The sequence below is a fragment of the Coffea arabica genome, chromosome 1e (assembly GCF_036785885.1).
Source record: "Coffea arabica cultivar ET-39 chromosome 1e, Coffea Arabica ET-39 HiFi, whole genome shotgun sequence".
Lineage (NCBI taxonomy): Eukaryota > Viridiplantae > Streptophyta > Magnoliopsida > Gentianales > Rubiaceae > Coffea > Coffea arabica.
Window position 1 is genome coordinate 36067115 of NC_092311.1, and position 72089 is coordinate 36139203.

The 72089-nt window shown below is 36.0% G+C and overlaps 1 long non-coding RNA gene and 2 pseudogenes across 1 annotated transcript; all 3 read left to right on the top strand.

Annotated features, from left to right (window-relative positions):
• LOC113689174 (putative pentatricopeptide repeat-containing protein At5g37570) overlaps positions 1-1065 on the top strand; it is a 2523-nt pseudogene extending 1458 nt beyond the window's left edge.
• Positions 1066-28145: 27080 nt separating this feature from the next.
• Positions 28146-31749, top strand: LOC113689181 (uncharacterized). Its single transcript, XR_003448172.2, has 5 exons — positions 28146-28284; positions 28630-28704; positions 29515-29569; positions 30378-30433; positions 31549-31749. It is a non-coding gene; the product is annotated as an uncharacterized lncRNA (long non-coding RNA).
• A 3904-nt stretch (positions 31750-35653) lies between these two features.
• LOC113702686 (putative pentatricopeptide repeat-containing protein At5g37570) lies at positions 35654-47901 on the top strand (annotated as a pseudogene).
• The last annotated feature ends 24188 nt before the right edge of the window (positions 47902-72089 follow it).

A 72089-nucleotide genomic window follows, 5' to 3' on the forward strand; every position in this document is an offset into this window, starting at 1 on the left:
CAAGCTTCATTGTGACCTTGAATTGGGGGAGGAGGTAGCATGTAGACTAATTGAGCTTGAGCCCTTAAATGCTGGGAATTATGTGTTGTTATCAGACATCTATGCTGCTGCAAATAAGTGGTTGGATGTTTCACTTTTGAGGGTCAAAATTAGGGAGAAAGGACTCAAGAAAATTCCCGGTTGTAGTTGGATATGAAGTAGAAAATCTTGGTTTATTGAAGTTACTTTTTCCACAAAGAAGACTGGGACTAAGGTCATTAATCATCAGACACCAGCAGAAGCTCAATACCGAAGAAGATAGCCAGTTGTAGTTGAGTATGAAGTATAAAATCTTGGTATAAAGACATTAGCTTTTCTAGAAAGAAGCTTGGGACTGAGTTCTTCATTCATCAGATGCCCTCAGAAACTCAATACTAAATTTAAAATTGCTGGCTACTAGGATTCAAAATATCAATTTTGAGGACATCTGAGGTTTGTTCTGTTGGGAGTTTGGATATTAACACTCTGATCAGGAAGGGACATACAATTTGTGAATATTGAGTAGGTTATGTTTTCTGACATGATTAATCCGAGCAGGCAATCTTGTCAATCTGTGAGGGTTGCTCATTTAGCTTTATGAAGTTTCAAATAATGTCAAATATGCAAAGTAAATGCAGCTGACTACCGTTATGGCTGCCATTGCATTTAGTGACCTGGAGTTAACATTCTTTACTATTGTTTCTTAATCATTTTTGCTTTAATTCATGGTAGGAAGCCTTGATACTCTGATGTTAATATGAAATTATGAGCTGATGGATGTAAACCCAAGAAAGCATGGAATGCATGGCCAACAGGTTTCTGGAAACTAGACAACTTCCTCAGAAATGCATTCATCAAGGTTTTGATTTTGTTAATCTTGAATTTCCATTTTCAAGAATTGGCTACATTTCAGAATCGGCTGGAGTTTTGCCTCAAGCTGAATCAATCAAAATTCTGTAGACAAGATTTTGAGATGGCTCAAAATGCATTGACTGAAAACATGAGAGATGTGCTCCATCTGCAGAAACAAGAAATGAGAACTCCAAACTGGTACATCCATCTATTCTTTCCTTTCACAAAGCATGAAGGACGGATCAATGATAGCAAATAATACTTGTCACCTAAAGAAATTATTACTATCTTCTGCTTGTAGCTAGCTTTGTTGTTTTTGTGGAAAATTTTTTTGTTTCCTCTTATGGATGAAAATGGCAGGTATTAAGCTTGATAATGGGATGTCTGCCTTTGTTGGTGGTTGTAGACACTTGGTCTGCAGGTTGTTATAAAACAAAATTTACTATAGGGTATTTAGTAAGTGTGGTGTCAAAGGGTTGGTGTATGCTGTAGTTATTTGTGTTTATGTGTGTAGCATGCGTCTTTGCTGCTAGTTATGTCTATCCTTTATGCCTTTCAGGTGTAAGATGACTTGGCGAGTGCAGGTGGAATTTTGGTACCAATATAAACTGCCCAACTCTCGCCGGGACTCACTCACTCAATCATCTAACATCGTCAAATATAAATCATAATTAAACTTTACTTCTCGCATAAGCCAAGTACTTAAACAAACCGTACCATTCAACTTACTCTGTCCAAAAGTACAATTTCAAGCATCAAAGCAAATGTCTAACTTAAAATACTTAAATTCAACTTAATTTACAATTTAACATTCCTAATCCAGGGCACAGAAGCACCACAGGATTCACATTTTCCCAAAGACACAAAAGTCGTCCAAAAGATACTAAAGTTTTTCCAAATTACATATATGAAAGTGGGCATTCAAAATATAACATTTCTTTTCTAGTTCTCCAAGACTTCATGCAACTCAGAACCTGTCAAGGAAAACAAATTGGAAGGGATGAGCCAATAGCTCAGTGGTGCCTCGAAACATGCAATTCACATAGGGCAATTTAACAAGTACAAATGGACAAGTAAGCAATTAACAATTTAGAAAATCGAAATAACATGACAAGAAAAGGATACGGGGCTCTCAGGAGCCAAAGTCCACGCACTTGATCAGGAAATTTTTAGTAGTTGACACTCCGTCAACTTTCCCTACCTAACCTCCATGTAGAATATTTCCTACTCTACTTGTCTCCTAGCAACGACTTCCCCCTTATTTTCGGGCCCGACTCCAACACGAATTTTGCAAGCACTTTTACCAAGACGGCAGAGAGGTACCTCCCACTCTAATTGAGCGTGGTACGTGCATCCGTTTGGTTTATTTAGTCGACGAGACCACGCTCCAATCGACATTGCAACACTTGTACTTGTGATATTTCACGCAATCACATAGCATATAACATTTCATGATATCTCTAACAAGTACTTTTAACAAGTAGTTCAACTAGCAGTTAAACACGATTCACGCAAGAAACACTCACCTCAAGTGAAGTGTCTAGAATTCCAAACTTTGATCGAGATTGTGCTCGTCACCAACTCCTAAAATCATACAAATAATTCACATAAATTTCCACTTTTGAGTTGGCGAATTTAACTCGAGTCAACTAGTATTTAATTTCACTCAAAAATCCCAACCTAGCATTAATTGTTTTCTCAAAGTGAAATCCACAATTTCGAGTGAAATTAAATTTTAAGGTTTCTTTAAAACCAAAAACTTGCTATATTCGTCAAATATTCCAATAACCAAGTTCTAGAGTCATATAAGCAATTAACACCACTTTGGTGTCACAAGCTGAGAAGAATCACATTTAACTATTTAGAAGAATTTTCCCCTCTAATTTTCCCCAAAAATATCTTGGGAAATTCCTTTAAGAGGAAATCATATAAACCAAGTAAAACTAGTCGTTGGAATTTCTATAAAATAGAAACTCCTTAAGTTTGCCAAATTCCATTGACCAACTTGGTTCAAGGATTTTCATGAAGGCAAAAACTTGAGTTTTCAAGAAAATTTCCAAATTTGGCATATTTCTCGAAATAGGACATTTGGTCTAATAAAATTCAAGATTATTGACTCGAAGTGGACCTAGTAATGAAGGTTAATGCTAGAAAACATTTTCGGGACAATTTAGTCCATATTTAACCAAAACGAAATCCAAACGTCAAAATCATTTCTAATTTCAAACAAAATTTCTGTTTTGGGTAGCGTCGTGAAGAATAAAATTTTGGTCCACTTTTTGGACGTAAACTCTACTAGATTTTTGTCCCAAATTGAGCTATACACACCCCTTAACTAAACACAAGTCAAATTGGGTTCATGTTAACGTGAAAATCATTTAACATGTCTCATGCAAAGCTGGAAAAACTTCCAAGTGCATTTGGTACAAGAAGTCCATTTTCTCTTCAATTTGTCCAAAACTTTTCAACTACCCAAAAGCTACATTTTCCCCCAAACAATACTACACATATTGGTAAACATGTATACAGCCCAAATAGTTCACAAATTTGTCGAAATCAACCCCCAAAAATTCGACCAAAATCTGGAAATTTCCAGAATTTTTCGGATAGCTCAAGGGGCATTTTTCCCTTTGGTTTTTCAATGAAATTTCCCATTGCACGAAAGTTGCATTTTCACCAAAACTACTCTACACATATAGGTGAACATATACATGATTTAAATAGCTCAATAACTTCACAAAATCCAACTCAAAATTTCGGGTAAAAATGGAAGAAAAACAGGCCTGCTGGTTCGGTTTAGCAGAGCAGAATTTTCTCCTATTTTTGCTCAACCATCTTCAACTTATAACTCATATTTTAAGTCCATAACAATCACAACTAATTAGTCTAACCTCCCAACAAGCAATCCAGTTCATTACCTAAGCAAAAATTACAAAACAACACCCGGTAACAAAGCTGGAAAATTGATCCCTCATCCGGCCAGCACCCCATTTTCATTCTTAAAATTTCCCAAACATTTACCCACCACAAAACACACATATAAACACATAAAACACCTCTAGCTTCATCAATCATTAGTTTAGAGGATCAGCAACCCAACATGTTTCACCAAGACAAGCTAAAACTTCAAGAACCAAAAGCTGCAACAAATCTGAAATTTTGGCTAAGGGGTGAAGCGGAAGTTTTTGGGTTACCTTTGGTGGTTGTTTAGTAGCTAAATGAAGTGCCTAGTTCCCCAAGTTCGCTCCTAGAATCACTGAGGTCAATCGACACCCCTTGCACTCTGTTTCCCTCTCGGTCTGACCACCCACAGCAGCAACCCAGCAGCAAACGTTAAGGTGAAGAGAAGCTTGGGTCTGGGGTTTTTGAGTCAGCTTTGGAAGGTTCAGTGGTTGGAGGAAAGAAAAATGGCAGCTGGTTTCTCCTTCTCCCCTGGTCCGACGCAACGCCGGCAGCAGCAGCAGCAGCGATCTTCCTCCTCCTTGCTTGGTCGAGACAGCAGCCAAGAATAGAGGTGGAAGCTGGAAATGGAAGCTTGAAGATTGGGGTGTGAATGGCTGAGGATGGAAGGCTGTTAGAAGCCTGGAATGGCAGCGGTCTCTGCTTCTGCCAAAAGGGGCACTACCTGTGGTAAACTTGTGTTAAAGTATCAGGAATTTAGTACTTCCAGCTTTCGGACCGTCTTTCCTAACCAAAATATTTATGTGGAAAAAAAAAACCATTTTAGATTACCATTCTGTGAATCTCCAATTCCTAGTGTTGGTGAAGAATCTTGGAATGATCTTAACCATGTCCTACATCATTTAAAAGTGATTTTATTTGGTGTAAACAGGAGAATTTATACTGATCATTATCGAACTCGGAAGCATATCATAAGTGAATACATGCTTAACCTGGATAATCTGCATGACTCTGTCGGTTTGCTTATGTTAGTCTGCATATTCAGTTTATGAATGTAATATAATGCTTATTTTTTCTTGCACTAGAGGAATTTGAAGTCTACCATCTTCATTAAGAGTTAAAACCTAAAAAAGGAATACCTAGACCATTTTCCTATTCAGGAAGTGTTTCCACTTACTTCCTACCAAATCTCTTGTTCAATATCTCTGCTAGAGATCTTCAGTAATTTATAAGGATATTTAAAGACATCAACAAAGTAGGAAAATGCCAATATCAGGCGAGGCTTTGTTAGCTTATACCTTTGGTGGAGAGATAACACTTACTGGGCTTCTCAATGCAGATTATCTCATTTTACATGTTTGATAGTGTAATATTTAGCAGTGAAAGGAATTGATAAGGAAACTCAAAATGAAATTACAGTAACACGATGGTGTAGATCAAGATAAGCAGTGAGTTGAAAGAAGCTAAGCACAAGACTTATTCGTTCTTTGACTAGAGAAAAAGCAAACTGAGAAAAGCATCTTCGATGACAATATGAACCTCTGATGAGTTGAGAAAAATGTAACAGTAAATTAGCTCCTCCATTTCTCTCCAAGTTTGAATTTTTACCTTCTGGATCATCTCCAATATTGACTCTCTAATGTCTGTGAATGGCTTGTTAGAGTACTTCACTGCACAGATGCTTTCTGCAAAGATCCCACTAACATCATCTGGCAATCTGGCTGAAAAGCTAATTCTCGTGTTCCGGTTCCGCATAGATTTCTTGTTCCTCTTGTTTATTGCATTTTGAATCTCCATTTCTTTAGTAATGCTGCCGCTCTCCTATTTAATTTGCTGCATCAAGAAATAATGCTGTAGTTTTTCTTTTTTTGTGGGAAGAAATATAGGCGTGTAGTTGCTTCTTGCTTGGCTGGAACCTTTAAAGCCAAAGGGTCATTCCTACTACTTCGGGACTTGGTGGAAGGAAATGGGCAACAATAATCAGGAGAGCAAGAGGGGAGGGAGTGGGTTTCATGTTATTGTGGACCTTAGAATTTAAGACAGGGCACGAGCAGGGATGGAATTCTGAGGACGAAGTGGGCATAGTAAAACAACTGGTATTGTTTGGATTTAGCCTAAAAGAAATATTAGGCTTTTCTTTGGTAGGACATGACATGTGAACTGACTTACAAATACTTCTGGGAAATGATGGACGTCTCAAAACCTGTAATTCTATAATTTGAATGTCAATAAAAATTAATTTTTCATAATTAGAGTGATAATAAAAAGATTGTAAAAATAGAATTTTTTTTTAAAAAGCAGGGCAGGGTGTGATTTAAGAGGGATAGAGGGACATTGAAATTCAGAACCTTTAATACCCGGAGTCTTAGTTTGAAGCAATCTTTTCTTTCAGTGCATAGGTAATCAAATTATGTGTAAATCCCTTCAGTGCATTAAAACAAAATTATACGTAATGCTAGTTGATGACGTCGTTGCCTTATCAAGAGCCAAGGTTGAAGGATAGGAAAAGTAAACTACCCAATAGGACTATCAAATTAGTAGGTGGCTGTGTGTAGCATGTAGAGTTTACTAAGAACGGAATTTTTTCTTGTCCTGGAGGAAAGACGGGAATTTTTTTTCTTTCTCTCTATTTTTTTTTTCAATGAAGATGCCTTGCTGCATATTGTAGTCTATGCGGCAAAGATTTTTCTTGACGTGGATTTCACGGTATGCAGTGAGGCTTTTTCTTTAAGTGGATGCAACGATGATCAATTTTTTTTTAAAATTTTTTTAACTAAACCCTAAACTCTAATTATCAACCATAAACCCTAAACCCTAATTTATAAACCTTAAATCCTAATGTATAACCCTAAACCTTAATTCATAATCCTTAAACCCTAATTTATAAACCCTAGTTTATCAATGCTAAATCCAAAAATAATTTTAGAATATATTATGCTTTGGAGCCAAAATTACGTTAAAAACATGCTATTTTGTTTTCGCCATTAATCGATGATCAAAAATCAATCAACTATCGATGAATGGGGAAAAGCGAGGTTTGGATTTCAAATTCAAATGCAAAAATTAATTTAAATTTATGACGTTGCATCTAATTATGAAAGTTTTTTGCTTTTTTGAATAATTTAAGGTACAATAAATAATGTAGTATCAATCGTAAATATCTAATATAGCTAAGTAAACAATATTATCATTGTTTAAAGCTACAAATTACCCATAAGCGATACAAATTGTAATCACCCATTAATGTGCCTTTTGTACCTGTCGTATGGGGTCGTAGAGCAACCGCATCTCCAATGCACTTTCGGTATGGTAGATCTTGCTACAGCTGTAATCGTTTGGATCTCCTAAGTAGTGTTTCAAGCATTTGTTTGTCCTCATCATCATCGGAGGAGTGCACCACAGGAATCTGATCGCATCTCGAATAGGAAAGATCTGTAGATGTAGTGGAAGGACTTTGATGAGGAACGGTATTTGCATTTATTTGGAAAACTGGTGACAAATTCATTAAGGACCTGAAGAAGTAGTAGATATGATCAAGAAATCACTGAATTCATTATTCATCCCAAATGTCGTATGTGGCCTAACAGAGGATGATCCAACACCTGTCATATAGTCAAATTCAGGTAAGAGAGTAGGTGTCACATGAAAATGACCTCCGAAAGTAGGAACACATAGAGGTGTGAAGAACGCTCCAGAGTGAGAAAATTGAATGACAACGGTAGGGTTGTATCTGGCATGTGATGAAACATAAGGAGCTTGTATAACAGACACATCATCATCACATAATTAGGTGGTCCTCTTACGACACTTGCCTCCTTGATTTCTACAATACCCTTGCCTAGGTAGATGCTCGACAAGCATCTCGAAAGGTACAACGTGGGGTAGATGAATTGACATCCTCATGACCAAAAGGTCTAGCTACAGTCTGAATTCCCTGGTTCAAATATTGTAATATCCCCAATGCCTCTTTTTGTATTGATGTGAGCCTGGGATGAGCACACTGAGCAGGGTTCACCGGATCGAGATATCTATTGCAAATCAATTCGATTTGGGATACGGTATTAACTTGTTGAAAGTAGAAATTGTTTATTACAGTTTTGTTATTTAAGAAAAAATAAATATGTGTTTAGAAGTAAAGCTAAAATTGTAATTATTTACTAAGTAGTCGAATTGTCATCCATCTTCTCGATGACCGTCATGTCGGGGCAGTTGCAAAATAGGAGATGCTATGTAGTGGACTGCTCGATTATGGTATCATGTCATGTAATTATCCATAGATATGTTAAGATTGTAATGAAAGTCTCGAACATATATTTCAGTACGATGCTCTCAATATTCAATCCAATGACTATAGTACTGAACCTAATCCTTCCCGACCTGTCCAGATCGACACAAAGAATGCAATTTCTTGTAACCTTCTGTATCAACTATGTCAGATATGGATTGATGCATCCCAAACTGTCATAGTATCCACCGTGAAAGGTAAAATTCGACTACCTTCCAATATATCATTGAATTTTCTGACTACCATATCGGTCGTCTGGCTAAGCAATAGGCGAGAAGATGTGCAATAAGGTAATCAGGATAAGGCATCCAAATAAACTGTTGCATTTTTAAAATGGAGTTAGTCATCACAGTAATTACAAACTGAGCCTACAATAGAAACAGTTACCAATGCAATACCTCATCGATGCTCATCATGCTAAGTTGATCATGAAATACAGACACAACATGCGAGAGCACGTACTTCATTGTACGACTCCCAACTCACTGACCACTTCTAGAAAAGTCGTTTCCCTATGCAGCGAGAATTAACACTGTTGGTCGTATCTTGAGAATTTTCTCCCATGCCCATAACTAATAATAATGGAAAAGTTGCCTAAGTCATATTTTTTTGGCAAAAAAGCACGAAATAAATATGCTCAAGCATCCAAAAGTTGTGAAATTGTTCACCTAGAAAAGCATATACAGACCAGCAGTGCAGCTCGTAGCTACTTGAGATGCTTTGCATAGATAAAAAATATAATCACTCAAGTGTGGTGTTGCTTTAACTATATTGGCTCATACCCTCAATGTCTCGAATGAAATCTAATCGATGGCAGCTAACAAGGTTGTTGCATGTGTCGGCAAATAGCTGTTCCCCAAAGAAGATTAAATTGTAGCATCGAATGCATTGGTGAACTAATTTTGCCGGTGCATCATTTGGAAGAAATTCCTATAAAACTTCAATATTGGTATGAGTTTTAACCTGCCATCCTTAAAGTGGAGGTTCTCTAGTCTGAATCCTAGAAGCTCCTCGATCAAGTGTTTTAACCTGCCATCCTTTTGAGCCACAGATTGATTTCGGTCAACCAGTATGATCGATAATTCATCTACACATAGACCTCATAATACCTTCACATTCTGCAAAGTGATAGTAGCCTCATCGATAGGAAGATAAATATGTGGGTCTCCTGCCTCCATCGTTCGATAAGTGTCGTGATGAATCCATAGTTAAACGCAAAGCAATCTGCTTGTACTATACTGAAGATTTAGATTGATCAATCCTTGGTTTTAATGATCATGAAATAAAATGATAATTTGAACTAATATTTTTATATGAGAAATGTTTAGGGACAAGTATTTTGCAATTTGTAAAAAGGAGGATAACATATCAAGAAGGATTAAAAAAGAAATCTACCTTTCAGATGCAAGGATTGGACGCTCAATGGAGTATCGGACATCCAATAAATAGCAAGTATTCATTGGACATTTTGATCGAACACTCATTTCCTCTATCGGCCGTCCGATACAAAAGGGTTGAAATATGAACATTCTATCTTCTATTGGATGCAAGGATCGGACGTAGAGCAATTGGATCGGATGTCCGACAGAGTATCGGATGTCTTACATAATTGGTTCGAACGTCCAACAAGTCCAACGGCTAGTTTTTTGACCGTTGGTAATACAAACCCGCCTGAAGGTATAAACTCGTATCCCACCAAACCCTGGATCTAGACGAAGAAATCAAGTTGGAATGCGGAAGAACTCTTGACCCGTCTAAGCCTTAAGATTATGAATTTTGAATCGAATCTCGACCCACAATCGAATGATTTAGTGAACCAACATTATTGGTAGAAGAACGCCACACCCAGGGCGTGTATTTGATTGATAAGTTCAAATTGAATAATTTAAGAAAAATCTCAAGTATTCAAGAAAAGTTCTATTGGACAAAAGAAATGAATAAAACTCACAATTTTGATGTAAAATTTGATTAGTAAAAATTGATTAAGGGTTTAGGCTTATTTATAGCCTTACATGGATTCAAAATCCTAATGTGTTCTGGAATTGTCTAGAAATCCTAATGTGATTTGGAATCACTTATTTTCCTAAAACTGACCATTAGAAATTTGGCCACTTAAGAACAAAATCTGACCGAATTATTTAGCTCCAATAAACAACTAAATTAGCAAGGAAAATTGATGATTAAACCCTTGCTTAACAACACCAATTAAACGACCTAACTTGATAAACAATTAAACCAACTAACTTTGAATTTCAAGCACTCGAGCTAACTCTCAAATTTCTACACTTGAATCAAAGACTCAGATTACAGCACCTTAAAGATTCAAAATCAGTATTAAACTTTGATTGACACATGAAGGGTGTTGCTAATTTTCCTTGTCGCATTAGTTGGAGGAGCTTTTGGGGTATAGTTTCACCATCTATAAATACCTCCAAGTATAAGAAGAATGTAAAACTTTGCCTACACAAAATACAAACTTCCTAAGAGTAATTCTTGAGTGAAAAATCATTTGATTGTTGTATGGGTGTGGAAAAGTTGTGTTTGTGAGGTATGTCAAGAGGAGAACTAAAACCTTGTGTAGGTGAGTCTCACTTGTATAATAGCTCTCAATTGGTTGGTTAGTGGCAATCAATTGCTGCATAGTGAGGGCTAACTAAGAGTGTTGTAAAACTCTTTGACTCAACTGAAAAGTGTTTACGGTGAGCAAAAAGTGATCCTTCTTATGTACAAGGTGGTTTGCAACACCATCAATTGAACAGGCTATTGGATTGGAGTTAACTTGAAAGTTTTGGTTTGAATTCTATCTCTCGCTTTTATTTTTGTTACTTAATTGTACAATCTCTATTGCTCTACACTTGCTTTACCATTGTGAATTTGTGCCAATAGTTGTCGTACTTTTATTGGGTGAAAACTTGTTTTATTTATTTGATTTGTGTGGATAACCTAATTCACCCTCCCTCTTTGGTTGTTTTTGGGCTTAAAAGATACCCTAGAAACTTGCTTGTCGCAGATGGTGTGCTATTCATGGGTTCAAGTCATCGTGGACTAGGTCCCAAAAAAATATGTTAGCTCGTTTAATATTGAGATCTCTCTCGTGGCCCAAAAATACAGCTCCCAATTTATGTGTGGCCTACAAGTATAAGATATATTCAATGTATGGGCTCTGGATAGGATTGGCAATATGCCTAGGCCAATAGTCCATATCTACAAACATCTGCAAATAAAAAAAATTCAAATGATAAGTTTAAAAATAGTTACATTTGAAAATGAAATTTTGGTAATCGTAATGCATAGATTGAAGTGAAATAAAATCAAAACATTATTCTTGTGTCACGGAATGGATAGCATTACAATAAATATTCAAATATAATGCATAACGATCATGCACAGCCGCAACTTATGTTTCAAAATTTTAAAATCCTCTACTACACATAAAAATGGTTAGAGTAAGGATAATTGGAGGCATTGTGTCCCGTCTGCAGACAATGGTTGCATCAATGAGAAGCATCTAAGTATTGATGATCCACTTGGTTATGTATTTTGCCTACGACCTTAGGGTTCAGTCACTTTTGCTTAATTTTGGGATAATCGTAATTAAATTGCAAATTCACAGCGACCTAGTAAGTTGTGTCCTGCAACGGAAAAATTTGCCCTTGCAGAGAAGCCTATCATGCTAAAAATATGTGTGCCGGACCTGCTAGATGATATGAATTTATTCCCGATCGATAACAAAATGCAATAATGTGTGAGCATGAAAATTGAAGTTCTGTCCACTTGTCATACGTACATTTGTCATTCCAAAAGTGGTCAATTTGTGCGTTGCCCCCTTCCCATTATCGCACTAGCCCATTATATAGTAAATTCTATTTTTGTAATCGTAGACTTGCACTGAATGTGTCCTTGTCTTAAACTCATTTGCTAAGATCTTTTCTTATATTTTCTTGGGAAAAAGGTTATCGTATTGAAAGTCTTCTTTCATTTTTTTTGTGAAAAACTCAACAGTTTGGTTGAAAGTGAACTATACGCAAGCTGTGATTGATAATAATCGAGCATTGCGCAACAGATGTTGAAACATTCCGCTATGTTCGTAGGCCTGTGGCTCCATCGATATCTCGCTATCCTTGCATAATGCCCCTTATTTTGGTTTAACAAATCCGCCATTCATCTATTTATATGCCTCTTCGTTTGACAACCAAATCTATTCCATGAATGCTTCTTACTTTTTGGCTTGATTTGTAGTCCCGGCGGTCCATACAAAATCCTTAAGTATAGGGAAAATATAAAAGCATTTAAACTTGGTTTCATAACATTGATTAATCTAACCAATAGAGCGAAGAATTTAATTTCTACATCTGATTTCTAAACTTCTGTGGGAAATTGCTTTGCACGTGTACCAAATAATATCGATACATGGCCATCGGTTCCTTCCACTCTAATAAGGTCTTTATTGCATGCATTGTCCCTTTGTGCCGATCTGAAATTATGTATATATTCTCGACATCTCAGCACAAGTGATGTCACAATTGCGACATGAATCATGACCAACTCTGATTAGTCTTTTCATCCACAAGTGTGAAAGCAAGCAGGAATTGGTGATTGTTGGCATGAAATCCGACTGGTATTAATAATTTTGCTTTGTTTGTCTCCTTCAGAAATGTGCCATTAATACAAATTAGGGTTTAAGGTATCTGAATGTCTCGATCACAGGTCCAAATGCTCGAAATACGTAGTAAAAGACTGTGCATCCCACAATGCTTTGCAGATGGTGCTGACAAACTATAGCTATTCTTGGATTAGTTGTGACCATTTATTGTATGAAAATAGATAGTTGTACTATTGAAGTGGGTCAATCATCATACACGATGTCAATCGCACATTGCCTTGCATACCATACTTTTTTGTACGAGATTTTCATATGAAAAGCACGTTTAATCATTGTCCGAATTTCCTTGATGAGATAAAGTGGCCCACTCTTGACATGGTGTATGATGTGATTCGAAATTAATTCGAAAGTCAACTATTGATGGTCATTTGTGACGGCTCCACCTCATCCTAAGGCACACCTTAGTGCTTAACAGATTATCTGCGTAGCTCTTATTAGGACTCACTCCAATAAACTCCCAAAATAATATTTACTCAATCAATTCAAGCATAGCATTCACTGTGACAGCCCCACCTTCCCCTAAGGTGAACCAAAGAGGTTAGCGGACTGCCTGCTCAGCTCTCGCCAGGACTAACGGTGCAAGCAAACACGATCTAAAACATTTCGGGAAAATAAAACACGCTCACACAAGCCGAAATCGCAAAATAGTCAAACGCAAATCAAACCGTCGGTGAATAGTAGGTGCCATGTCATATAACTCGGAAAAACATTCCCAAATTAAATAGGACACATAAACAGGGTTAAACAGTGTTATATACATATGTTTGTAATTTACAAAACAAAAGAAAGATAATTAGATCAAAATACATTTAGGGTTTTGCCCAAAAGGAGCTATTCAAAATACATTCACACAAGTTCAACTCGGCAATCAACATTCATAGCCTTTCCAAAAGTATTCAAATTCCTGTAAGAAAAACAAAAGGAATAGAGTGAGTTTACGCCCAGTGATATACTACCACCCAAGCAATGAAGTTCATATAAGCAGATAGCATTTCATTCTAATTCATCTAATAAAAATAAGCCAAGAGTACACGTCAATAGAATTGGTAAAAGGATACGGACGGCTCTCAGGAGCCTCTTTCCTCGCTTGTATACTTGATCGTACTTCATTGACCCTCCGTCAATGTTTACTAGGTAACCAACCGTAGGCTCCACTTTACTTCCATTCTTTCCACCCAACATACCCCTACCGGGCCCAAACTCCATACAGTATAAATTTGGTAATACTCGAGTATACTGGAACCGAGAGTCTGATACTCCAAGATTCCACACAACAGTCCCCATGGCTCGTCAATTTTCACGACCAAACCCTTGTCGACTCGATTCAATTGACCACCAATAGGGTTGAGTTAAGTGATAACAGTAAGGCCGTTGGATACTCGTCCATACGACACCAATTCAAGTATTTGCATGTATCATTCAATTTCACGGTAAACAGTCATATATAATACAAAAGGGGTGAGAGCGATCAAGTACACTCTCACTTTAATCAGTTTCAGCAGTGCAAATAAGCATTCAAGGCATCAAGTTCAAATATAACAAAGCCACACAGTAACAAGCAAGTGAGTAGTACACTCACCAAGCAAGCAAGTGAAATTTCATAAACTTCCGTCCAAAGAGCGTCTTTAATCACCGTCACGCCCTAAAATATTCAAATAATCACAATAAGACTCGATTACAAGTCATAAACCAATTCCACATACTACCAAAAATAAGGCTCCATTAGAACGTATAAGTACTAAAGTAAGTTAGGGAAAGTCCGGAAATGAGAGTTAAGCTCTAAGACCTAAAAACAGTTTTAACGTCATTAAGCGTATTGGACAGAACCGGCACTACGATTATCGGATGGATGTACAAGATACACCGTTTCGAAGCTAATAGGAAGGCCTATAATGTTGAAGAAGGCCACTCAGTCCAGTTTACAATGTTTCTAGGTCAAATTTACCAAAACAATCCCAGATTTTCCAATTCGAAGTTTACTGTGGCAGTCCTGATTCATTCAGTCATATCTCAGCATATACAACTCCAATTCAAGTGATTCCAAATCCATTTGAAAGCTAAGCCACAAGTCTATAAGTCTTAAGAAGACATCGACAACCAAATCAGTAGTATTCGTGGTCAAAACAACCAATTACAGAAGCTGATTAGCATGTTCGGGTAGAAACAGGGCAACAGGGGTATTTCGGTCTTTTCACAGGTTACATTGCTCCGATTGGGCTGAAATTTTGTATTCAACTATAAAACATCATTCCCTACAACTTTTATGTTTTAACCTAAGGCTAATTCGACCTATAACTAGATCCAACAGTGCCGGGCAGAATAGTGAAAAATTGGAACCCTAACCTGGAAATTTCGGTTCAAAGCGGAAATTTTCCGCAAATAGCTACAATTTACACACCAAGGCTTCATTCTAAACCATTCCCAACCATCATCCATGGCCACACAATATTAATCATATGAAAATAGAAAAATCCCAAATAAATATAAAACTTCACCAATTTCAACCAAAAGTCACAAAATAACACCTAAAATTATCTCTTTAACTCACAAAAGGTACCAATTGAGCATTAATAGGATCAAAGGGAAGGTTCCTTGGTCACATACCTTGCAAACCCAAAAAAAGACCCAATTTAGCACCTTGCTCCTCCAAACCACTTCACAACCAACCTTAATACCACTAAACTAAGAGGTTTTATGGAGTAAATTCAAGATTAAACGGTTGGAATTGAAGATTGAACAAGATTGGGGCTAAGAAAGTGGAGAGTTTTCTTTTCTTTTTCCCTTAGAGAGGGCCGGCCATGAGCTTGAAATTTTGAGTGATTTTTGGGTCAATTTTTGATTTATTTGGTAAAGTAATGAATAGTGGTCAAAAGTAAGACTAGTTCTCCAAGTGACAGTTGTCACTATAATTAATACATGGTTATCCTTTTGTCTCTCCACTCTCATCCATATAACAATCTCTAATTATCTCTTAGTACCTAGTAAATTAATCCCAGTATCCCAAACTTAATCTAATTGGCCGAATTTTATCGAACTTTCCGCACTAGCGGGTCCCACGTCCGGTATATGCTCTTAATTTCTCAAAAACTAACCGGTATTAGAAAAATCATCTAAAAACTATATTTACTCATAAAAATTATTTAGAAAATTTTTCCTAATAAAGAAAATGCATAAAAGGCGTGCAAATAATTAAAATAAGGCCTAGAAATCAAGAAATTTACGGGTTCTCACATTCACACTTATATACAAACCAATAGGATTAAAGTAAGAATTTATCCACTAATTCTCATAGTACAAGTTTGTCTACAATAAATACCAAATAGAGACTTTGGATTCGATCTATCATTAATCTCAACTTCTTTCGCTCTCATATCCCGTAAGGAAAACAAACTAAAGGTTGACATTACGCCCAGTGAGGTTCTCAGAAAAGAAACAATCAATAAACGACATAAATCCATAGTTTCAACATAATAACATATTAACAAACAATTAAAATCAGGACAAATCATTGTATAATTTACAATATAATAACTTATTCAATATGAAATGATATAACGTCACTTGGGAGCCAAATCGATATGAAAGGCCCGAAGACAACCTAAGAGGGGGTGAATTAGGTTGATTAAAAACCTAATCAAGTGATGAGACACCTTTTTGCTCAATATAAAATTTACCCTCTTTTCTAAGTGATCACACATTGAGTCAATCAATGAATGAACAAAATCACTTGAGAGAAGTAGAAGAGATAAGCAATTCAAAGATCACAAACGTAACAATAAGTAAATAAGAAGGAAAGAATAGCAAACCAATTGATTACCCAATTGCTCTTGAGCTTGTAGATCAATTTATAGAACAAACTTCTTCAAATTGATGAATTACAATCACTTTTGTGTACAAAGGAAGGTTCACTTCCTCCTTGCTCCGATCTCCACTCGGTCAAGTTAGGAAGTTTTACTATCCCTTAGGACAACCCTCACAGAACTACACTCATGAAGTATTCACTCACAAATGAAAAGTTTACAATGAATCTCACACCACTAAGACTACAAATCTTCTTTGGAGAGTGTTTTCTCACTAAAACTACTCTAGATCTTTTGTATGCTCTATGTGTAAAAGTTATTTGAAATATTTGACCAACCACTATTTATATAGGATAAAAAAGTGCCTCATTAATGCTTCCAATGGATAGAAAGTAACTGAAGAGTCAACTAGCCGTTGAAATATCGGGCGTCCGATACTATCGGACGTCCGATGCTTGCGTTCGACAGCAGACAGAGAGTTGGAGGAATCATCTTATTTCTATCGGACGTCCAGTGCAAGGTTTTTGTGCATCCGACAGCAAACAAAGAGATTTGAGAAATCATCTTGTTTCTATCGGACGTCCGGTAGAGACATATTTAGCGTCCGACGGTTTCGTCGACTTTAAAGGATTCTATCGGACGTCCGATCCTGTCTTTTTGAGCGTCCGACAGCTTCAGCATATTTTGTCCCTTTCAAGTGTGCTTAATCTTTGAATCTGATTTGCTACATAACTAAAAGTATTTCTTGAAGTGATATTAGCATCATCCAATTATTTTGTAAATATCAAAAGTTAGGGACCAAGATCAACATTCTCCCCCGTTTTTATGATGACAAAACAATGGATGAAAGAAAGAAAAAAGATTGAGCATAAGCTCCCCCTTACTCATTGCATCCAAAAATATTTAAGTACCAAACTTATAATCTCAGAAATCAGAATAACTCCCCCTAACACATAGCATCCATTTTTCTCCCCATTTTTGTCATTATAAGAAGAGAGTAAAAATCTCATACCGTAATCTAGCAATAATAACAGAGAATCCAATATTTCAAACAAAAACAGAGAAATGATACCAAAATTCAGCAATCACCAACATACCAACATATCACAGAGACTTGATACCAAAAGAAGTACCAACATATCACAAAGAAAATCATTATTAGATCAGAATTGTTATTTTCTCTCCCTTTTTGACATCACATAAATTCAGTAATATTTAAAAATATCAAGGAAAACTCAATTCAAAGCATTCAAAAAAGAATTACAAAAAAGCATTGTGAACAAGAATCTCACCAATCTTACCAATATCTCCTACTTGTTAGAGTTAGTATCATGTCTAAATATCCACATGCATTTCATGCCTCTTCTCATGTTCTTTCTCACATAACAATCACTTTTCATATGACATTTTCGATAATTTCACAAAGTTTTGTTTTTCTATCAAGTTCAGAGTGTAAAACAGTCTCACTCCTTTTTAAGAAATCACTTTCAGTTATCAGTTTTTTATTTTCTTGAAAAAGACGTGCATTGTCCTAAAGAAAAAAGCTAATTTTATATTTTAATTACTTATTTCTAGCATAAGATTCTTTCAAACTATCATACAATTTTATAATGAAAGATTCAAAATCATCATCAATTTCATCATCACTTTCAAATTGAGAGTTAGAAGATGTTATCTCATAATCTCTAATGGCCATAAAAGCCAATTGAGCAGATTCTTCTTCCTCTTCAATTTCACCATCGGAGTTGCACTCATTCCATGTGAATTGAAAGTTATTGAATCTTGGTTTTCTTTCATCTTTCCTCTTTTTCATTGGACATTCACTCATGTTGTGTCCAAATTGGTCGCATTCATAGCATTTGTCACCTTATTTTTTGTTGATCTCATACTTTCCTTTGTTTCTTCCATTGTTGAATTGATTAGAATCTGAATTACAAGATCCTCCTCTTCTAAATTTCCTTTTGTTAAGAATTCTCTTGAAACTTCTTGTGATGAGAGCAAGATCACTGTCATCAACTTCAACATCTTTCCTATCTAAGGAAACCGAATCATCTTCATCTTGAGATGCTTTTAGAACAATGCCCCTTCTTACCTTTGCCTCCTCTTCCTCTTACACTTTGGACTTAAGTTTCAGCTCATAAGAGATTAGAGAATTAATAAGAGATTCAATAGGTAAGGAATTTAGATCTCTAACTTCTTCAATGGCAGTTACTTTACTCTCCCAATCCTTGGATAAGGCATTCAAAATTTTTCTATTTTTCTCACCTAGAGAGTATTCCTTTTCCATCACCTCTAAGTCCTTAATGAGATTTTTGAATCTACAATACATCTTATCAATGTTTTCATGAGGGTCCATCTTGAATGATTCATACTTGGTAATCAGAATAGATTTCTTTTGTTCTCTCACATTCTCACTTTCTTCATGGATTTCTCTAAGTTTGTCCCAGATTTCTTTAGTGGACTTACAACCCTTGACTCTAATAGATTCATTTGACTCTAAAGTATAATATAACACATTCATGGCTTTTGCATTTAAGGTGAGATGAGATCTATCCACAGCAGTCAGTTCACTTCTTATTTTTGGTCTAGATCTATGAGTATTTTCATCTATAAGAGAGGCATCATATGGATCTTCACTAATAATAAACCACAATTCAATATCAATTGATTGCAAAAAAATAATCATTTTCTCTTTCCAACTTACATAATTTGATCCATTAAACATAGGTGGTCTAATTACAGATTGTCCTTCAAAAAACATAGCATTATTGGTTGTCATCTTTACTCCTAAGTCGATTGAGTTTAATCTCAAGGAGACCAAGTTCTGATACCGATTGTAAGACCCGAAGACAACCTAAGAGGGGGTGAATTAGGTTGATTAAAAATCTAATCAAGTGATGAGACACCTTTTTGCTTAATATAAAATTTATCCTCTTTTCTAAGTGATCACACAATGAGTCAATCAATGAATGAACAAAATTACTTGAGAGAAATAGAAGAGATAAGCAATTTAAAGATCACAAATGTAACAATAAGTAAATAAGAAGGAAAAAATAGCAAACCAATTAACTATGAGACCACCCTACCTCCCCCTAAGGCGTACCAAAGGGTTCGGCGGACCGCCTGCCCAACTCTCGCTAGAACTCACTCACTCACTCGAATCACGTGCATACATCCATGAACCATAAATAACATCCACAATTCAAGCTAATAATTTCCATTGATGAAAATCAAGGTACAAAGTCTCAATATACCCAAACTGGTTCAAAGCGGATACAATCCAAATACAAAACATTCTATTCGAGAAATAGCGCGAGTACAAGATAAAAGTCAAAAGTCAAACAACTAGACTACGCTAGTCTTTACACATCTCACGCCTCGCTCGTACCCCCTGTAAGGAAAATAAATAGCGTGGAATGAGCTAAAAGCCCAGTGAGGTTCCAAATAACAAATTGACCATATTAAAAGTACACGTATCAACGTAGCAAAAGATAGCGAGTTTAACAAGTTCATAAAGGTGAACACCAACACTTCAAGTAGCAAATTTCCAAATGAACGAGTGTAAAGTGCTTTTGATTTTCAAAAGAAACAACAATCCGATAAGCAATAATCATTTTCAAGTATAAGAATACGAAAGACTCTCAGGAGCCAAATTCCCAGTGCATCCCCCAAGCTTGATCAAGTAACAGTTGACACTCCGTCAACTTTCAAGTATGTAACCAATCCAGTAGAGCACCACTTAAACGACTCTCCGTCCACCATTCAAACCCCCAACTGGGCCCAAAATCCTCAAGAAACACGGGTGATAATACTCGAGTACCGATTAGTCGAGGAGATATCACTCCACTCGACAAAACAAGAGACCCAGGGTTCGTTACCCAATTGACCAAGCCCTTGCCGGCTCGACTAGAGTAACTCGCCACAGGGTTTCTAGAATTTCAGGAAGTGCGCACATTATAAACAAGTATATCAAGTCAATTGCAACCATAAACAAGTATATATCACATAAAGGCAAGTGCGATAAAGTGCACTCTTACCCTAACAATTCACGTATATAACATGTAATCATATTGGTCACGTATCAAGTTCAAGTATCAAGTTCAATTCGGTATTTGAAAACACTCACCAAAGATATAGTGCCTCTAGTAATCACGTCTGGGTGGTACTCCGGGTTTGGAGTCCAAATCTGTAATAAAACTTGGCTTAAGAACTTTGAAAATCGACTAAGATTCGAAACTTAGACGTTTCGTTCAATAAAAATCAAGAAATTGAAATTCACTTGCTCGCTTTTTAAATGATAAAACTTTGTAGCATCTATACTTGAAAATGCCATACGAGTTGAAAGTACAAGGAAAACATATTCCGAACAATCATTATTTTATTTCTCAAGGGTACAAGTTCGGCCAAATCCTTACTTATATACCTCGGAACAAGAAGACTCAAGTACCCTAGATGGTTCAAGTGATATTCATATCAACTCTACCCAAGTCGCAAGTGTATTTCTATAGTCCTCGAGCGTAAATTTGGGCAGCACGCCCTTTGTGTTTACCTAATTTTTCAGTCATTTATGGCTTCATTCTTTTACTCAACCAAACCCAAGGTTACCCATAACACAATTTCATTTCAATATCCATTCAATAGGCTCAAAACAATACAAGAACAAGAAATCAAGCTAATAACGAGTGTGGAAACGACGTTTACAAAAGACAGTTTTGACGGTTTTTTGCGGAATGGGCACATCCGAGGCTACGCTTATCGGATCGAGGTGAAACTTATACCATTTCGAAACTAAGACGAAGGCCTATAATTTTCATGGAAAGCACTTAGTCTAATTTCCAGTGTAACCTAATCAAATTCCCAATTCACATAACCTAATTCCAACTATTCGACTATTTAATCGTACTGCCTTCAAATGGCCATATCTCAGGCTACCAAGGTCCGTTTAAGACGTTCTTGGAGGCGTTGAATAGATAAGACAGAGTACTAAAACTTTCATATTTTGGCAAATGGCTAAAACCGCACGGATTATAGTGAATAAACACAGCCAAATAGACTGAACTGCCTACGCGGAACACTGGAATTTAACCTAGGGCAGTGAGGGTATTTTGGTCTTTTCATAGGTTACGTTGCTCCGATTGAGCTGAAATTTTGTAAAAAAACTATAAAATACCATTCTCTACAACTTTCATGTTTTATTCCAAGCCTAATTCGGCCTCTAACCACATGAACTGGAACTGGATAGAACAGGGTCAAATTTTTCCAGAAATCTGGAATTTTTGGTTTCAATGATAACTTTCTTCATTTCTTGCTTCACTTGCTACCAAAACCCCCTATTTAATCTTAGATACAACATATATGAACCATACATCAAGTATAGGCAGCAATCCATCAAACCCTAATTCATGTATCCACAAGAAAAAATAACACCCAAGACATGATAGCAACCATTATTCACCACAAATTTGAAATGCTAAGCTAATTTAAACAAGATTAAGAGTAAGAATTGGGGAAATCATCATTCTTACCTTGCTTAGTGTCTACCAAGAGCAACCCTAGCTTTTCCCTTCAAAAATTCACCAACCTCTCACTAAACCAACACTCAAAGATAACTTTAATCGGTTTACTTTCTTTGTTTCCTCACTTTGTAGCTTAAATTCAAGATGAAGGAAGGTGGGTTTTTGCTCTCTCTTTTCCCCTCTCTTGTTCGGCCAACCAGCAGAAATAATGAAGAAGAAAGAGCAAAATTGGGGATAAGAAGGTTGGATTCTTGGTTGGTCAAGAAACCTTTAGGTGGCGACAAGTGGCGCCACCACCACCACTCTTTTTTTTCTTTTTCTTTTCCTTGCATTTGGTCCACATTTTCGGTCAAGACTAGCTGGAAATGAGGGAGATATTTTGCTCAAATATTAATGAGCTCACGTGGTAAGGAAGTGGTGGTCAAGTGGTGTGTTCAATCGGTAGTGCGCGGTACACGTCGGTTCGCGCCGTTTTTCTTTAAAACACACGTACTAGGGTTTTTACTTCCTATTCACTAATCTTAGGTCATTACTCCTAATTACATATTATTTCTCACCTAAAAGTCACTTTTAATCACCCAATTTGATCATTGCTCCGTACCGGATAATTACACTACGGAAAACGTAAAAACCCTAATTCGTGCTAACTTAAAACAAAAAGGGAAAAACATTTATTTTCATATTCATTTGCACTTATTGTGGGATGATTGGGTGGTAGGGCTATTATAAAATCATAAGTTCCAAATAAAAGGAAGTTTTTAAGAGAAACGTGAGGGATTTTACAATTCCAGTGATTAAAATTAGGGTTTCAATTAAAATATGAGAGATTTAAGAAAATCGGTTAGTCACAAGTAAATTAGGGTTTTTGATTAAAATATTAGGGTTTCTAATCTTTTAAAACGAAGTAAGGTTTTAAATCAAACCCAAAGAAGTACACTTTAGTATTTTCTTTACAAACAACCTCCTAATATTCGGGGTATCACAGACTACCCAAATCCTCTTGAGCTTGTAGATCAATTTATAGAACAAACTTCTTCAAATTGATGAATTACAATCACTCTTATGTACAAAGGAAGGTTCACTTTCTCCTTGCCCTGATCTCCACTCGGTCAAGTTAGGAAGTTTTACTATCCCTCAGGACAACCCTCGCAGAGCTATACTCATGAAGTATTCACTCACAAATGAAAAACTTACAATGAACCTCACACCATTAAGACTACAAATCTTCTTTGGAGAGTGTTTTCTCACTAAACCTACTCTAAATCTTTTGTATGTTCTATGTGTAAAAGTTATTTGAAATATCTGACCAACCACTATTTATATAGGACAAAAAAGTGCCTCATTAATGCTTCCAACAGATAGAAAGTAGTTGAAGAGTCAACTAGCCGTTGGAGTATCGAACGTTCGATGTTTGCGTTCGATAGCAGACAGAGAGTTGGAAGAATCATTTTATTTCTATCGGACGTCGTGCAAGCTCTTTGTGCGTCCGATAGCAAGCAAAAAGATTTGAGAAATCATCTTGTTTCTATCGGACATCTGGTGGAGACATATTCAACGTCCGATGGTTTTGTCGACTTTGAAGGATTCTATCAGACGTCTGATCCTGTCTTTTTAAGCGTCTGATAGCTTCAGCATACTTTGTCCCTTTCAAGTGTGCTTAATCTTTGAATCTGATTTGCTACATAACTGAAAGTATTTCTTGAAGAGATATTAGTATCATCCAATTGTTTTGTAAACATCAAAAGTTAGGGACCAATATCAACACGATATCACTACAGCAATCACCCCTTCTATCCTCTAAAACAATAAACAATTTCCTTCAATCAATATTCATTTCAATAATCACCATACTACAAGGTAATATTCGCATTTACTCAAGGTTCCTAACCTACCCGACCAAACCCATTGCTGACTTAAATATGCCAACTGATGATGGGTTTTGGGGTCCAATCCAGCTGATGCGATTAAGTACACATATGCTTACAATCATGAACATTTATTCCAGTAGTTAAGACCATAGAAATCTCAAGTTCAATTAGTTCGAGTGTTATAAAGTACGCACTCATCTATCAACAGTAATGCCGTAGATAACTCAAGTCTTAACAAATCAATAAGATATATCTAACAATTCCCATCAATACTTTTCAACAATCACCAAGCAAACAAGTAAACAACAAGTACTAATCCAGTAGAGACATTTAATCATAAATGCACATAAGGAACACTAACGCTAAGTGAAAAATCACACTTCGGCTTTGGGGTCACCCTCTTGCTCACTCCTGAGACAAGTTACAAATACCACAATTATTTATCTATTTATTTGGTATAAAACCTAGGAGAAAATTCCTACTTGCATGCTAATTTCCAATCATCAATTATAGCGAAAAGAAAGCTAAACTATATTCAAGTTTCAGTGAAACGAATCAGCCCACTTTTCTTATGAATCTCACACGTTTCTCATTTTTAATCTAAGAAATTCAACATACAACCTAAGATATATGAAGCAAAGCATATTTAAAGCAATAATGTATCAAAGATATACCAAAATTCAAAACTATAAGCTATGAAAACTCAGCTTCAAGTTTCAGGTCTAGGGCTGTGAAAATTTTCAGAATTTACACTCTTTAACTTTCTTCCAAAATCACCAAATTTTCTTGTTTAAATCTATTGAAATACCACATGCATGCTAAGATTAAAGCATTAGCCGCATCCAAGCTTGAACTCTTGTTGGCCGACTCCATCATGTTTGTCATCAGTATCGCCGGAGTTATCGCCATCAGGTTCCGGTTCGGTGTCAGGATCTACATCAACACCCTTGCTTTCCTGTATATTCGATAGAGAGGAAGTTAGGTGGATTTGCACTAAAGATAATTTTGCCCCAGAACTACTGTCCCAGTTACTTCTGCCCCGCTCATGCTTTCGACTTATATGACCCTTCCACGATTTCAATCATCATCTATCATGGATGTGGACTCCGATTTTACTAGCATACAACCACGATAAGAGATGGCTGGGAGCATATGGTCTAACTCCACTTGGGGATCGCCTTGGACAAATGAGGTTTTCCAACATTGACATTATCGTGGTCATGTTGGAACTGTGACTTCACCTCTATGTATATCTCACATGCTATGTGAGGTAATGTCATTTTCATATGGTACATCATATCCATGTCTTCTTCATATCCAAGCATAGTTCCGCAATAGTACTTGGCCTACTAAATTCCTAAACCATAGATTCAAATTGAACACAGTTTGATCTAGTCTTATGTAGGTGTATACTATCAACCAACCCATAGTAATCTATTTGATCTTTCACTAATATCGTTTTGCACCTCAGTGGATCATATGAAAGTGATCCTCAGGTCTCCACTATTTTGTCTCTCCAATAAAACTGAATCACCAATGCAAGGTATGTTGACATTTTTTACCTAATGTTGTGAATATTATTTATTTTAGAATCAAGCGCTTACGTGATTCCAAACATGAATTTACATTAACTATACTAAATTAATCACAACCATAATAAAACAATCACAAATTATTATTCACTAGTAATAAGTAACATAATAATTAGACAAGCACAAATTTGTCCTTAAACATAAAATTAACAGTAACTTATGCTTTTACTATGTTATAATTTAATGATTCCTAATTAGCATTAATGAAATACTTATTACTATTTTTTATTCACTATTCCTAGTATTACTATTACTAAGTAATTACTACTACTTACTACTTTTTTATTAATGAAACATTTATCACAATTTTTTGTTTACTATTACTATTACTGAGTAATTACTTTTACTATTTACTTTTACTATTCACCATTTGCCTTTCTATTATTAACCATTTTTTTGTAATATTACTATTTACTTTATTATTATTATTACCGTGACTTTTCTTTATGGTTAATATTTACTACTGTTATTTTTGTTAGTACTGTTTACTTTTACTGTTACTATTACTATTTGCTAAATAGTACTTGTATTATTGCTTTGTGGTGGTACTATTTCTCGTATGACATTCAATCAATCGATCCTAAACAAGAAGATATTAAATATAATTAATAGTAACTACTTGCACTAAATAGCAACAGAAACCTTAAATACTTGTAAATCCTAAACAAGAAGATGCAATAACGTGTACTAAATAGTACTTGTACTGAACAGGCAGATATAATACAATTAATACTAATAACACTATTAATTAATAAATTATTGCTAATTAAACTAATTCAAATACTAATCAAATGTAATAAATTAACACTAATTAAATGTAATAAACTATTGATGTAATAGTAATCTTTTAAATCAAATGTAATCAACTAACAAGCAAACTAATAATAATAATTAAATATAATAATTCAAGTCATATTCAAATGACACATGAGCTTTTGTCTACGGAACTTGTTGGTTCATTGGAGATTCTAGCGGCCCACCACCAACTTCAGTTGTCAGAATCCAATTGCTTTTTATGATTGACAAAGGAAATTGATGCGCACCAATGAGCAACAATGTATCTGAACTAACCGACTGTACCCAATGTTTTTAAACCCGGATCAGATCGGCCGGTTCGATCTGTTCGATCGCGAACCGGTCATGTGTCCGGTCCGGTTCATAACTTAAGTTGACTTGGATCAAGAACCGGTCAAACTCGTTAAAAAACCGTTCAAACCATTAAACCGACTCAAACCGTGAACCGTGGTTTTCCAATTTTTGAGTAAAATTTGACAAAATTTCCATTTTTGACCGAAAGTGTCTAAAGACTCTGAACCCTAATCTTCACTTCAGTCTTCCTCTTCACTTCAGTCCGCTTCCTCTCTCTGCAATTGCCTAAATTGCCTTGCCCGCTGTAGTCAATTGCCGAAATTGCCTCTTCACTTCAGTCCGCTTCCTCTCTCTGCAATTGCCTTGCCTTGCCTGCCGAGCGCCGAGTGCCTTCTCTATTTGCCATCTCTGCAATCAGCAAAAAGGAAGCACCGAAGCCTGAAGTTTTTTGCCGTCACACGCTTATTCCGAACTCTCTGGAATTCAAGCTTATACCAGGTTCATTAATCTTTTTTCCCTTTTTTTTCCCTTTCGTTGTTCATTAATCTCTGGAATTACGCTTTGGTTGCTTTGACGATAAGAAGAGCAATTCTTGCATAACAGATTTACAAAGTTCTTTTATTTTCCACTAAATTGCTAATTTCCAAATGTGTAGAAGTTAAATTTGGGGATTTTAACTTTTATACCCTGGATGCAGAATTTCTTTCGAAATAAGAATTTTTTGCCTAAGAGCGAGCTAGAATATTCCGCAGAGGGAGCTAGAATGAAGTTGCTAAACCTTATAGAGGGATACTTGTTGGAAAATTCCGTTACTCTCTGCAACTCTGCTCACTTAGTTTTCCTTTATTGTGCAGAGAATAGGACCGTATTAGGCTGACAATTCTTACTGAATAAACATATTGTTGGTTTTTCCAAGCTCATATATCCACGCAACGCCCTATTTTGGAATTCCTAAAATGATACATTATGATGTGTTGTGCTGATTCTTGATGAATAAAGTATGAAGTAGTTATTTTGCCTGTCATATGTTTAACTCCGCTTGACCTGATTGGAATTATGACTCGCCTTGAAATTTAGGATTATAAATGAATTCAAGTACCATTTTGCTACTGAACTACTATGAGCCATCTGAACTTCAACTTCTATTTGTTTTTTGGTGGTGCAAACAAGTGTAGAGTTCCCTTTTCTCCTTCTAATATTAGATCAATAGCTGTCCTGCCTTCATTAACATGACAGATGAAAATAAACTTCAGCATTAAGGTTGGTCATGAAAATAAACTTCAGCATTAAGGTTGGTTAAGTTCATGGTGCCTCCTTGCACATCAACAACATACAGCATTGAGTATGGCCTGCAATTTTTTAACTTTGTAGTATTGTACTATAAAGAACTTATATATAAAGTGGGAATGGGTGGTGGAATTTGTTGTTGGTCTTTCATCCTTCTTCATGTGGAAATCACGTGCACCGTGGTTGTTGACTTGTTGGTCCTGGAATTCTTGTACCGGTTTCGTTCCCTTTTATTTTCCAAACCACCTGAAACCCTGTGCTGGAAAACATGTGCTAGAAACCATGTGCTTTTATCTCTCTCTTCCCCCTCAGTCTCTTCTGGTTCTCTTTTCATTTCTTCCTTTTTCTGTCATTCTCTCTCTTTTTCTTTTCCTCTGTCATCTTCCTCTTCCTCAAGCAGCAAGACTAATAAGGTAATCTTTTTTTCTTTGCAGATTTGCATTAAATTTTTTTTAAATTTTTTTTGCACTTCTAGAAGACCTCTGTTCCCCATTGTACTCTTCTTCCTCAGATTCATCTCCTGTTTCCCATTAGTTTCTGACTGTTGCATGGTTGTTTTTGTTGAAATTTTCTTATTTTGTTCCATTTTATTGTTATTGAATATTTCTCTTTTATTTTTTGTTAGAAAACCCTTATTTTGTTTCTTTTATTTTTTTGTGTCTAATGTTTTCCGTTTGTTTTGGCTAGAAGTAAAAAGAAATCCGTATTATTACTTTATCTTTCATTTTTGATGATGTGTTATATTAATGATATGCCAGTGAATCACAAAATCCATTTGGGTGTTTCCGCCTTCCTGCTCATAAACTTTGACAGTGGAATTAACACATGAAGAGGTAATACTTTGTCTTTTATATCAGTGCTATTTATTTTTGCCCTTGATTTGTCCCCTTTTTTTTTGAAACTCCAAAACTTGGGGTTTTTTAATCTTTACTTTTACTACTACGCCTCCTACTTATCCCATTTTCCCTCTTTATGATTTAAGTTTTAATCAAATTCCATAGCTATTTCTACAATAACTATAAAGAGATGTTTCCTATATTACTAATTGTTGATGTCATCAAATTGGGTGTTGAAAGCTGAAAATTTTTGCTTAGGTTGGATGGTTGGATGTAGTAGTTACGGGAAACAGGGCAATTGAAATTTTAAAAGCATGAATTTTTCACTTTATTGATTGGAGCAAGTTCAATTGAATGTTTCTGAAATTCAGTTGATAATGTGAAAGTTTATGTTAAGCTGGCAGTGGAACTGAATCTAACGAGTTACGATGTTGGAGTAATTGGTGTAATCTGTTTAATCTTTTGTTTGCCTCACTATGTTTTTGCTGTGCAATTATTTTTTATTATTCGGATAAATTTCTCAATATTTTATCTGCCTAACTGTTTTAACATTGTGGATGATTGTGTTATTTGATAAATTTCTCCAATGGGGAAGGTTAAGAACCTAGATACTTTCAATTTGGAAATTGGGTGTCTAATAGTTTCTGTGTCGTGTTTTGCAGACATCATGATCGTTATCATCTATCGATAGTTCAAAAGTCGCTGCTTATGCATTGTGAACTTTTTTTTTTTGTATATTTGATTTTCTCTTCATTGTTTTCTTCCCCTTTTACTCATCTAAAATTTACTTTTTTTTTGTGATTGCAGGTGGAGAAAGTTGGGCTTTTTCCTCTTCAACATTGCTGCAATGCTCTAAGATATGGTATATTTTATTTCATTCACTAATAAAAAGTTTACTTTAATGCACTGTGATTTTTTATATTTTTTAATCAAGTTTTGATTGTGATTTTCCTGGTTATTCATTACTTGGATGCTCTTTCATGAGCTTCCTTTTCTATTCATTAAGGAGAATGCCTGATTTCTTTATTTGCTTTGCATCTCTATGCCATTAAATGTTGGATCTGTTTTTGATAGTTTTGTGTGTATTTAGTTGCTGGGTTTCCAGCCACAAATGACCAAAGCATTGTAAGTCATCAAGGATTTCCATTATTTTAGATTATTGTTTCTAAGTGCCTTTTCCTCATGTCTTTGCATAAATTTTGCCTTTTCATTTTTCTTTTGCTAGAGTACAAGTTTTTCATTAAAATTTTGCTAATTTTGTTCTGAGGGGATTGGCTTGTGCATCTGATAGGATGACATTTTGAGGATATAATATAAATTATATTAAAGTTAGTTCTCCACCAAAATGGCTTTTCTTCTCTTCTTTCCTGCCATTCAAGAGGTTTTTTTTATTGTCAATGGAGCTTTTTTCTTCCCTTCTTCGTACCTTTTGGCTGGCTTTCATGGTACAGTTTAGTAGTACAAAATGCAATAAATCTCTTGGTAAAACTTCTTAGTTATATATTTCATGAATCTGAACTGTACAAGCTAACCAATTGCTTTCAACCCTATGTCAATTTTCGCTAAATTACAAGGACTAGCATAATTTTACTGATCTGATTGTTTCAATTTGGATGGTCAAATTTTTTCTTATTGGATGGGATAATCTGAAATTTAGAAATCGTATGCAGGCATGGAATATACTTGGCAATGGATGGACTAAAATTGTTAGAGTTGTTTTAGGCAGGTAACGGGAATTAATTCATGGTAAATGATCTACTTATTTAGTGTTTTAATATTTGCCTTGCGTTAATGCCTAGATGTTTGAACATCCATTTAAACCATTGGCAATTTGCGATTGATTAAACAAAATCTGTGCAAGCTTAAAAAAATATGTTTGCAACTCCTATTTTTAAGTGCCATGAGTCTCTGATTATTGATTCTGTCTAACCATATAGAAAAATGGAACTAATAAAATAGCTATATTTGCATTACCAGATTGCTATAAGTAAGAGTAGCATGCTTGAGAAGTCAATGGAATTCCTTCCCTAAGATACTTGCATCTTGTGTCTTACCTGTATATTATAGTATAACTCATCCAAGAATAGTCTATTCTATGCTGGGGAACATTTATGATACTTGGAGATTACTTTTGATGTCATTTTCTGAAGATAACATAATATTGCCTTTTGCTGATATTTGTCACTCAGGTGCTCCAAGAGAGTTCTAACATTTATTTTTGCAGTAAATTATGGGATTGTATTATTGTACCTTTTAGGTTGATTAATGGAATTTTCTGAAGATAACATAATACTACTTTTTGCTGATATTTGTCACTCTCAGGTGCTCCAAGAGAGCTCTAACATTTATTTTTGCAGTAAATTATGGGATTGTATTATTGTACTGTTTAGGTTGATTAATGGATGCTTCTTACCCTTTTGACCGTTGAACCTTTTTTTGAAAGTCCATCAGTTTTTTGAGATGCCTAATGAATCTATTCAAACCGTTTGTTATAATCTAACTGAGCTGGTCAGCTGATAATAATGTTTCTAAACCTGGAATTTTTTTTAATTTTATTTTTTTAATGTTGTTTCATAGTTCTTTGAATTGAAAGGATTTTGGCTGGCTTTAGCATCACTTGATAAACAGGACCTTTCTCTAGGCAGCAAGCCTTTTATGATTTTTATGAAGTTGGCAAAATATTAGAACTTTCCAGGAATTTTCAATCTCTTGTATTGTGACGTGGAGAAGATTATAGTTGCTAAGTGTGATTTATAGTTGTCTTTCTTTTGTGGGTCTTTTATTTTCTCAATTCTTAAAGAGAATCCCTGCCTAAAGTCTCCATTTTTCCTTTGTTTCCAGCCTTCAAGCATGACAATGGAAGGGTGCACAAAGAGAAGCACCAAAGATGGTGATAAATCCACACTGGTACAGGCGGTTAACAAAACCCGAGCTGCTTCAATTTTTTAAATTCGCTCAGTTAAAGAACAATTGTTACTCAAATTGATGTTAATTCAAAAATAGTAACTATGATATGAAAGCAAGTAGTATGATATACCGCTACATCACTTATCTCTTGATGCACTATATGTATATATGAATACATGAGAAATATGTGATCCAATAACAATCCAAAAAAAATAATAAAAATAAAATTGTCAAAAAATCTAATGAAAAAGGAATTATAATCTTTTTGAACTTAATAATGGTAAAAAATAAGTTGTAAAACCGAATGGAAAAAGAGCTAGAATCTTAATGGTAAACAATCTGCCTAGTAACAAATCCAAAATATATCTTTTGAAACAGGCTCCAAGTATCTGCACATCTGCGGTCAAGGCTTTGTCATTCATGGTAGAAGTAAAATAATTAAACAATGCTCACGCAAATGTATAGAGAGCAGCAACAATGGCCTAAAGATTGATTGGTCTCTTTACTTATTTGATCATTCCTTTGTTGTATTTGTTTTCTATGAGAGTTCTATCATTTTCATCTGAATTATGTGTTTCTTGGATTATCAAGTTTTTGGTTTCAACAATATATCACACTATTAGATAACATCATCCTTAATTTTTATAATATAATATAAGGTTTGGTTCTAACATCATCCTTAATTTTTATCCCAAGATTGCTATTTTTATATTTCCTTTCCTTTTTTTTTCCCTTTCTTTTACTCAATCTTAGGAATTAAGCATTCTGAAATTCAAATCCCATGTCTACTCTTTTTTTTTTTAGCTAACAATTTTTTATAAATAGTTATTAATTAGTAGTTATTGATAAGGCTGCTGGAATTAACTCTCCAGAATTCAAATGCCATGCTTACTTTTTATTTTTTTTTTGTACTAACAATATTTGGTGTTTTCTTTCCATCACATTGTTTCCTTCTTCTTTTTTTTTAAGTGGTTATTATTTTTTTTTAATACTTGCTGATAATGTCACATAAATTAGCTAACTTGACGTCGAATCCAATGCCAATTTTTTTCTTTTTTTTTACTTAAAATATTTGTTATTTTCCTAGGGTTTCAGTTTCTTTATACTAATAATAATATTACTATAGTAGATTATGGAATAGTGCTGTTGTGTTTAATAAATTGTTATTAATTAGTAGTTATTGATAAGGCTGCAGGAATTAAGTTTCCTAAATTCAAATCCCAGGCTTACATTTTTTTATACTAACGATATTTTTTCACTTACAGTAATTTTCCCAAAGTTGCCGTTTTTTTCAACAATAATAATACTATTATTATAGTAGAATATAAAATTGTGTTGTTATGTTGTTTCTTCGCTTTTTCTTTATTAGTAGCTAATTAATGAAAAATAACGCTGTAGAAATTAAGTATTTCTAGGGAAAGAAAAACACTTGCCGATTTCTTTTTTTTTTAAACTACAATATTTTCTTTTTTTACAAGGTTGTTGCTTTTTTATAATAATGTTATTATTATAATAGAGTATCCTTTCCCTTTTTTTCCCTTCTTTTATTCTCTTTTTTTACCCAAAGTTTTTTTTTTTTTTTTTAAGTAGTTACTAATTAGTAGCTATTGATGCGCGCATGAACTGAGTAGGGGTGAGCATATTCGGTTCTTACCGAATTCATAACCGATTTCAAATTCAATTCGGTAATTTGAAATCGGGAATTTGGTAATTTGGTACAAATTCGGTACGTACCAAATTCACCGAATTCTAATATGGTATGAAATAGGTAATGAGATTATGAATTAGGTAATAACCGATTTCGCATTCCAATTCGGTAATTGAAATCGGGTACCGCATTACCGCATTCGAATTACCAAATTGGCATATAAAATTATATAATATATAGATAAATGCTATTTAGTATTAGTATATACTACTAATACTTTATTATATTATATAGGTAAATGCTATTAATAATAATTAGTATATGGTATTATCAATTTATCATCATATCATGTACTTATAATAATAATAATATATAATAATGTACAATCTATTATTTTAGTATTTGTTAATTGTTATATGACTATAATAATACAAATATATAGTAATACATAACAATATAAGATAACTATAATACTTATTATTTTATACATGAGTAACATGACTAGAATTAGATAATAATTAACACATATGTCATATATGCATATTGCATAATACTAAATATTAAACAATAAACATAATTAGTAATTAAATTTAGATATTGGTAATTTGATACATCATTCATGTTTGAATTATTGAATATTTGAATGCGTAATCTCTAACTTGCAAGTATTAGTGCACTCTACATATTTAACTTAAAAATTCATATTATCTATTCACTAATCTTAATTCTTAAGACTTTAAGTATAGATAAGACAGCTAAGTAGTTAGCAGTGTAAGTGAATGCATATGAATTGCAAATCAATGTACTAGTATATTGACTTTCACAATAACATGTGTAAGTAAATAAGTTTTTATTTTGATTTGAAATAAATTATAAGTTTGTAACTAATATAAGTTATCACTAGTCATTGTAATTTGTAAGTTTGTAACTAATAGTACTTATTATTAATCAGTGTAAATTATAAATTCATTGTAACTACTAATTAATATTGCTTTAAAGTAACTACTAATTCATCTCTATTGTTTTAAAGTAACTACTATATTTCATTTTTATGTTTTGTTGCAGGCTTGACTAATGGAGGTGCTGAAACTTCAATCACTCTTTAAAGATAATAGAAGTCTGGAACTAAATTATGTTGCAGTCAGTTTTCAGATTTTGATTTCTGATTTCTGGTTTCTGCATTCAGTTCATTGTGACTTGTGAAATGTGAACTTGAAAAATGTCTGTTAGTGTTACTTTGAAGAACTTGTCGTTGTATTGTCTATTGGCAGTTGGTACTTGGTACTCCAGATTTGTATTTGATGGATTTTGGCATTTGTAATGTGTGTGTAATAATTTGGATGTTGATTTCCTTTGAATTGGTGTTGTAGGCTTGTAGCCTGTAAGTTTGCAATTAGAATTAGTTTGCAATTAGCCTCATAGCCTGTAAATTGTACGGAAGCAGCGTTGCAAACTTAAGCTGATAACAGGCTTTTTTTTTTTATTTTTTAAATAGATGAATTCGGTTTAACCGAATTCATTACCGTTTTCAAATTTGAAATCGGTTTTGGAATGAATTCGGTTATACCCAATTCGGAATTGAAAACGGTTTAAAATTTTACAGATAGAATAACCGAATTCACCGAATTCAGTGCACCGAATTACCGAATATGCACCGAATGCTCACCCCTAGAACTGAGTATCCCGATGCAAGAAAACATAATACTATTCTTCTTTCTGTTATGTGAACAACTAATTAAATACTTTAAAAAGTCTTTATATAATAAGCCGATAGAATGTGGATTTAGTATATAAGTGTGTAAATTTAGTTCTTCCCTTATAGTTCTTTCAAACAAAATTTAGAAATTAAATATAAATCAAATATCCAATTATTCTGACCCACACAATATACATATAGGCATAACCAAATACGCATATTAGTAAATCCAAATATATATTACAAAATAACTAATCCAATTTTTATACCTCATTTCAACAAATGATTTAATAAGTATCTCCATCCAAAAAATAATATCCGCACAGATGAAATTTGCATCCTTTTTAATGAAACTCCTTCTTATCCATTACTATGCCATTCACTCTTTTTTATTATGACACTATAGCACTATACCGCCGTAGTTCCATGTATTAGCCCTAAAGATTTGAAACCCTATTTATTATATATTTAATAATTATATCACCTTAGTTGCATTCATTATACATAGGGGTACAAACGAATCGATCTGCTCGTGAGCCGCTCGCGAGCAGCTCGGTCAACGTTCGAGTCGAGCTCGAGCAGCTCGTTTATAACACGGGTCGAGTTCGAGTCATGTGTATGAAAGTCCGAGCGGCTCACGAGCAGTAGGAAATTACATAAATATCTCTACTTATATAACTAATTACTAATTAGAAACTAGATAACAAAATTTCTCCAAGGACCAAGACAGTGGAGGACGGTGGACCCAAAGTCACAAACACAGCTCCTTCTTCCCACTCGGCTGTTCTGTTGTCGGCATTCTTCTTTCCCCAAATCAAAAGCAAGCCGTAGCCGCCGCTACCACTGTCTTCAAGGCTCAAGCCACTTCTGCCACCACCACTGCCGGCCTTCAATTGAAGAGCCCTTTCTTTCCGACTCCCAGTTTGTTGGCCACTTCTGCCACCACCACTGCCACCATTTCTCTCCGACTCCCAGTTAGAAGCTACGGTAGGCAAAGCGAACAATCTCCGACTCCCACCACGGCCGCCCTCTCCAACGCCCATTTCATCAGCTCTATTGGTGGAGGGCCTCGCGAACAGGCAAAGCGAACGGGTTGCCCTTTCTCTTCTTCCCTTATTAATTTCCTCTTTCCTGTTAATGGCGACAGAGCTTTCGTTAGAATTAGATCGCCTCTTCTTTCCCATTTCGGTCCCCAATTTCTCTCAATTTATTTAGAATTTATTTGGACTTTCGCATGTATTGAATTGTTTTCTATATCATGATCGGTGAATTGAGATTGTACTGATTATTGATTGGAAGAAGGCTTTCTGTCAATGTACTTTTTTCTCCTTTTTTTTTTGAATTTGGATCTGTTATTATTATTAGGGACTGTTTTTTGAAGATTGGTAAGAATATTGGGTTTCTTTTCTTAACTTCTTACATACATTTTCATGGAATATACCTTCTGTTTGATTGAAATATTTTTGGTTTGTAGTTTTTGATTGTTCACTTTTTATTTTCTCATTCTGGGGTAATTTTTAGCCTGTCCTGTTAGAAAATGCAAGCTGGATGGATTGCGTTTAAAAATTATGTGCTTAGTGACAGAAATTTTCGAGCCAATTTGAGCTCTTGTCGAGTTGAGTAAATCAAGCCTTATTGAGTCGAACTTGAGCCAGCTTCTTACTTATTCGAGTCGAGCTCGAGCTCAATTTTCTCGAGCTCGAGTGTACAGTAATCAAGCCTGACTCGATAAGTTCAATGTTTGATTCGGTTCGGCTCGTTTGCACCCCTAATTATACAAACAAAAAAATCCATAAATTACATGAATATCAACTCATTGTGGGCATCACTTTAATTGCGCACGGTGTTCTTCTGCTAGTTTTTTCAAAAAGGGGTATCCTTTTTCTGATGTCATTTGAAGCCAACACACCCAAAAACGGATGCAAGTCTTAAACTAAAGAAACATGGGACATATGGCTATTTGCTTTCTTTTTTAGCTTATCTTTGAGAAAATTGTCAAAAATTCTTTCAAGGACAAACAAGTAAATAGGAGTATTTTCAATACGTGTGTAGATTATCAAGAACAAAACTACAAACAGAAGATATTTACTTCGGTTGCATAGCAGGAGTAAAAACCACAAACGAATAGTCTTAAGTTTGATAACTATGTTAATTGTGTGTGTTAATTGTTTGATATTGCTCTTATGTTAATTGTGGTTTAGCATTTATATCTTGTTCTGTGCATAGGTGTGTGTCTATATATATATATATATATTTATTTGTTTATTTATTTATTGAACTGGGGTTGAACCGGTCCGACCGGTTGAACCTCGACCCTTTCACTTCACAGGTTCAATTGACGGTCCGGGTTTTAAAACATTGCAATTCTCTGAATCTTCTTCTTCTACTTTTCTAATTTCCCTCCCAATTCCAAAACTGGTCCATCAGGATCCTGACACTGCAGCTCCAGCACTGTCTGCTCGGCTGTTCCGCCACTATGATTCACAAAGTCACAACCGATGCTCATATGAATTTGATCCGCCGATACTCATCCGCTTGTCTCGACCCCTTACCATCAACATTATCATCTGCTTATACGGCATCAATCTTATCACTTTTAAAACGGTGCAAGACCATCCGAAGCTTAGAGCAAGTCCACCCTCACATCATCCACAAGGGCTGCGAGCAGGATCCCTTTTTGATTACCCAATTTCTGTCCCTCTGCATCGCTCTCTCTTCTGACCTCTCCTACCCTACCGCTGTTTTCGAACGCGCCATTCAGCCCAATATTTATCTTTGGAACACCCTGCTCAAGGGCTACTGTAGACATTCCTCTTTGGTCAATTCATTTTCGCTTTTCAATCGGATGAAAAAGTCTACGAATGCAAGCCCGGATAAGTATACTTTCCCGCCGTTGATCAACAAGTGTGCTAATGTTTTGGCATTGAGGGAAGGGCGGATTCTCCACGGGTCAATAGTAAGGTGTGGTATTGAAACTGATGTGTACGTGGGTTCCAGCTTAGTTGACTTCTATGGCAAGTGCAAGGAGATCGAGTGCTCCCGGAAGATGTTTGATATTATGCCCGTTAGAAACGAAGTCTCTTGGACGGCTATGCTTGTTGGCTATCTGAATGTCGGAGAGGCATTGGAGGCGAAGAACTTGTTTGATGAAATGACTAATAGGAATTTAGCATCCTGGAATGCGATGATTAGTGGCTTTGTTAAATTCAGTGATTTGAGGAGTGCTAGGGAATTATTCAATGAGATGCCCGTGAAGAATGCAATTTCCTATACCACTATGATTAATGGGTATGCCAAGGCCGGTGACATGGTGTCTGCAAGAATGTTATTCGAGCAATCAGATGAAAAAGATATTGTATCCTGGTCTGCCTTGATATCCGGGTATGCCCAGAATGGACAGCCCAGCGAGGCGATACAGATGTTTTACAGGATGCAGTGTAGGAGCGTCAAATCGGATGAGTTCACTATGGTGAGCTTGATGTCTGCTTGTTCCCAATTGGGTTGTTTGGAATTAGCAAAAATAATTGATTCTTATATGCATCAAAGCTCATTTGATCTCAAGCGTGTTCAAGTTGCTGCAGCTCTCATAGATATGAATGCCAAATGTGGGAACATGGATAGAGCATCAACCTTGTTTGAGCAAATGCCCACGCATGATGTGATCTCATACTGCTCAATGATACAGGGTCTATCCATTCATGGGAGTGGTCCACAGGCTGTGGCACTGTTTGAAAGGATGCTAAAGGAAGGACTTGTGCCTGATACTACAGCCTTTACGGTAATTCTAACAGCTTGCAGTCATGCTGGTCTCATTAAGGAAGGTTGCCATTATTTTGACTCTATGGTTAATGAATTCTCTCTTGAGCCTTCTCCGGATCAGTATGCATGCCTCATTGACCTTCTTGGTCGATCAGGAAAGCTTAAAGATGCTTACGACATTCTTAAGTCAATGCCCGTAAAGCCTCATGCTGGTGCTTGGGGTGCACTTCTTGGCGCTTGCAAGCTTCATTGTGACCTTGAATTGGGGGAGGAGGTAGCATGTAGACTAATTGAGCTTGAGCCCTTAAATGCTGGGAATTATGTGTTGTTATCAGACATCTATGCTGCTGCAAATAAATGGTTGGATGTTTCACTTTTGAGGCTCAAAATTAGGGAGAAAGGACTCAAGAAAATTCCCGGTTGTAGTTGGATATGAAGTAGAAAATCTTGGTTTATTGAAGTTACTTTTTCCACAAAAAAGACTGGGACTAAGGTCTTTAATCATCAGACACCAGCAGAAGCTCAATATCGAGGAAGATAGCCAGTTGTAGTTGAGTATGAAGTATAAAATCTTGGTATAAAGACATTAGCTTTTCTAGAAAGAAGCTTGGGACTGAGTTCTTCATTCATTAGATGCCCTCAGAAGCTCAATACTGAATTTAAAATTGCTGGCTGCTAGGATTCAAAATATCAATTTTGAGGACATCTGAGGTTTGTTCTGCTGGGAGTTTGGATATTAACACTCTGATCAGGAAGGGACATACAATTTGTGAATATTGAGTAGGTTATGTTTTCTGACATGATTAATCTGAGCAGGCAATCTTGTCAATCTGTGAGGGTTGCTCATTTAGCTTTATGAAGTTTTAGATAATGTCAAATATGCAAAGTAAATGCAGCTGACTACCGTTATGGCTGCCATTGCATTTAGTGACCTGGAGTTAACATTCTTTACTATTGTTTCTTAATCATTTTTGCTTTAATTCATGGTGGGAAGCCTTGATACTCTGATGTTAATATGAAATTATGAGCTGATGGATGTAAAACCCAAGAAAGCATGGAATGCATGGCCAACAGGTTTCTGGAAGGTAGACCACTTCCTCAGAAATGCATTCATCAAGGTTTTGATTTTGTTAATCTTGGATTTCCATTTTCAAGAATTGGCTGCATTTCAGAATCGGCTGGAGGTTTGCCTCAAGCTGAATCAATCAAAATTCTGTAGACAAGCTTTTGAGATTGCTCAAAATGCATTGGCTGAAAACATGAGAGATGTGCTCCATCTGCAGAAACAAGAAATGAGAACTCCAAACTGGTACATCCATCTGTTCTTTTCTTTCACAAAGCATGAAGGACGGATCAATGATAGCAAATTATACTTGTCACCTAAAGAAATTATTACTATCTTCTGCTTGTAGCTAGCTTTGTTGTTTTTGTGGAAATTTTTTTTGTTTCCTCTTATGGATGAAAATGGCAGGTATTAAGCTTGATAATGGGATGTCTGCTTTGTTGGTGGTTGTAGACGCTTGGTCTGCAGGCTGTTATAAAACAAAATTTACTATAGGGTATTTAGTAAGTGTGGTGTCAAAGGGTTGGTGTATGCTGTAGTTATTTGTGTTTATGTGTGTAGCATGCATCTTTGTGTTTTAACTGGTGCAAATCTTTCTTAAACCCTGATAGAAGCAGGGTATATTTGCTAAAGGAGCCTCACTTACTGTTGAGCCTTTTGTCCTCTTGACTTATTGCATGGTTAATGAGCCTTTTGTCCTCTTGACTTATTGCATGGTTAATGAATTAAGTATCAAATTAGCACTATTCCTTGAAATTGAAGTTAGTTTTTTTTTTTTAATTTAAATGTATCTGCTAATGGGTTTTCTATTACTTAATCTTAGCAAGGTGAGTGATTTGTTATGGCTGTGAGTCACCATAAGGAATTCTTTGTTGACAGGCTGAATTGATTGATCCTGCTCTAAAAGGGACTCTTAATGTTCTGGGATCATGTGCAAAATCTCCATCTGTTAAAAGAGTGGTTTTAACATCCTCTATAGCTGCAGTTGCCTTCAACGGCAAGCCTCGTACTCCAGACGTGGTGGTTGATGAGACTTGGTGGTCTCTTCCTGAATTTTGCAAGCAAACGAAGGTCTGTAAATGTCACTTTCTCTTGCATGAACTTAAACAATTACTCTTGATATACTGGCATGTCTGCTGTCATGTATAGCAAACACCATTGCACTGTGTTCCATAAGCTTTTGTTTTACTTTCCTGTTGGCCTAAACTATAGATATGGCTCAGAATATAAGATACTTGAGTAGCAAATGCTCATAAACTCTCTGTAGATAAAGTGCATGTCACTAAAATAGGCTTACATGTATCACATCATAATGCCACTGAAAAATATTCAAATATGCATCAACTGAAACAATTCTGCTTGTGTGGTTTCTTTATTTCTGTTATATGAGAAGTTGAGATGTAGGGCGCTTTCAGCATTGGAGAGTCTATTTGCTTTAAATCAGATACTTTTTAAACCTTTTAACAACCATTGATAAAAGGCCGTGTTTTCATGACATCTGATGGATTCTTACCTTAAGACATTTAAGGCTGGTGCCACAATATTCATTTGTCAAGGTTTCAGGATAATTACTCCATCCTGTTTGCAATTGTCCATTTTAACTGGAGGTGTAGTTAACTGGACATCTAGTTAATGCATTAATATCTGTGACTTTTGTATAAACCTCGGAATTAAAAGTCTCGAGACAAAGCACACACGTGAAAGCAAAAAATGGATATTTCAAGGAATTTGGTAATTGGTGATATTTCACCTGTTATGGCAGGCTGTTTTCTTGAACCGTGTAAAAGGTACATGGCCAATAAAAAATGATGGAGGAAAATTTCTTCAGTTCTATGTCGGGTGTTCTTTCTGCCCTCCAAAGGATAGGCGATTGGATGATATTAAGCTTGGGCACACTATAAACTACTATTAATTAAAGATTTTACTGAAAACTGAGCAGAGTATGATGGCAGTCTAGAACCAGAAAAATCTGTTGACAGGAAGAACTGAACCGTGTAAGCTACAAATGAACTAAAAGATATCAAAACTCCCAGACACGTAACTTAGGCTGAGCTAGTGAAAAGCCAAAAGGTGAAATTTCTGGAGGAAACCCAAAAAGGATTTTCAGATTCCCTAGGTTATAGCAAATTTTTAAGTATCTAAAGCTGTAAATTTTACAACCAGACCCTGAAATAAGTAAATCTATATAACCCTTAGCATCCAGTTGTATACATGTTCCTTATTCAATTCTGTTTAGATTTTCCATCATTGTGATTTTGAGCTCATTATGGTAGGGTCATTTGCCCTACTTTAGTGTCCTAGTTATGGATAAGTAATTGAAAATTACTTTTACTGCTCTCTTCTAGCTGCTTCCACTATGTCTTGAATATCATCAACGAGAAGTTTTAGATATTTGAGGTGGCCTCTCTCTCTCTCTATCTCTCTGCGTATGAACACTGACTAACTTAAGGAACCTCTTTTGGGGGAACCTTCTTTGATGTAAATGCAATTGAGAAACAGGCACACAGTCAGAGCCCTGTGTTCGTCCCACTGCTTGGGAGCTTAAGGTTCACGTTTGTATAGGAAGAGAGTTCAGAACTCGTTTTGTGTGTGGAATTCTTATTATTATCTTTCCTAGTGGCCTAGTTTTTGCTGTTGTTATAGTTATTGGATTGTACTATAAATGTCATTTCCCAAAAAGTGTTCCAAATTTAGTTTGCCAGATCAGATGCTTTTTCTGTCTGATGGCTAACAGGAATAGGATTGAAATGGACGATGTTTCCCATATTTTTTCTGGATCTCCTCCAGAGTTGTCATCCTTAAATAAAAAAGCAATCATCTCTACTGGTGGTTTGATAATTCCAATAGGAAAGGGTACCTGTCATAAAAAAGAGGAAGAAAAACCAATGAATGCTGGTATAAAGCATCTTAATTTTGCCTCTGCTTTAGTCAATACTGGTATAAAGCATTAAAAAAGGTACCTGTTTCCATGAAATAATTGTCTAGTTCAACCCTTCGAATCATTCTCCTATATTTCTCTGTATCAGAACAAGAAGTTATTGTTTACTATGCCCAACAAGGTAAATCTACTGTTTTGTCATCTTTAGCTCTGATACCAGGAAAGTAATAGAGAATTGTGAAAGAAGTAGAAGGGAGAAAAGGGGGGAACAGCAAAAATAGAAGAGCTGTGATAACTTATCATTCAGATCCCTAGGAAGAGACAGATTTACTTATTGGCCTAAATACCCTTATTAATTCTAACAACATGCACTTTGTATCAAAATAGCTTCTTGATGCATGTTGACATTGAACCCATGGCTAAAGTGTCTACATAAATTTTAGAACTTTTAGTTGAAAGGAACCTTTTCCTGATTGAAGGACTTGTGTCCCAGATTATTAACTACCTGAAATTTCTGTCCTTGTATGGTTGCCAGACTAATACTATGTGATGCCAGAAGCTCAATATTACAATTTTTCAATTGAAGTACTCCGATAAGCGTTCCACAAAATTTATGTAAGAAAGGAGAGAAAGCGCTCATCTTCTGGATTCTGGGTTTCATAGAATGGAACTTGGAAACTAGATTACAGCTGAATGCCTCACCTTGGCTTTGGCTATAGTCATGTTATATTGTCTTGTCAGACAAGTCTATGTTTGCTTGAATGGAGCTTTAATTGGTGCACTCATTTTGTCCCATTTGTGTCTGCATGGTATTGTAATATTCAGGCAAGATGTAAAGGAAGAAATTTTTTGTATGTCTAATGATATGCTTTTATTGATTAATGAATTAGTCTTAGATAATTACTTGGTTATCTTCCATTACCATTTAGTAACTGTTGTAATTTTGTTTTCATGTCCAAATACTATACCAGAATAGCATCTTTTACCACTGGCCTGTTAAAGCATTTTAGACAAGTACCAGTTCTCTGTGCTGCACAAACTCATCAGAGAAACCCAAGTTAAAATTTTCATGAGATTTGAAGACAATTTGCTCATGATGCCTCCTAAATTGATAGAGACATATAATCGAGTAACTGTTAGCTAGACAGTCCAAGTAGTTAACATGGCTTTTGGTGTGATTTAATATTCATACTAAACATTATATTTGATGCCGGTATTTTTTCTTATTATTTTCTTCCAGTTATGGTATGTTCTCTCAAAGACATTGGCTGAGGATGCTGCCTGGAAGTTTGTAAAAGAGAAAGGTTTAGACATGGTAACGATAAACCCAGCTATGGTGATTGGGCCTCTGTTACAGCCAACACTTAACACCAGTGCTGCTGCAATTTTGAATTTAATAAACGGTATGGACATCATAAAATTATGAACTCAATTAATTTCTTGGTATATGTTCTTTTTGTTGGATCAGTGCTTATTTATTTTTTGGTGTTACAGATGTGTATGATATTCTGTTGGTCATCTTTTGATCTTTTATTCCTTGATTATGCTTTTAAGGGCAAGTGAGTGGATTGGAAAAAGGCTTTAAAGCTGACCTTTATGGTGCTAATGATGCCACTTTGCAGATGGTGGTGAAAATAATGCAGATACAGATGTTCTCAGAACATAGAAACTGACTTTTTTGTTCTTCTTCTTCTTCTTCTTCTTTCTCTTTTCCTTTTTTTTTTTCTGAGTTTTTAACTTAGCCGTATAACTTATCTTTACTTTCTCTGCCTATACTTACTCATATCTACAGCCTAGAAAACATATTTTCTTACATTTGAGTCTAAGTTGAATAAAAAAAATTAAAACACATAAAAAATAAAGAGGTGATGGTAACATTCTGGATAATAATTAATTAATAGTAGCGGAGTACTTTTGATAATATTGGTTGAGCATTCTATGGCCTAGTAGAGTTTTATGTATCCCATGCTGTGAAAGTTTACCATACCAGCAACTAGTTAGCTAACTACAAGGAGTGCCTTAGATATATATGAGAGTGTGGGGACAATTTTAATCAAGATAGAACTTCTAAATCTCTGATTCAATTGAAATGAGCTTGAGAATTTATGTAAAGGGCCAAAGCACCCTTGAGGTGGCCTACTTATGTACTTAAGATTAATGTGATATGGAGTTTTGCTATATTGCAAAGCCTTTCATGAGCTTTCTGCTTCTCTCATGAAGTCGAGTTTCCCAAGGTAGATGTCATGGTCATTTGGAGGTTAACTAGAATCTAATATGTTTTTGTGCGCAGCAGAAGGTGTTTCTAAAATGATATATGTCTGTGTATATGCTCATTTTGTTGATCTTTATTTGTTGTTGCTTTTCTGGTTGAAAAATTTTGGTTCTTTTTTGTTTCTTGAAAAAGTTTGTTTCAATTGGCTAGTTTTCTTGAAGGGATGTTTTACAATTGCCTTGTAATGATGTTTTACATTGTTTAGAATTCCTGATGCTTTCTTAATCAAGTATTGAAATACATGAAATATTAAGTAATCAGTATAGACATGGGTATGCTTTGAGCAAATGTTTTTCCTTCTATTTTTCTCTTTGCTTGATTATGTTCATTTGTAGAGAGAGAAGAGATGGTGATATGAAACATTTCTTTTGTGTGATTGATATTCTGTGCATTCTAATCTTAGACTGATTCATGTATTGACTGTCATTGAATACTTCATGTAATTTTCTTTCTTCCTTTAGTTTTTTTAATTTATCAGTCTGTTTTGTTGATTGTTTTCTTCTACGCTGAATGCAGGTGCAGAAACATTTCCAAATTCTTCTATGGGCTGGGTTGATGTCAAAGATGTTGCTAATGCACATATGCTATAGCTTTTGAAAATCCATCTGCTAGTGGAAGATACTGCCTGGTTGAAAGAGTGGTACACTACTCTGAAGTTGTGAAGATCTTGCGTGAAATTTATCCTTCCTCAAAACTTCCAGAAAAGTAAGTTCAAGCTCTGTAATTTAGATTTGACTGTGCATTTAGAGATTTACATTTGTGACATAGGATTATATTTGGAAATTTCGTGCATGTCCATGTGCGTCTCAGATTTTTCTGTCAGGATCTATTATGCCTTTCATGATTTGGCCCCTTGCATAAATCATGTTTGGGACTCCTAACTGTGATACATCTGGTGTCTGCAACTAATGGCAGAATATATTTTAGGAAACTTTTTCCGTGGATAAGTATTTCAATTAACATTGTTTGCATTATCTGGATAAGTTCAGTGTTTCATAAAAGCTTAAATACCTGAACTTACCGCCAATTGTGTTTTGGAAGTTCTTGTCAAGGGTTCTGTATGTTGAATTGACAAGTTTTTGAAGCTTTTGCTATTTGAAATCGAATTCAGTTTCAGAACGTTCAGGAAAGTTAACAGTAACTAGATAGTCAATTTATTAAGTACTTCAACTGAGAAATCTAATCCTCGTATTTCTGGTTTAGTTCTTGGAACCTTCGCTCTACGGATATGTCTTTCAGATATTAGAAAATCTTTTGGATTGAGCATATCAGGTCACATGATCGTGTTGGAATTTTCATTTAGCTTGCAATTGGCTGTTTGATAACCTACTCTGATGTAGGTTGCATTCTAAAATTTCCTCTTGCTTAACTCCTGAGACCTGTTCTTTATTGGCGCGATCTTCTCCCCAAACTTGTGGCTTTTCTGTCTTAAATGTGCATATTCATTCCCAAATCAATACGATGAAATCAGCTCAATACTTTGCCTTTCATGAAGACTTCTAGTCTAGATAGATTCTTACTAGAAGTCCTGTGAATTGATAATGTGTACATGACTACCATGACATCATTATAGTTTTTGCCCACTCGTGGTAAGAGCATGCATTAGTTATTCACAAATATTCAGAATTCCTTGAACACCAATCTGCATATGCACTAAGCTAGTATACTGGTTTTCTACTAATTGTTGAACCAAGAAAAGCGTCTATGCCTGGCGACCTGATTTGGTAGGATAGCAGATAGATGTGTTATTGAACATCAGGGAAATTTTTGAGGTGGCAAAAGACATGATGGATGGTCAGTTTAAATTGTTGATGTGCAAGTTTTGACCTTTCTTCATTGCAATCAGATTTTTTACCCTTGTGACCGTACCTTACTTGGAATCATGTCTAAATGGTGAGATATATACATAATATGTGAAGTTGAGCAAAATTTTACTGCATTTTATTCCTTTAGTGCTTTATTTGATGTTGCATTGAGTGGATAAACATTCTTCATATGATTTGTACATGAAGATGTCATGCCTTGTAGTAATTCCTTTAAGGTTAATGAGATTCACGCACCCTTTTTAACATCTTGTGCATCCCCTACTATGTATTTTGGCTACTATGCCTTTCAATATAGCCTAGAGAATGTAGAAGGGGTGTGCAAGCTAAAAAGGGTGTGTGAGTATCGTTAACCTTTATTCAAGCATTATGCTTACAGCAGTACATATTCTGTACTAATGGCAATGAATTTTCCTGTCCATCACCTGCTGTTCATTTAATTTGGCTCATCAAAGACTGATGAGGAAGTAAAAAACATCACTTCTATGAGCGAACTTTTACTTGACTATTGCCCCAATTCAACACTATTTATTATTTTTATCAAGCCTTTGATGTTTTTTGGTGAATAACCTTTGTAGGTGCGCTGATGACAAGCCATTTGTGCCGACGTACCAGGTTTCCAAGGAGAAGGCAAAAAGCTTAGGTCTTGAATTCATTCCCCTTGAGCAAAGCATCAAGGAAACAGTTGAAAGCTTGAAGGAGAAGAACTTTTTGGACCCTTCTGCTGCACTTTGAATATCGCCCGAAACATGATGAGGAACATCGAGAGTTGGTAGCAGTGCCTATTGAAAATATGTTTTCCAAACCCCTATATGTACCAAGCCTCTCTGACTGGCGTTACATGCATCCACAGAGATTTAGAATCTACATATGAAACAATAAAGTACTCGTCTTTTTTGCTATACTGAAAATTTGAACAGGAAATATCCTTTTGTGTTTCCTGCTGCAAATTCAAGGAATGATGAGTAGATTTTAGTGCGTAATTATATGTTGGACGAGAATTTATAAAATCAAGGAGTAGCATTCCTTGTGATATCAGGGTAACGACTTTATAAATTATGTATGGAATTGTTATGAACAGAATTTTTTGGTACGAATTGCTTTTAGGCAGTCCACCTAAAATCAATGCGATTCCACCCTTGATGCCATTTGTTAATTGGACATGAATGGCTTTCTTTAATTTATTTTTTATTTTTGGTGGCTGAGTTCTACTTCTGAATCTGTTAACTCTGGATAGTTGGGTAAATTGGAAAAGGATTGAACTGGAGGTAAATTTCTCATGAATCTTAAACAATGAAAGTCAGGAAATAATTGATAATATTGTACTGTTAAATGTATCACAATCCGCTAGTTAATCTGGCACTAGTGTTCTCTACGATGGGAAATTTAGTATATTAGCTTTGCCCAGAATAGAACTCATGTAGAATACTAGCTATGGATAAAAGTTCATTTTATTTTGTGGTAGTGTGAATTAAGGATCCTCTAGTTCGTGTTAATCGCAGAAAATTGATGTTAGCCACCACAGTTGGTGCCATCATCAAAGAAAAAAGAGCGAAAATTGAAGCAGCGATCATCTGGTTTGGTGGTGGTTCAGTCCCTTCCAAGTTATTTTTGGACCTTTTAAGGTTCTCCCCCTCCTCCTAATGTAGGATAATCTATCATATCAAAAAAAAAAAAGATTAATACACGCAAACCCGAAGTGTAAAGATTGAGAAGAAAGCAAAGATAACAAATTTGTTAATACTTAGGTCCTGTTTAATAATTCAATCTACCATTTAAACTTAATGGATTCAAATTTTAATATATTCGACTATTCGACAATCTAAAATTAAATATCTGAATTAATTAAGTGGTATTAAATTTTCTAGACAAAACTTGCTCTTAAAATTAAGTAATAAACTATTCTCTTTATCACTGAATGTGATATACATTCAAATATATTAGATTTAATAATTAACAATTCAATAATTTAATGGATTCATATTTCAGATTTCAGGTTTCGAACTTCAATTTTTAGACTTCAGTTTTATCAAACGCACTCTTAGTCCCTGAACTTTGCAGTTTCTTTTTTTCTACCCCAATTTTTTTGTTGATTCCAAATTCTTTGCTATCCTTTGTTAATTTTTCTTGTGGCCTCACAGCCCAACTCTTTACATAAATCAACTCATGTCATCATTCTATAAATGCTTATAACATCAAAAGTAACCCGAAATCATCATATCTTGCACAAAACAAGAAATAGTTTAAGAACAACCCATATTTCAACCTCCTACTACTTCACATAACTCAACAAACAAATTGCAGAAAACTCTTGTTCTACATCTTTACAAGCTTAAAATGACAAGACTCATGTAAAATTTCAGGGCAAAACATCCCCCAAAAAAAATCACTATTGTCAACCAAGAATGGGAGAAAATTCTAAGAAATTAGCCAACTATGATATAAAATGAAAAGAGTTGATCAGTCAAGGTTATCTACAACTCCTCTAAGAGTTTTAAGTTGAACTAGATAGTGGTGGATTGCCGAATTTCAAGATTCGTGGAATTCCTCTCTGTTGGGATGAAGAACTTCGAATTTCAAGAGCTGAGAAATGGGTGATTTGAACAAGAATTTGAAAAGCTTTAGAGTGGTTTTCCTTAGAAACCTTCAACAGAAAAGTTACTCTTCGATGACTTGTGAAAGTGTAGCAAAAGAATCTCCCTAAAATGATGAGTCATGAAAGAGATATTCAGGCTTGAATAGGGCTGGTTCATCAGCCCCGTTTTCTCTTATTTTTCCAGAGAATTTTCTCTCTCTCTTTTTTTTCTCTGATTCTTCCCCAAATCACTCTTGTATGGCTGATGATCCCACCAAACCTCACCCTTAACATCATGAGACATGAATCAAAGAAAACAACCCAGACACTCATTTATCAGGCTTCAAGCTTCATCCAAATATGCATAAGTATCAAGTGAAAAGAAAACTACATGATGCATGCCATTTATATTAGAAATTGAAAAGAGAGAGTTGAAAATTTTACAATCCTTTCTTGGTGAGTTGGATGAGCTCAATGGTGGCAATGGCTCCTGTAGCAACAACTTTCTTCCTCTACTCCCTTGGGTCCTTTTTTTTTTGTTCCATGTGTGAACCTAGAGAGAAGGAAAGAATGGAGTGATGTGTGTGTTTGTGTTGGTGTGCAAGTGTAGAGTCGAAGAGGAGGAAAGAAAGTTGTGCTTGTTCTTGTGTGTGGGTGTATTGTGTGAGAATTTTTTTTTTATCCAAGAGAGAGGGCTTGTGTGTGTGAGTGTGTGATGATGAAATTGAGATAGAGTCGAGGGAGAGGGGAATTGGTGGAGTTGTTGGAGTGATTGTGACCATTGAAATTTTTTTTTTGGTACCAAAAGAAAAAGAGGGTAATGGGGGTGGAGTGTAGTAGTGGTGTAATAGTATATTAGGTGGGAAAAAAAGGATTGAAGAGTGAATTTTTTTTTCTTGATTTTCTCGTCTTTTTTTATTTTTTCTTTCTTTTTCACTTTTTTTAGATAAACCTGCAAAAATAAGAAAAATGCATGATAGAATACATGAAAATTAATGACCCATAAATAGATAAAATTTTAAGAAAATATCAAAAAATGACAAAAATTTAGTGTCTACAGCTAGTTTATATCTACCATATAAACATGAGTTTAGTATGAGAAAAACTAAAAGAAAATCATTCTAATATCCAGCGTAGAAAATATAAATGAATGCATAATTAATACGGCAGCTTATTTAAAATTTACCTCTTTCGAACATTGTTCACATTTTCTTTGAATTCTTCTTTTACATGATCAATTGCTTTATAGGGAAAGCACATGGTAGGTTTCCCATTAGAATCCACCATCCTCAATACTTTGATGAGAGGTGAAACTATCTTTAAACATAGCTCAACATTTGGCTAGAATTGTTGATTATAAATAGTGATGCTTTCAATTTTCCCCATTTTTTCTCCTAGCATATACACACTTGCCTTCCACTAATCCGAAGAGAAAAAATATAAACGAGCTACCTTTAAACTAACTTGGATGTCTCATGGTCAAGTATGAAATAGCAAAGCAAGTAACTCCAAGTCTAATCAACTTCTAACCATTTGTGAATTGTTTCATCCAGTCAATAAATGTACTCCATAAGTAAATATATGTAACCACTGATTTCGCTTTTTCTATAGTGGCTTTATTGAGAGAATCAAATTTTTGAAAATCTTCTAACATGAGGTTAATGCAATGAGCAGCACAAGGGGTCCAAAACATTCTTTTTCTCTTTTTCAACAACATTTTTTCAACTACCTTATAATTGGAAGCATTATTAGTGATGACCTACACAACATTATCCTCTCCAATTATTTCCATAATACCATCTAACAATTCAAATAATTTTTGAACTATCTTTGAAATGTCAGTGATATCTACTAAAGGGATACAGGGTAGAAGCGGTCATCAGACCGACCGCTCCTAAACGGTCTACTCACAAGCACAAATGTGAGGCGAGAAATAATCCCCGTTAGGAAGCCTTAAGCAGGGGTAAAAAATGACGCTATTAAAAAAAATGTTTAGCCTAAACGGGATCAGATGGCCAAACGGAAAAGTTGAAATTTTGAAAATCAAGTTAAAATTTTGAATTAGCAGCACAAAACAAAACTGAGGGAAGAGAGTAGGCGTCCTGCTGAAGGTAGCAATTGACAAAAAACTGGGTGGAGAGAGTTGGGGTGATGTGTGCACGAATAGAGATGGAGATGAACAAGTGCAAGTTCTATTGGACCCAGTTACACGTGCACGGGCCAAGCGCTTCAAGGGGTCTCTTCAAGCCCTTGTTCGAAATGTGCAAGACCAACAAAGGGTCCATAAGAACATTGAAGGCTTGGAAGTTGCTAACCAAGTGGTCTACACAATGATCCGAGCCCATGAAGACTCAAGTGATGGATCCGCAAGGCCGTAGGACCCTCACGTTGACTTGATAGTTGGTCCTAGTTGATTAGGAGTTACTTAGTTTATTTTTTTTTCCGTTTAGTAGTCTTGGTTTGCTAAATAAGTCGGCCCTCTTGTATAAGTGTGGCCGAATGCTTGTCCTAGATTAGGAAGAGTAGCGGCCTTTGAGGCCTTAGTCCAAACGGATTTACCCTAGGATCACTAGCCTATAAAAAGGCTCGCTTTGTACAAATGAAGGGTTACAAATTTTGACGATAAGCTTTACATTGTTTCTCTTGCAATTTCAAGAGTTACTTCCTTACTTGCTTGGCAAGGGTTCTTTGAACAATCTCACGTATTTTCCTTGATTGTTCATCCGGTCTATCTATTTGAGTAACCACCTCAATTGGAGTAGCCGTTCTATTGCCTGGAATCAAGTCGTGTCATCCCTCTTGGTGCTAGGTTCCGCAAACAAAGTGAATTGAACAACCATCTAGATCCTCGGGCAAACATGCTACGTGTCTCAGAACGAGTTGACCGAGGAGCGTATTAGTTGGCTTCAGAGCCTAGGTTGAGGTGCTACGTGTCTCGAAACGAGTTGACCGAGGAGCGTATCAGTTGGCTTCAGAGCCTAGGTTGAGGTATCAATCCGTTATATCCATTGCTTTTGTCTTTGTTTTGTCGTACAGGGTTTCTATTTTCCACTGCATTGTTCAAAAAAAAAATTTCTGTCCGAAGCCTTGTTTCTTCATAGTCGTAAATTCTGGTCGGGTGTGGTGCCTCGTCGTTCGAAGTTTCTGCCGAGATTTGTCATGGTGTTTGTGTCTGAAATTCTGTTTTAGAATTCACCGCTTTGTGTGTTGGCTGGCCGTGTCGTGTCCAGCAAGAAAAACAAAAAAATTGGTGGTGGCAACTAGGGTTCTTATTCTCTTTGTCTCGTCTAACGCTGCTTTGTTCTTGAGTCGCAATCTATCCAGAAATTTTGTTCGTTGTGTGTTGTTGTGCATTGCGTCGTTAATCACTTCCTCATTGTTACAAGTCTGTCCAAGTGCATCATGTAGTGTTCCATCCTTTTTGGCATTCAATTTCTGTCCGAAGTTGCTTATTGTCGCGTCTCAAATCTGTCCACCCTTGTTCTTGAGTTATCTGACTTGTATACTTGGTTTTCAAAACTGAATTTTGGTGAACCTTGTTGGTATTTGTGAATCTTGAGAGAACCTACGAGAATCTTGAGGTTCTTGAATTTCTTGATCACAATCTTGAAATTTTTGAAGTTCTTGATAACTTCCTTGAAAGTTTTTGAAAGATTTTGAAGTTCTTGGTAGGTTCTTGTGTGCATGATTGGCCGAACCAAACCTAGAAATTAATGCATTCGGTCAAGTTTGTGTTGTGTTGTTCGTATAAGTCAAAAAAAAAATAGAAATGAAAAGAAAAGAAAGAAAAGAAAACTTGAAGTTTATTGCCCAAATCAGTCGCGGTTACATCTTGTTTCCAAGCCAAAAGAGAATAAAAACAAAGAAAAGAGATCCAAAAGTTTTGATCTACTACTTCTTGGAGCTCTTGAACATCTTGATTCTTGGAAACTTGTCTCTTCCGCTTAGTGAACATCTTCTTGTATTCCCGAGCATTGGTGAAGGGTTGTCTTGGCGTTCTTGCTTCCTTCTTGGAAACATCTTGGGTAACCCATTGAGGGGGAGCCTAAGGAGGGTTGTGTGCACCACCTTGTTGAGATTCCATTGTCTTGAGCGAAAACAGAAACTGCCTTGGGTACTTGACCAGAAAATCCGAGCTTGGTCTTGTGCGTTTGCAAGTGAAGGCTCGCGTAGGAGGGGCTTTAATAGCCAACATTCCAACCGACTTGAGTGAAGTGTTTTGGGAAAAGAAACAAAATCTGATTTATGAACTCCTTATTGGAATAGAATTTGGAAGTTCCTAAAAGTTGTTTCAAGAAGAAAAGGATTTTCTAAAGGTTTTCAAAAATTAACTTGTTTCCAAATTCATTAGGAAACTAAGTGGACAGCTTGGATAACTCTCCTAATCCCACTTGCATAAGTCGTTCCAAATTAGGAAACTAGGGTTTTTGTGCATTTCCCTTTTCACACTAGCGGCGCTTTCCAAATCTGTCCGCCACCTTCCATACACTCCCGCATCCCATTTGCTTCCAAATTGTGTCTCACTTCTTGGTTACTCTTGTGGAAAGTTTGGGGAACAATTTTTGGATTGTTGTGCGGCATTTCTCAACTAATCCGAGCCAGCCAGGTAAGAACTTTTGGTAAGACATTTAGAGTGCTTTGGAGTGAAAATACGAGAGTGAATGACATACTAAGGGAGTAAAGTGAGGTTATATTTGCATTATTTTCTTGTCACTAACCTTTTGCAGGACAAAACAAGAGACATGGAGCAAGCTAATCCAACCTCCGACTACACCTTGATGTTCAATGCTATGAAATCCGAACTCAAGCGGATTAGTCATCAATCAATGGAGGAATTGTACAACCACTTTGATGAACTCTCCAAGAGTCTCACGAGAGGCTCTCGGTCTAGATCTCATAACCGAAGTAACCATAGCACCAAAGGGGCAAATTATGCAGATTACTCGGCTAGTGAGGACGAGGAAAGAGTCGAGAGGCCTAAAAAGGACACTTCTAACAACGAGCTTAAGGGACTTAAAATCCAAGTTCCTACTTTTCAAGGGAAAAGTGACCCCTGAGGCTTACCTGGAATGGGAAGGCCGCATTGAGATGGTTTTCGATTACTATGACTATAGCGAGGAACAAAAGGTGAAGGTTGCCACTGTTGAGTTCACCGACTATGCACTCATGTGGTGGGATCAAGTACAGACTAGTAGGTGGAGGAATATGAACCGCGAGTTCGAACTTGGCGTGAACTCAAGGCCATGATGCGTAAGTGGTTTGTTCCAAGCTACTATAACCGTGATCTCCATTCAAAGCTACAACCCCTCACTCAAAACAACATGAGTGTGGAGGACTATTACAAGGAGATCGAGATGGCCATGATGAGGGCTAATATCCAAGAAGAAAGTGAGGCCACAATAGCGAGGTTTCTTAGAAGTCTAAACCCTGACCTTCAAGAAGCTTTGGAACTTCAACACTACTTGGATATGAGTGACCATCTTGAGTTAGCTATTAAGGTCGAAAGGGGTAAGAAGTTGAGGAGGGGTGGCCAAAGCTATCAACCCGTAAATCCGAATGCGTGGAAGGGAAGTCAACCGCGGAGGACATCACATGAAGCTAGACATTCGGCTACACCATTTACCACTGGCCGAACACAAGATAATGTCCCTAGCCGAAATTTTCATTCTACCTCTAACAAATTTCTTGATGCATCTAGGTCTACTTCTAAGACCACTCAAGAGACTCCTAAGCCTAGGAGTAGAGATATCAAATGCTTCAAATGCCAAGGATTTGGACATATCCAATCCCAATGTCCAAATCAAAGGATCATATTAGTAACTCACAACAAAGAAATCGTATCCGATGACGATGATTGTGAGGAGATGCCCGGCTTGACCAAAGATGATTGTTTGGAGAATGACTCGATCGAGGAAGAGTACTCTCCTACTCAAGGAAAAATTGGTTGTTTGGTGGTACGACGAGTGCTAACTGCCTGAGTCAAGGAGGATGAGCATTTACAAAGGTAAAACTTATTTTATACTCTATGTAAAGTAAGTGACAAAGTATGCAGTCTTATCATTAATGGAGGAAGTTGCACCAATGTGGCAAGCTTGCTAATAGTGGAAAGTTTGGGACTTCTTACGACTAAACATCCACACCCGTACCAATTACAATGGCTAAGTGAGGATAGAGAGGTGTGTGTCTACAAACAGGTACGTCTTCCTTTTTCAGTTGGCAATTACATTGATGAAGTTGTGTGCGATGCTGTCCCTATGCATGCTACTCATGTCATTTTAGGAAGACCTTGTCAATTTGATAAGCATGTTACATTTGATGGTAGATCCAATAAGTACATTCTATTGCACAATGGTAAACGCATGGTCCTAACACCTCTCACACCTGCACAAGTATATGAGAACCAATTTAAGTTGCAAAGGGAGTGTGACTTAGACCGTCAAAAGAGGAAACAAAAGACGGCCGAATCTGGGAATTGCTCCACTTCAACAAGTGAGCATTAGGCCAAGGCTCAAGTCGGTACCCCTAGTGTCCCACATGATCATGCATTAATTAAATTCAACACTGGAAAGCAAAACATGATAATCAAGGTTAAGGATATTAGAAAGATTGTATATTCTGATCAGCCTGTGTTACTCATGATATGCAAACATGTCCTTTTGAATGTTGATGAGTTCGATAAGGCATTGGCTTCGAGTGTGGTTGCACTGTTACAGGAATTCAAGGACATGTTTCCTGATGAGGTCCCTGATGGCTTATCACCCATTCGAGAGATCGAGCACCAAATCGACCTCATTCTTGGAGCACCATTACGCAACAAACTCGCCTACCGCATAGGTCCTGAAGAAACTAAGGAGTTCCAAAGGCAAGTTGATGGCCTACTAAGTAGGGGTTAGGTAAAAGAAAGTTTGAATCCTTGTGTTGTGCCTGTTATACTTTTTTCAAAAAAGAATGGTACTTGGCGTATGTGCACTGACTGTAGAGCCGTTAATGCTATAACTGTTAAATACCGTCATCCCATTCCTAGATTAGATGATATGCTTGATGAACTTGATGATGCTGTCATTTTTACTAAAATTGATTTGAGAAGTGGCTATCATCAAATTAGAATGAAAAAGGGAGATGAGTGAAAAACAGTTTTCAAAACAAAACATGGACTTTATGAGTGGTTAGTCAAGCCTTTTGGGTTGACTAATGTCCCTAGCACTTTCATGAGATTGATGAACCATGTTTTAAGGCAATTTATAGGGAAATTTATCATTGTTTACTTTGATGATATCTTGATATATAGTCGAAACATGCATGAGCATATGGAGCATCTTAGATTGGTACTTGAGACACTTCGAAAGGCAAGCATCTATGCTAATGTCAAGAAGTGCACTTTCTGTACTAATGAACTTGTGTTTCTAGGCTATGTTGTGAGTTCACAGGGTATCAAAGTTGACGAATTCAAAATTGAGGCCATCAGACAATGGCCAACACCAAAGTCCGTTGCTGAGATACGAAGTTTTCACTGATTGGCTGGCTTCTACCGGCATTTTGTCAAAAACTTCAATACCATTGCTGCACTATTGACCGCGGTGACCAAGAAGAATGACAAATTCCATTGGGGAGAAGCCCAAGAAAAAGCATTCCTTACCCTTAATGACAAGCTCACACATGCACCTGTTTTAACATTACTTTACTTTAACAAGACTTTTGAGATTGAATGTGATGCTTCTGGTGTAGGGATTGGAGCTATACTCATGCAAGACAAGAGACCTTATGCATATTTTAGTGAGAAATTGGGAGGTGCTGCATTGAACTACCCTACATATGACAAGGAGTTGTACGCATTGGTAAGAGCCTTGGAGATATGGCAACATTACCTCCGGCCAAGGGAGTTTGTGATCCACACCGACCATGAATCCTTGAAGTTCCTCAAGAGCAGCCGAAATTGAGCAAACGGCACGCCAAATGTGTAAGTTTCATTGACACTTTCTCCTATGTCATTAAGTACAAAACTGGCAAAACGAATGTGGTAGCTGATGCACTATCTCGTAGACATTCCTTGCTCATTTTTCTTGATGCTAAGTTGCTTGATTTTGAAATAATCAACGAGCTTTATGCACATGATCTTGATTTTGGTGAAATATTTACATCCTATACTAAGAACCCGCATGAAAAATACTTCCTGCATGACGATTTTTTGTTTTATGTGGACAAGTTGTGTGTGCCTAATTCGTCCATTCGTGATCTCTTGATTAGAGAGGCACATGGTGGTGGCCTCATGGGACATTTTGGCATTGTTAAGACCTTAACAATGTTGAAAGAGCACTTTTACTGACTTCATATGCATAGGGATGTTGAACGCATGGTTGTTAGATGTGCTACTTGCCACAAAGCTAAGTCCAAAACAAATTCATATGGCCTGTATATCCCATTGCCAATCCTACAATACCCTTGGGTAGACTTGTCTATGGACTTTATCTTGGGATTGTCTAGATCACCAAGGAGTAATGACTTCATCTATGTGGTAGTTGATAGATTTTCAAAGATGGCTTATTTTATCCCTTGTCATAAAACTGATGATACATCTCATATTACTAACTTGTTTTTAAAAAAAATTATGCATTTGCATGGTATGTCTCAAACTATTGTTAGTGATAGAGATGTGAAGTTTTTGAGTTACTTTTGAAAGATTTTGTGGTTTAAACTTGGCACTAAACTATTATTTTTGACCACTAGTTATCCCCAAAGCGATGGAGAAACTGAAGTTATCAATCCCACCCTTGGAACTTTGTTAAGGGCTTTGATTAAGAAAATCCTTAAATCTTGGAAAGAGTGTTTGCCGTATGTTGAATTTGCTTATAATAGAACTGTTCATAGTGCAACACACTACTCACCATTTGAGATTGTCTATAATTTTAATCCCTTGACTCCACTTGATTTGGCACCCTTACCTTTCTCTGACCATGTAAGGTTAGATGGAAAAAGAAAGCTGATTTTGTGCGCAGGTTATATGAAACTGTTAGAGCCAACATTGGAAAGCGTACTCAGCAATACATCCAGCAAGCTAACAAGCATCGCTACAAGATGGTTTTTGAACCTGACAATTGGGTCTGGCTACACTTCATGAAGGAGCGATTTCCTAACCAATGCCAAAGCAAGTTGTCTCCAAGGGGCGATGGATCTTTTCGAGTGCTTCAACGAATCAATGATAATGCCTACAAGTTGGAGTTGTCTGGGGAGTACAATATTAGCGTAACTTTCAATGTCACAGAATTGAGCCCGTTTCTTGATGAGGAGGATCTAGATTTGAGAACAAATCCTTTTTAAATTGAGGGGACTGATGTGTGCAGGAATGAAGATGGATATGAACAAGTGCAAGTTCCATTGGGCCCAATTACACGTGTACGGGCCAAGCGCTTCAAGGAGTCTCTTCAAACCCTTGTTTGAAATGTGCAAGACCAACAAGATGTCCATAAGAACATTAAAGGCTTGGAAGTTCCTAACCAAGTGATCTACACAATGATCTGAGTCCATGAAGGCTCAAGTGATGGATCCACAAGGTTGTAGGACTCTCACGTTGACTTGATAGTTGGTCCTAGTTGATTAGAAGTTACTTAATTTATTTGTTTTTCGTTTATTAGTCTTGATTTGCTCAATAAGTCGGCCCTCTTGCATAAGTGTGGCCGAATGCTTGTCCTAGATTAGGAAGAGTAGCGGCCTTTGAGGCCTTAGTCCAAACGGATTTACCCTAGGATCACTAGCCTATAAAAAGGCTCGCTTTGTACGAATGAAGGGTTACGAATTTTAACTATAAACTTTACATTGTTTCTCTTGCAATTTCGAGAGTTACTTCCTTACTTGCTTGGTAAGGGTTCTTTGAATAATCTCGCGTATTGTTCTTGATTATTCATCCGGTCTATCTACTTGAGTAACCACCTCAATTGGAGTCGCCGTTCTATCGCCTGGAATCAAGTCGTGTCTTCCCTCTTGGTTCTAGGTTCCGCAAATCAAGCGAATTAAACAACCATCTAGATCCTCGGGCAAACATGCTACGTGTCTCGGAACGAGTTGACCAAGGAGCGTATCATGAGGTATGGTGTTGCGTGAATAAGGAAGAAAGCAAACAGTGCACTGAGAGTGTTGTATGCATTTTGAAGTTGGCTATAAGAGTGTTGTATCTATTTTTAATGCGTGCAAGATAGGCGGCAAGGTAGAAGCAAATAGATGAAATTCATCATCTCACGAAGCCATATTATGTTATGAACTTAATAGCAGAAGCAACTGCGCTCTCTAAGTTCGATGAAACATAAAACATATTAGTAGACCAAAGTAACGTGATTGAACCATAGCAGCACCTGTGGCCAAGCATTTGTCATCCAATGCACATCTGATAAATGAAGGATGAAATTAGAGTCACTAAAAACATAATATAAAGATGATAGAAGAATAGTAAAATTATGTTGTATGTGTGTGTGTGAGAGCATTCAACTTTTCAGTGATGAACTATAATGGGATAGTTGTTATCTGAAGACCCAAGGGTATGTATTGAAGTAAAGTGTCAAGCGGAATTAGGGAAAGATGAGAGAAACAAAGTCACATTTAACAAGTGAATGAATGTACATTCTGTTGTAAATAACTTACAGGTTATAGCCACTGTATTACAATTGATAAGAATCATTATTGGCGCAAGTAGTTGGTCCATACTCATTACGCAATCTTAGTTTGCCCTTCTCCTGACCATGCAGTGTGTATAAAATGGAGGTGTAAAGTTGAATGAGGTGAAACAGAGAAAAAGACACATGTGAATAATAAATAGGTGCACCTAGTATTGTAAGTAAATTATATGATGTAAGACATATATTACAATGAGTAGAAAATGCTTGTTTGGCGCTCAAAATATAGAAATAGCAGAAAATGTGGATTGTCATTAACGAATGACATAAGGTCCAATGAGCTAAGGAATCTAGAACCTAAATATAATCACTGGAGTGGACTTGCCATACAGTTAAAATAGACTTACATCTTGTGACTAACATATTAAAATCCGTATAAGTTAGTGTACATGGAGTTGTATTTGTACATAGATAATGCCGTTGTTTTAGAGTAAAAGTAAAGTAATGTGAACCATTAATCATATTGATAAGCGTAATAATAGGATTTGGTGTATGAGTAATGTGTGATTCATAATACATTATGAATGGTAATATACATTTATATTGCCTTTTATGTACATCTATTTCTGAAGTGTTGTAAATTAGGGTGTTTGATACATAATTAGTAGGAGCAGAAGTAATGAATTGCAGCAAATTGACAGAAGATGGGACCCCTGAGTTAGGAATGAAGTTCAATAGTGAATAAGATGCGTACTAGTTTTACAACAAATATAGCTTTAAAATGGGTTTTAGCGTACGCAAAGACTATCTAAATAAAGACAAAGACAATATAATTACGTCTAGGAGATAAAATTGCTGTAATGAAGGTGTGAAGCGCAAGTACGAAGATGATGTGATGCCAAAGAGGATACGAGTGCCGACGAAAACGGGATGTGGAGCTAAAATGGTTATCATGTTGCTTAGAGGGACAAGAAGTACTGTGTGCATGACTTTGTCTTAGAGCATAACCATGAGTTGCATATTACTCAATGTTTACACATGATGCCATCACAAACAAAAGTGATGGAGGCTTAAAGATTTCAAGTTGAAATAAGCGAGGATGCTGGGTTTTCATTAAAACAGAACCATGAGCTTATGGGAAAGGAGGCAGGTGGGATGGGTAATGTGGGATATACTCAGGAAGACCTTAAACGATGTCTTCATACTCGACGGAAAAGAAGCTTGAAATATGGAGAAGCGGGTAGCATATTGAATTATTTTTAAGAGCAAACACTCGAGAATATATCTTTTTCATGCTGTACGGCTGGACTGTGAAGAGCAGATAACGAATATTTTTTAGGCTGATTCAGAAATATTAATTGACTACAACCTTTTTAGAGACGTAGTCACATTCGATACAACCTACAAAACAAATAAAGAATACCGATCACTTGAAATATTTGTGGGTTTTAACCAACATAGGTAAATTGTGATATTCGGTGCTGCCCTTATGTATGATGAGACGATAGTTTCTTTCAAATGGATGTTTGGTATTTTTCTAGAAGCAATGTATGGAAAGCATCCAAGTACCATACTAACTGACCAAGATCACGCCATGGCAGCCGCTCTTTCACTTGTCATGCCCCAAACATTTCATAGTCTATGTACATTTCATATAAAGCATAATTTTATGAAACATCTTGACAATCACTACAAGAAAAATAGTGACCTTTCATACATATTTGATGGCTACGTTTATAGGATTGAAGAAGTGGAACAATTCAACAAGGTGTGGGAGGCGATGATAAAAAAACACAATCTTGAAAATAATGAATGGCTTTCGGGCTGTATCGAATTGGTAATAAATGGGCAAGGTGCATGATGAAAGAAAGATGGACCGCGGGAATGCAAAACACCCAATTTAGCGAAAGTCTAAATGCAGCAATTAAAAATCATTTGAAACTGGATCACGACCTTGTGCAATTCTTTAGACATTTCAATCGGATGGTTGATGAAAAGAGATATAATGAATTCATCGCAGAATATGAAATAAGGCAAAAGTTTTTCATGGTAGGATTGAGACAAACACCTATGCTTGTGCATGCATCATAGACGTATTCACCAATCGTATTTGTTGCATTTCAAAATGAATATGACAAGTCAACAGTTATGGTTATATTGAGACAATAAGATGTAGAAATATTTGTGGAATTTGCGGTCATGAGGTATGTGGAGGACTTGAAAGAATAGTGGTATTCAATCAGAATGATCTAAGTATACGATGTAGTTGCAAAAAATACAAGAATAAAGAAATTTTGTGTGAGTACGCATTGAAGGTGTTTGATACTGTGGGTATAAAGATAATTCCTCCTGAATATATTAAGAAATGATGGACAAAAAGAGCTCGGGTTGGAAACTGTTTTGATCAGTGAGGACGAAAAATTGTGGCTGATCCAAAAGTAATCATTTCAACTTGTTATTGAGAGCTCGCTCCAGCCATGATTAAGATTGCTACTCGAGCAGCAATGTCGAAGGATACTAGCAAAGTAGTAATTATCATCATATCAGATTTGACAAAGAGAATTGAGATTCTTCTCTCTGAAAACGAAGTGCAAACTTTGCAAAATCATAAAAATCTGAATATGGAAGAATGTGATAAAATTAAATTTGTAAATGAAATGGGAGAGGCAATATTCGCACGAGGCATTAAAAAATGTGCCGGTGGAAAGAGAAGTAAAGTGATGTGAAGTTGAGTCGATAAATTTGATAAATTAAAATGAAAATTTAGATTGTCAAGGATTACACAGACTACCGTAAGGATCCAATTTTTATGATGGTAAACTATTTATGCTAAAACAATGTTATCGTTGAACTGTTAACTAAAGTTTAGGTACCATTCACTATGAAATAATATTATTGTTGTGTCAATAATACAGGTTTCAGAATCGGAGCCGACATCGATTTCATTTGATGAATACATGTTTATGAGATGCCGTTCATCTACTAACTCAGTGTCGCTTAGTATAAAATGGGCATGGATTTAGCTTTTATTTGAATGTTTCTAACAGCATAGTTAGTTACATTGATGTTACATTATGTGATATTTTTGTTACGGTCGTCATACCTCCTGATATACCTGTTTTGTCTATCTTATACAATTATTTGGCCCTTCAAAACTCATATATGCATTTAATGAGGCAGTTACTTAATGGCCCTCCAAGCGCTGTTGCTCTCGAAATCGAGGAAAGTGAAATGGTATGCTTATATTTAGTAGAAAAAATAAAGACTTTGTTGTTCGTATCACACAACTACTTTTCTTTAATTGTAATGGTGAGAATCCGAACACTCTCAAAGCATGTATATTATATAGTTAATGTATGCTCACTTTAATTACATATTATTTTGTATTATCTGAAAGTCCACCATTTGACTACTGAAGGGCCTCCTAGAACTGTCCCTAAAGAATGGATACACTCTAAATTTTCTATTTTTCCTAAACATAACTCCGTCAAAAATATCTTAATAATCTGATATATCATTTTTATTATAATGTCTAGTCCAATTTAGCTTTGTAACTAAGCAATATAGGCACTGCTAATGATTTTTTGACAGTTGAATAGTTATATTATATAATATAGGAGGAGCATGCGATAATTTCAATACACTGTGATATTGATGCATATCATGTTATTTCAACCACATCCCAGGTGAAAAACTTTTATTCTTACATCACATATTTATGTGTTATTTTTGAATTGGATACTTGGATATCGTATATTATTAACCGCATGTTCCATTAACTGTATTAGTTGATTTGCCATCGTTACACATTTCAGAAAAGAAATAACACCCAGAGATAGCAATTAACTGTTAACATCGCCTCCCCTCAGATGTAAGTTGATGAGTGATGTGTACCTATAATTTTTTAACGATACAATAAGTGGTTGACCAAGCAATTGAGTCTCGATTATCCGTCAACAATTCAGTTCACCTCATTTAGTGATATTAGTACTTCTCCGTTGAAGATATTGCTCAGTTTCAATCGATTCCCTATTGTCAGATTGTTTTAATCTACAATCTTCAAATATATTAGTGCTTGTTCACTGTAACTCTAAAATTTGTTCGATTATGCCGCATTAGTTGTCTTGAACGAGATTTGCGGTGTTTTTGGACAAACATTTGTTATTGGACTTCCATGTCATCCTGCTTGGGAATGCGCATATGTATATTACAAGTAGTTAATAAACTGTTACAACTTATTCATGTGCTTGTACAGGCACCTTCGATGTTTCACTCTGAGCCATTCATAGACAAGTGGATTACAATTGTATTAATGAAGAGTATTATAATTGGCAAATAGATGCACTTCAATAGGTATTACAAGTTTAATACAATTGAATTATGGTGTCTTTTACCCACACGATCACGTGTTGGTAATTGTTTCACAGATGAAAATGATAGTACAAGTGGATAACTAATTTGTAATGTCAAATGTAAGTTTTATAATGCAACAAATAGTCATAACGTAGAATACAGAATGAGTTACAACCTGTTAGGTGCGTGTTACAATATGTTACAACTAGTGATATTATTAGGCAGCTTTTCGTCTTCTCTTCTTAAAACTAGTGATATTATAAAATAGTCAATTAGTGATATAACAACTAGTTAAAATACAATGAACCTTTATCATTCTTTTGTTTGTGCCATTGTCCTTGGCCCAAACAATAATTCCTCCCCTCGACACATTAAATTTCTTAGACAGTTAATTAAGTGTTTAATGAGAACGTAGAGATGATCGTTTCGAACCCCAAAATAATTGATGTAGCGAGACCTTCTCGAATATCTCATTAAATTAGTGAGATCTTTTTGAACACTATGTAACCTATTGGCTGCTATTTGGCTTCCAAGAACTTGATTTCTGTGTGAACACTCTATTGATGAGATTGCAATTGAAGTTGGAGAGGGGTTGAAGATTACTAAAAATAAATTTCATACACGGGTCCATTGCCACCCTTCAGTGGAATGAAATGGGAACTGTGAAGTGGAATAAAATGGAAAGTGTTAACAATAATGAAAGGGAGACGAACAAACTTTTGTTGTTAAGGGATATACAACTACAACAGCTCCTTTTTATAGTCTGCAGGACCCTCTAATTTGCTAAAATATCAGGGGCCAATGCATACCAGGCCAACAATTTCTTCACGGGAGTGGAAGCTGTAGAGTCACATGCAACGCCTGAACTATGTCAATTCAGAATCCTTACGTACAAAGCATGAAATTTTTAGTACCGACACTCTTGATAAGTGTTACGTCGTGTTGCTAATCAGTTACAGACAATAAAACAAATTTTACAGCTTTTATCATGAAAGGACCTGTACACCAACATTTAGGGTCATGTGCATATAGAGTTACATATTGTTGAAGTTAAGTTTCACTATGTGCATACACAGTAACACTATACACGATTTGCACAAAACCTTCTGCAACACTCTATGCACTTGGTCAGTTTATGACTGAAATTTACTACCTCTCTGAGCCATCCGTAACTTCTTCTGGTCCAATGCTCTAGAAATATTTGTTAGGGTTGTGTTTGACCTTTAATTTTATGAATGTTGTAACTAAGAACGAACAAAGCTAACTAGATATGAATAGTTTGTGAATCATAGTGAAAAATAGTTGGACTATATTCTGTCCACAAGTGAAACTAGTATACAAGTACAAAATATATAGCAAAAAAAAAAGAGTCTTGCTGCATTTGATTCTTGGCACACAAGTACATTTCACCCTTAAGTCGATAATAGTATGAGATAAAATTGAATATTATTTATAGAAGTTCGTGTATTAAGATAACTATTCGTGCATCATTATATAATTAATAGTGGCAGGTTTTTGGAGTCATTAACACAGACCAATTCAACAACACAAGTGATTTCAGATGTAAGAACAGCATAATACTTCAAATGAAACTTGCAATGTGACTCCACCAGCTTCATTCAACTAAAACACTGGATCTACCATTTACTTTATCTTCTTGATCAATTGGCAAAATGGAAAGTCAACAGTACAAGGATGTCAGCTACTTTGCGTATGAGGATACATCTATGACAATTCGAACAGGCAAAGTCCGCATCATATGGGTTGAAAAAAGAAAAGTGGTGTCAACGAAAAATTGCTATTAGTAGCAACAGAAGGGTGACCGCCACGGGTATCATCACGAAGGTTTTCATTTGTCGAATGTCTTGTTCGATGCGATGCACAGGATGCGGGAAAGAGTTTGATTCATGGAGCACTGTTTCGGGACTGTCGAAGGAGCTTTCTCTACTTATTGCTTGTCGATTAGGTGAGGGAGGGCAATAGTTATTCTGAACTTGCTCATGATTCCTCCCTATTGGATGATACCAAGCGAAAAAAGTACAAACTTTTCCTTCACAGACAAAGTACAGCAACCTCTTCGTTGGTTTCTGTGACTCCACGAATTTCAGGCCAGCCGTTTTTTCACAATAACAATAGTGATATTGGTATCTTAACTCATTAGATCCACCACCAAGATTGCTAGATGAACACATCTGAACGATATAAATCTCCTATGGGGCATATGTTAAGAGAATATGGGGTAAGAGGATGAAGTAATGGTTGTGTGTTGATCAGGATGGTTTACATAGGTGGCAGCTATTATGTGGCTCCTCTCAGATATAAACTAGCAACCGTGGAGTAAAACTTGCTTAAGTCTTTACGTACAAAGCGTGAAAGCGGCAGTACCAAACATTCGAATAGTGTTACGTGGAGTTACTAACCAGTTACGAAAAATTGCAGCAGTTATCGTGAAAGGAACTTAACAACAGTTACGGTCATGTGCTTTTGTTCAGGGTTACTCTAGCTTTTATAAAAAAAATTGAAGCTGGATCTGCTTTAGTATTTAATATTTGTTGTCCACACAAGTACTTGACCTGGCAAAGCACTTCATTGTTCAAAGAAGTGATGCATCGATCGTCAAGTAGTTGCTGACAATAACTCGTACCTGATTCAATTTGTTTGTGTAAGTACCTACTGGTATTTGTTTCTATCGATTAGAGGTCAAGGTTCGGTCCAATGTCAACAAAAAGAGGGTATGAATTGGAACTAAAAGTAATATTTAGAAGCAAATATTATGTAAAGACTCCTATGTAATTTATTAAAAGAGTAGGTGATGAAAATCTAAAGGTAAATTTTGAGCGGAATTACCATCAATTTGTAACATTCACCAAACATTATGTAATTGTCATCAAACGTTTGGGGTAAAATGGTCATGATAAAAGTTCAATTTAGAAAAAAATATCATATAATTACTCGTTTGCATTAAAAGAGTAGTCTGGCAAAAATTCATACTAATGTTTTTTCTAGCAGCCATGATTTGTTTTTCTGGCAATCGCCGTTTGTTAGCAAAATCCATTTGAGTGAACCAATTAAACTTGCAATTTTCGCTGCTTGAACAACTGACACATAGCGGTTAAGTCATAGCAGACGATAATTTCAAATAAGTAAAATGCACAACCGAGAATATACAACACAAATAACTAATTACGTCCTAAACGACATTTACACATTCCAATTTGGCTTGCATTAAGCCTTCCAAAAAACTTGTTTAAGTGTTCCAACATTAAAGATGCCCTTCATCAGGGTTCTAAACTTTAGCAACAAAAAATCTTTGTTTCGAAGCCAAATATCTAATTTGCAACTAACTGTTTATAGAATAGTCTCAACTTCAGGCCCCTGGCCACACTTCAACTATTTTTTTTTTTGAAATTTGCTAGGTCGCTATGATATCCATCAATTTTGAATTTGCTTTAACGTGCATAACCGAGCCGTGTATAGTACTCGATACTTGCCAATATTTGTCTAGCACAGTTAAACCCGAAAATTATGTTAAACAATAATGTGTAAAGTGTAAGAACATTTTTTTTATAATAGAATTCAATTATGTCGAAAAGTTATCAATACCTTATCGATGCGCACAGGCAATTGTCCAGTCCAATGGTCTAGGAATACCATTGTGAAGATACCGCTGTCGTAACTGAGGACAACATGATAAAGGTAGTCATCAATGCAAAATTAAGTAAAAAAAAGTGAAACAAGGTGATGGCTACATGATGAATATGCTTGTTAAGAGAACATAAATTAATTTAGATTCTATCTCGCAATTGATGCGCACATCGACAACTTCTAAGGAAAAACTTACAAAGTTAATTTTCTTGCCAAATTTTGTCTCAATAACCAACCCCAAAGCACGCTTCTGCAAAGCACACACTCTTATATTGTATTAAAAAAGGCTTACAATAATTATTCAACTCTGCTACGTACTAGACGATTTAGGACATCCATATCTTTACTTTTTGGTTGATCAGTGTTGGGGTCTGGAAGGACTACCCCATGCGAGACATCAAAGGAGTAAACAAACCAATGCTCCCCATTGGAAACAGGGGCCAATATCTTAAATACAAGTGCAATTTATTACCCATCAAAGCAAAAATATATTATTAACGTAAGACTTATTTTGTAAATTTAAGTAAAAAGCACATCTACCAATAGTAACTACATACCAAATGACAGTTGGCTGGATCGGCTCCTGCCTCATGATTCCGTATCTTGAACAACTTCGTCAGTTTGGCAGATAGGTTGATATTTGAAAGTGATTCAAAATATAGCATTTTCAGAATGCCTTCCTGCGAGCATCAACGTGACAACGGAAGGGGATTTCAGTTCTATTAGTGATCCATTTATGTTCAGGTCTTAGCAAACTTCAAATCTTGGGTTAAAAAATACTTGGCCGATACATGGTAAGTATAATTAAAAAACTCACACCTGCTATGGGTTCAACGATGTAACGTTCCACCTTACTCTTTGCAATGCCTTTCCCACCCCAGTTTAGTAGGTGTGCAAACATGTCCATGACCTGATGCTCCACCGATTTATTTCAATTAAACATTAGCAAATAAATAATATAGAGGCACCATATCATTAGTCACATGCAAGATTGGAAAAGCAAGCAAATCATGGCCATGAACATTAAAATTCCTAACCCGATTCGAGACATGCATGCCATTGTCAAGTGTCTTCAAATCAACGCGTGTTAGGGAGAACTGGAACATTTGAACCAGTATTTCCCTACCATTGCATTACACAAGTTCACCAATAATTAGTTCAAACAATAAGCAACTCTGTACACCATTTCTGCAGATGGGAAATGCTGATGGTGGACTAAATCCTTGGTGAGAAACTTACTTGGGATTCTTGTTTGGGTCCTATACATAGGCAGCAACCCTTTTCTTGTGACGCCCCACCTCACCCTAGGGTGAACCAAAGGGTTCGGCGGACCGCCTGTCCAACTCTCGCCGGGACTCGGTCGTTCACTACAGTTCTCAAATAAATTACAAGATAAATCCCAAATATACATCAAAAGTTCCACAATTTACATATACTACAAACTAAAACGTCAAGAGATACAAGCAATACTAATTTCCAACTTAAGACAAAGGTCCTCAGTTCTCACATAAGTACAAGTACAAGTACAATCTCAAATACTATGCAAATTAAAACTAGAGCTCCAATGGTACAGTAGATCCTCCAACCATTCACACAGAGAACTTTATTACGAATGCTTCCTTCACCTCGAGGCCTGTGGAGGGGAATAAAATAGTTTTGGGGTGAGCTAGAAGCTCAGCGAGTAACCAGTAAAATCAGTAATCAAATCAGTTTCTCAATAGTTCGTTTTAATGATGTCATGATTAAGTAATCAAATGCACGTTTATTGCTCTCCTGAGCCAGTGAAATCATTGTACTTAGACGGCCAACGCTCAAGTTGATCAGTTAACAGTGAAACAGTGATAGGGAGCCATTTGCTCCAGGTAAACAGTGGTGGAGACGTTGGTTCTAAGAGCACGAATTCCAAGTACTCCTTTGAGCCAAAACATGTCATGAACTCACATGCAAGCACACATGATATGCAATCGAATAAATAATGCAAGAAACAGTTCATAAGTAGCATTGGAATAGTTTGGGGTCACCCACCTCTACGGCTCAGGAACCATCCATCATATATTATTGTCTTGCCCAAATCCAAGCCCTCCAACTCAAACTCAAAGCAATCAAATACTTTCAAAGATCGGACAGCATGCCCCCTTAATTTTCTTACTTTTCCATCCTACAAGCAACACTAATTCATCTCAAATCAACAACATACACATCATAAACTATCAAATACACCTTTCGGCACAATATCCATAACTGAAGCTACACTTATCGGATTGAAACGAATCTTATGGCGTTTCGAAGACAAGGCATAAACCTACATTTCTTATGAAGACCTCCAAAGTCAAATCATGCATTTTCATGGTCAAAAATGGAAATCTCCACGAAAATAGAAATCTGGGCGTGAAATAGTGCTCATGGGCAGTCAAGGGTATTTCGGTCATTTCACATGCTACAGTGCTCGGATCGAGCTGAAATTTTGCAGGTAACTAATTAACACCATTTTCTACAACTTACATGTTTTAGGGCTAATTCGGCCTCCAACCTAGTCGAACAAAATCGGGCAGAACAGGGGTTAATTGAAACCCTAATCTGGAATTTCGTATCAAGCTAGAAATTTTACACAACCAATCATTTCCAACATATACCAACTCCATTTTGCACTATAACAAACCATCAATCCATGACTAACCAACACTAAACATATAAAATCAGAAATTCATCAATCTCTACCAAAAAACATGAAATCTTCCACAAAATCACCTCTTAAGCCAACACAATTCACTAATAAACCATTATTAAGAACAAAGAAAGGATTGCTAGACATGATACCTTGAAATCTCAAGAAAGGTGATGACTTAGTCCTTTCCCTTCTCTAATCACTCTACCACTACCTTCAATCTTCCTATGCAAGAAGTTTCTACGGAGTAATTTGAGAAACTAACGGTTGGAACTCAAGATTTGGACTTGCATTTGAAGAAACAAGATGAAACTTACCTCTCTTTTTCTCTCCTCAATGGCCGGCCAAGATGGAGCAAATGAAGATGATATTTTGATCAATTTTAGCATTTAGTAAAGTTGGTGAATAGTGGTCAAAGTCCAACTTTGAATAAGAAGGTGACACATGTCACCTTTTGGTTTTAAAACTGTCCTTTGGTCTCTCCAATGTTCATCCATTTGGTAACCTCTAATTATCTCTTAACACCTAGTAAAATAATAGCACTTAATACAAAAATCACTTAAGCACCAAAATTTTATCGCACTAGCGGGTCCCACGCTATAATGCGTTTCAAATTTAACATACACTAGCTCATACTAGGAAAATGATTTTAAAACTGTACTTACTCATAAAAATGCATAGAAACTTTAATATTTTAAAGACAAGGATAAAAATGTAGGCAAAAATAAAATAATGCCTAGAAAATGTGAAAATTTTCGGGTTCTCACACTCTCTCCCCCTTAAAAGAATGTCGTTCTCGACATTCCAACTTGTACTATTCAAGTCAAGATATCCCTCAAAAGTCACTCAAGCATTTCCTAGCGAGCACTAAGAGTTACTCTAATCCCACTTGTCGGATTTGCATTCCTACAAAAAAATCACTTATATTTCAAACCAAACCCACAATCCGGCATCCTAAACTTTAAGTTTAGGATACACTGCAGAGATCTAAAACTTAAGCTCTGATACCACCTGTGACGCCCCACCTCACCCTAGGGCGAATCAAAGGGTTCGGCGGACCTCCTGCCCATCTCTCGCCGGAACTAAGTCGTTCACTACAGTTCTCAAATAAATTACAAGATAAATCCCAAATATACATCAAAAGTTCCACAATTTACATATACTACAAACTAAAACGTCAAGAGATACAAGCAATACTAATTTCCAACATAAGACAAAGGTCCTCAGTTCTCACATAAGTACAAGTACAAGTACAATCTCAAATACTACGCAAATTAAAACTAGAGCTCCAATGGTACAGTAGATCCTCCAACCATTCACACGGAGAACTTTATTACGAATGCTTCCTTCACCTCGAGGCCTGTGGAGGGGAATAAAATAGTTTTGGGGTGAGCTAGAAGCTCAGCGAGTAATCAGTAAAATCAGTAATCAAATCAGTTTCTCAATAGTTCGTTTCAATGATGTCATGATTCAGTAATCAAATGTACGTTTATTGCT